At 40.2% G+C, this 66,232-nt stretch overlaps 4 protein-coding genes across 5 annotated transcripts in view; 3 read left to right on the plus strand and 1 right to left on the minus strand.

Annotated features, from left to right (window-relative positions):
* LOC141442818 (modular serine protease-like) overlaps nt 1-8,877 on the plus strand; it is a 12,437-nt gene extending 3,560 nt beyond the window's left edge. Inside the window, exons 4-9 of the mRNA XM_074107932.1 lie at nt 1,343-1,474; nt 1,980-2,167; nt 2,977-3,025; nt 5,210-5,317; nt 6,641-6,846; nt 8,636-8,877. Of these exons, the coding sequence (XP_073964033.1) occupies nt 1,343-1,474; nt 1,980-2,167; nt 2,977-3,025; nt 5,210-5,317; nt 6,641-6,846; nt 8,636-8,853 (901 nt within the window). The 3' untranslated portion in view covers nt 8,854-8,877. The remainder of the gene's footprint in view (nt 1-1,342; nt 1,475-1,979; nt 2,168-2,976; nt 3,026-5,209; nt 5,318-6,640; nt 6,847-8,635) is intronic.
* Nucleotides 8,878-11,937: 3,060 nt separating this feature from the next.
* On the plus strand, nt 11,938-14,892 carry LOC141443118 (modular serine protease-like). The gene is made up of 5 exons (XM_074108329.1): nt 11,938-11,947; nt 12,859-12,983; nt 13,674-13,847; nt 14,192-14,351; nt 14,696-14,892. The coding sequence occupies exons 1-5, from the start codon at nt 11,938-11,940 to the stop codon at nt 14,890-14,892; spliced, it is 666 nt and encodes a 221-aa protein (XP_073964430.1).
* Nucleotides 14,893-21,693: 6,801 nt separating this feature from the next.
* Nucleotides 21,694-41,387, plus strand: LOC141442816 (clotting factor C-like). The gene is made up of 12 exons (XM_074107931.1): nt 21,694-21,804; nt 21,976-22,015; nt 29,423-29,536; nt 30,771-30,917; nt 31,766-31,971; nt 32,165-32,368; nt 33,244-33,453; nt 34,744-34,905; nt 36,770-36,894; nt 37,357-37,533; nt 38,850-39,012; nt 40,024-41,387. The coding sequence occupies exons 1-12, from the start codon at nt 21,771-21,773 to the stop codon at nt 40,224-40,226; spliced, it is 1,785 nt and encodes a 594-aa protein (XP_073964032.1). The 5' UTR covers nt 21,694-21,770; the 3' UTR covers nt 40,227-41,387.
* A 1,989-nt stretch (nt 41,388-43,376) lies between these two features.
* LOC141442819 (transmembrane protease serine 12-like) lies at nt 43,377-58,650 on the minus strand. Of its 2 annotated transcripts, none has more exons than XM_074107933.1 (11): nt 58,543-58,650; nt 56,889-56,925; nt 54,742-54,941; nt 53,725-53,940; nt 51,788-51,949; nt 49,394-49,515; nt 47,476-47,652; nt 45,574-45,736; nt 45,000-45,182; nt 44,361-44,592; nt 43,377-43,588 (listed from the first exon to the last, which is right to left on the minus strand). In XM_074107933.1, the coding sequence occupies exons 1-11, from the start codon at nt 58,622-58,624 to the stop codon at nt 43,576-43,578; spliced, it is 1,587 nt and encodes a 528-aa protein (XP_073964034.1). In that variant the 5' UTR covers nt 58,625-58,650; the 3' UTR covers nt 43,377-43,575. The 2 variants fall into 2 exon arrangements, with proteins under 2 accessions (XP_073964034.1, XP_073964035.1); XM_074107934.1 differs by having other exon boundaries at nt 56,889-56,922; nt 58,543-58,639.
* Nucleotides 58,651-66,232: the final 7,582 nt, after the last annotated feature.

Raw genomic sequence — 66,232 nt, forward strand, 5'->3', positions numbered from 1 at the left:
AATTGGTCCATCCGTTCTCGAGTTATAAGTGTTCGAACAAAGCCGACTTTGTTTTATGAATAATAATAATAAAGTAATTAATCCGTATAACTGAAATATGCATAACACTATTAACTATAACTCTACACACACACACAAACGCACGCACGCACGCACGCACGCACGGTACAATAGTGACAGGCTGCTAGCCTGTCGCCTACGGTATATCCTTAACCTATATCCTCAGTCACCTCTTACGACATCCAAAATTTATTAATGCTCATCATTTATACAGTTTAATAAAAAAAACATTTGAAAAACAGGTTCCATATGTTGTTAGTGACAAAATTAGCTTACATAGGTATACCTAGTGCCATCCACGAAGACACGTGATTTTGACAAAATTAGACATTAACGACATTGTAATAAGAACCACGGCAGCGTCATCGTGAATGAATCTACCTATACTGTGTTAGTTCTTAGTTATAGTAGAAATTAATATAAAAAGTGTCGAACAACAAATAGGTACCTGACCACCTTACCGATCCCCACTCCTCACATGGAGATCCATGAAGCTTCCAAGGACCGCGGAGTCCAACCTATCCGCAATCATCTGCAGGATCCTATTGCCGCTGCCCCGCACACGCTGGATAATAGACGTAGACTTTTTGCGCTGTTAATACTTAGGTAAAGTAACGTTATGCTTAATAAATTTATGACCACCCTTCGTTAAGTATGTCAGTTTACATTTTGCGCATTAACATTATGGGTATTCAGTTGTGCGCATCAATGTTAGACGAATTAATAATTATGCGAAATGTGGTTATGCCAATTTGAATTAGAAATATTACTTTCGCATTATTATAGACTCCTATTAGACCTTATTCATACTAGCGTCTTTCCAGCATCCTTAGTGCATATGGCGACCCAACGTCACCGATGTCTGTTTTTATGTATAAGAAAGAAAAAAGAAAGAAAAGTTTATTTTGGCTCCAAAAGTACCACCTAAAACTAAGACTAGAACTAGCACTAAAACTATGTTACTAGGTGACACGGCAGGATACCAAAAAGGGTCTCCACTCAGCATGTGTTGCCGCACATTATGTGCAGTAACGCTGGTTCTCTGTGGAGCCCAAGAAAGAAAGGGCAAGTGAACACCCAGAACACGAGGGGTATCACAGGTGCGTGCCGGCCCTTTGAGAGACTGATCCGTTTTTTAAAGATCCCTAAGTTGTACCGCTCCGGGAATGCTGTCCAAGGAAGCTGGTTCCATATTTTTGTGTGAAAAAGTTTCACTTAAAGCGGACGGTGCTAGATTGCAACCATCAAGGAGGTGAGCATGAAATGTAGTTTATGGTTCCAGGCGGCCGCTGCTGGGGCTGCTGCTGCTGTGCCTGGAGCCCTGGGCGATGTTGCAAGCAGCGCTGTGCCCAGAGGCGTGTCGCAAATGGCCCGACTACTGCTACTACGCGCTCTCCGCCGAACATGGGGAAACGTGAGTCAACCATTAAATTGAAAGTCTCCCCGATGATTTCTTAAAAATATGATTTTATGGAGTACAAATCCACTAAAAGTTAGAAGTTGTGATAGTTTTAAGCCAATTCCTTCATGGCTCATCTCCTAAGCATGCTGTAGTAGTACACATTGCAAACATTTTTCTAAGCAAGTACTTAGGTATACTTTGATATCTTCTGAGTTATGGGACGAATAACTGATTTAAATTTTTTAAGAATAATTATAACTTGATACCTATCCTAAATTTCAAAGATATTTGTATTTAAAGTAACATATTTCTGTAACTTAACCATGACATTAATTAAATAAAAGTAATAATAAAAAAAAACACGGTAACAACGCAATATCCGCAACAGGCTTCGTCAACAAAACAAATTGTAGATCCGCAACATGCTTCGTCATTAGTCTAACCAAACTTTACCTAAACCCCTAAGCAATCCCCAGACCCAAACGTACCATAAATATTTGTATTTGTATTTTGTCAGTGGAACCTGCATCTTCCCCCCCTTTCCAAGTCTCGGAGACTACAGCATCACGGACATCGTACCTCGTGGCGTCGGTCCAGCCGACTTCTCCCTGGTCTACTCCTGTCCAGCGGGGTACAGGCTGTTGGGCAAAAACCCTCGCTGTATTGGAGGTGTCTGGTCTGGAAGATTTCCTAGCTGTATCCCAGGTAAATACTGGATGTTTAATGGGAAAATCCCCGCACGAAAGGACTTAATGTGTGAAAGCTGCTGCGGGAAATCTCGTATCAGACTGTGCCAGACAGTGCTAACAGGGGTATATGGCGGGAGATTGTGCGGAGCTGTGGCCGCCTCTACCACCGACGTAGATTGATTGGGTTTCGGCAGTGTACTCAGGGTCATGGGTGAAACCATTAGCTTTTAAATTAATTTGTTTTCATTTATTTCTCGTAACAGGCAACAACCCATAAGATATGCACCTACCTACAGTGATTTTCGCTAACTGTAATTTGAGACTCACTCTTTGTCGGTCTCCGATTAAATACATACATACATAAAATTACGCCTCTTTCCCAACGGGGTAGGCAGAGACTACATCCTTCCACTTGCTACGATTCTAGAATACAACTCTCGCTTCCTCTACATTCATCAATCTTTTCATGCATGCACGTCGGTTTAGAATACTCCTGACCCGACCTTTCTTCAGAACGTCCCCGACTTGATCGTGGTACGTTCGTCTAGGCCTTTCTCTCCCAACGTTCCCATTCACGCTCGTCTTATAGATCTGCTTAGTCAATCTGTTTTCATTCTTTCTCTCAACATGCCCAAACCATCCAAGCATCCCTTTCTCAACTCATTTACATAAAAATTGGTATAGATAAATTTATTAACAACTATACATCCAAATGTTTTTCGTTGATGTATACTGAGCGGCAAAAATGTATGCAGAATCGGTAATTTTGTATGAAGCGTGGGCCAAATTTTGTGCCGCTGAGTATATTATTTATTTTGATTACAGCATCGTATTCTGCAGTGTCATCGGATGGCGGCGGGAAACATAGTTGCAGGTGAGGCTTTTGACATAACGCTAGAAAACTAGAGAAAGACTTTTCTTACAATTACTACACTAGACGTTTTCATTTGTATAGCGTCAAGTTTTTTACGCATGCTATTAGCGTCCGGATATTACAATGTGTGTTACTTCCACACATTGAAACAAAAAAAGGGAAACAATAATGTACAACTCGAAATGTACGCGCAATAATGTACGACTTGATAATCCGAAGCATTATTGCTTCCGATTATCATGCCGTACATTATCATGGTCGCGCATTATCAGGGCGTACAAAATATTGCGCGCGCTGTAATGTACGTAGTGACAATGTACGACGTGATAATCTGAATCTAATTGATTTGAATGAATAAACATATAGTCGAAGCAGAACTGACCCGGCCGGGTTATGTTGAAGCAGGCCGGCCCAGCAGCCTCGCTCGCCGCTCTCGCCCTTCGTTAGGATTTTTTTTATTTCAATCACGGAAATCGTAAGGCATGATAATCGGAAGACATAATGCTTCGGATTATGACGTCGTACATTATCGCGCGTACATAATTGGAGTCGGTACGGGGTGATAATGCACGGCTTGATAATTCGTGCACATGAGCACGGATTATCAGGCCGTGCATTATTTAAGCGTGCATTAACAAGTCGTACATTAACAACACCCCAAAAAAATAAACCTGAAGACTATAAGTAGGTACTCCCGAAGAATTAGGTATTTTGGTAGTGGAGCTTTGCCGGCCACTATAATGATCGAACATTACGAGTACCTATATTGGTCAGAATGAAAAATAGGTTAGGTTAATGTATTTCATCTAGATAAAATTAGTAAAATGGTTGTTATGTCATTTGGTACATTCACTTGCGTTATTTATCATGATTAGATACTTATCTACTTATATGCATAATCCATAAATTTTATTAATCGACATTTTCAGTTTTGAGATTTTGAGATTTAGGTCATTTGAAAATAGTGATTTAATAAATAAATAAATAAATATCACGGGACAATTCACACCAATTGACCTAGTCCCAAAGCAACGGATAAATATAATTATATAGATAGATACATACTTAAATACATATTAAACACCCAAGACCCGATAACAAACATTCGTATTCTTCATACAAATATCTGCCCAGACACGGGAATCGAACCCCATCCCCATCCCCCATCTGGTCGTCAAAATCGTTCAAGCTTGGCTTTGTAATCCGTGACTGTTGGCCTCTTGGAGATGCTCAGAGTCTCGCAAATCGCAATGAGCTACTGAGAAAGCTATGCTCGGAGTCGCTTTGCGCCATTCCGGAATACAGATTTTTTTATTTTATTTTATACGTAATTCACTAGCGACTTTTTCCGCCAAGAATGCGTTTGTCGCGTTTGTCGCTAATAATCGTAAATCGAATGTTTTTAATGCAACGTCCATGAAAACAACGATGTTAATGTTTGGGAATTAACTACCATTTAAACTCAACTGCTGGATTTAATAATTTACGGGTGTGAATCCGAAAGTAAGGTCTAGTACTAGTATCCCATAATTGGGCAGGAAATCAATGACTGAGCCCAGCTGCACCAGCCTAAGCGCAGTTCTTCCGGACGTTCTATGCTTAAAGGCTTAAGCGTGCGGTGACTCCCCGCCGGCGGAATAGCGACTAGTGGAACCCAAATGCAGGCCTTATGGCATGCATAAAAGAAATCTTCCATATTCCGCATGCGGACCTTACCTACCAATGAAAATGGTTCTCCGAATGCGGGCCATATGGCATGCGTTATAGAACTCCCGTACCTCGCATGCGGACCTTATATCTATCAATGAAAGCGGTTCTCCGAATGCGGGCCATATGGCATTCATTATGGAAATCTCCCGTATCCCGCATGCGGGCTCTATCGACCAATGAAACTGAGATTGTTTTTTTGGAATCTTTTTGTATTTTTTATTTCAATTCCAAATTTTTTACTTTTACGGTTATCCGGTAAAACCTAAATTGAAAATACAAACTGAAATATAGATGCACAGAAAAACCAGAAAAATAAGACCAGCACTGGGAATCGAACCCAGGTCCTCGGAATTCCGTACTGGGTTCGATTCCCAGTGCTGGTCTTATTTTTCTGGTTTTTCTGTGCATCTATATTTCAGTTTGTATTTTCAATGAAACTGAGCCTTAGGTAACTTATTCACAACCTGTTTGCAGCGCGCTGCAGTTCCCGTGCGTGAACGGCGCATGCGTGAGGCGGGAGCAGCGCTGCGACGGCGCGATGGACTGCGCAGACGGCAGCGACGAGCTCAACTGCGACGAGCCGTGAGTCAACTCTCAGATATTTTATTTCTTTATTAGAACATCGACTTATTGTTAAAGCCTTCAACTTTGGGCTTCTAATAGACTCGCGTTCGTAATTCCTTATTTACCGGCCTTAAGACACTTACCATCCACCGTGACGGATAAAATGTGATGCCGTCTCTGTTTGTTTTGTTCGAATAGACGGAGACGGCATCACATTTATCCGTCAGATAAAATTAAAAAATAGATGGTGAAACAGGCCCTATAATTACAAAAATATCACAGTTTTCAACACGCTTATTTTATTGCTTCCCCGGCCCGGCCTTACTAGGGCAGGTAAATTTTTTAAAACAGGTCTTTAATCAAGTTCTTTTTTTGGCTCTGTGTTGCTATTCCTACTATATAACTATATTGTGTTTTTAGCTGTTGGTTCTCTTTAAATAAATAAATAAATAAATAATCAAAGGTATTTTTCTCAAAAATGTCCGTTAAAGTTGACATTATTCTTTACATATCAGAAGGTGAAGTGCATAGTTTATGGTCAGCGAAAAATTAAAAAGTTAAAAAGTTGCAGGCGCGCTAGCTCGACAATAATAAATTAGCGCGCCTGCAATCAGTTACATTTTTTTTTGTTTTAAGTTAAATAGGCCTTGGAAATGTTGGTACAAGTCGTATACAGCCAAGTCTAATGGCCAGTATCTGATATTTTGTGGGAACTCCGGACTTTTTCTATTGGGTCTGAAATAGCTTGTGGTGTTTTCGGTGGAAAAATACACCTGCAGTTTATTTTTAATGAAAAAAGGAGGGAAACCATAAGAAAAATATTGGAATAAAATTAAATTTTATAATATATTTTGAGAAAAAGTTTATTCTATTTCAGAATTATTAACCATTTTTGAGAAAAGCTTTATATTAGTCTCGGCTGGAATAGCAATTGCTGGCTTCGTATTAGTTAAACGGACTCGCAAGCTCGTCCGTTTAATACTCATACTCAGCCAGCAATTGCCTACTTCCAGGCCACGACAATATCTACTATTAAAATGTTCAGACCTATTTCCCATAAATAGCACCGGCGCGGACCGCGTCGCTAGTTTATCTATCATATCGTGAAAAGTTATGTACCTAATTGATGGTGAACACCTATATCTACGAGCATGTACCTACTCGTATGTAACGGAATCTTAAAGGTCATGTATGTACTTCTAATAGATAACCTAGAACCTGTAACAGAATTATCTACCATCTCAACAAAAATGTAATGTATTAAACACTAGAATAATGACCCTAAAAAGAAGAAAGACTACAATCGAAAAGCACTCCGTCCAGGTAACTGTACTTTTTCAGATCGTCTACGTATAAAATGTGTGTGCTGCCTGAGTATCCAGAACACGGCAGTTACTCCGTCACGAATTACCCGCTCGCTGCGCCTGGGCAAGTTTACGCCAGCGCGGCACTAGTCGTGTCCTGCAAATACGGCCACGAAGTGATGGGAAGCAATTCCGTCTTCTGCTCTCAAGGTTTATGGTCAGATAATATGCCACAATGCGGCCGTAAGTATTATACCCCTGTCCTATAAGCGATATACACTGCGTCAGTTTTATAACCCTGCCCTAAGCGCTATAAGCTGCATAAGTATTATAACCCTGCCCTATAAGCGCTATAAGCTGCGTAAGTTTTATAACCCAGCCCTGTAAGCGCTAGAAGCTGCGTAAGTATTATATTATAACCCTACCATATAAGCGCTATAAGCTGCGTAAGTATTATATAATAACCCTACCATATAAGTGCTATAAGCTGCGTAAGTTTTAAAGTTTTATAACCCTCCCTGCCCTGTAAGCGCTGTAAGCTGCGTAAGTATTATATTATAACCCTACCATAAAAGCGCTATAAGCTGCGTAAGTATTATATAATAACCCTACCATATAAGCTGCGTAAGTTTAAAAGTTTTATAACCCTGCCCTGTAAGCGCTATAAGCTGCGTAAGTATTATATTATAACCCTACCATATAAGCGCTATAAGCCCCGTAAGTATTATATAATAACCCTACCATATAAGCGCTATAAGCTGCGTAAGTTTTAAAGTTTTATAACCCTGCCCTGTAAGCGCTATAAGCTGCGTAAGTATTATATTATAACCCTACCATATAAGCGCTATAAGCTGCGTAAGTATTATATTATAACCCTACCATATAAGCGCTATAAGCTGCGTAAGTATTATATAATAACCCTACCATATAAGCGCTATAAGCTGTGTAAGTATTATATTATAACCTTACCATATATGCGCTATAAGCTGCGTAGCTCTAGCGGGAGAATGCATGCTCCACACCCGGCTTTCCAGCAAATAGCTGCAGCAAAACTCTGTATGTATTTAGATAAGAAACTCCACCAACTCTCTTCCCCCGTCGTGAGTTGTGAGTCCGGTGAGGTCTGGTACTTAATATCTGGGTCCTCCCTTCCTAGTTGTCAGTGGATTTTTCCCGACTCCCCCATCTCCTAAAAAACACCACATATAACATTTTAAAACTAAAAACAAGTAGGTACCTACCCTATGCAGGGTATTTGGCAGTCGGATGTAGGGGTTTTAAGGGATGATAGTTAAGGTCATTTTGAACATTTCGAACCACATTTATTTACTATAATGCTTAATATCTCCTTTTGCCAGTTTTGTTAATTTTTAGTGTTTTGCCTTTGCAATACCTTGGTTCTTCAAAATAAATTTAAATAATGGAATACACTGCTAGACTGATAAACAAAACCTCTTTAGACATGACGATTAAAAAATACTTAGATAATTTTGTAAATTTGCGTGGCTACAGAAAAAAGTGACAGTTATTAAGGCGTTCAAATTATAATTTACGGGCTTTCTAATCATGTGTCATTTAAAAATAAAACTAAAAAATGAAATAAGTAAAAAATTAGGGTATCTCATGGATATTTCCAAAAAAATAGAAGTCCTTATAAAGAAGCCTCGTTCCATATAGTGCAATTGTGTACGACTATAACGGTACTGGCTATACGACGAAAAAAAAAATTACTTTTCATAATAGTAAATGTGGTCAGTAATGTTCAGAATGACCCTACCTATCATCCCTTAAAACCCCTACACCCGACTGCCGAACACCCTGTATAAAAGCAAGAACCTTATATCTTTGGCCCCTAATCTTCGTATGAATTTTCCCGGATCAGTCCAAAATTTCAGGCTATCTTTTTGTATTTTTATTTTAATCGGCGTTATTAATATTATTTGAAACAAAGGAGGTTAGAACGCAGGTTTTTTATATTCTGCATACGAAAGGTTAAGACGAGTCAACTCGTAAAAAATTGCCCTCATTTCAGAATGCGGAACTGTTCTAACAACAGGAATGCAATTGAGGGAACTTAGTACGTATGACAATTACGCAAGACGTGGAGAGATACCCTGGCATGCGGGATTATACCAAAAGACCACCAGACCATACCAGCAGATCTGCGGTGGCTCGTTGGTCTCCACCTCAGTCGTTATATCTGGCAAGTATTCATTTCAAATATCGTACGGTAAACAGAGATTATTATAATTTTTTCATCACACCTGCTAGTATACAGTGTCGTGACATGCAGGCTACCTTGGTTGCAACCCCCCAAATAAAACCTTCGACCTTAGATGAATGATTAGTCTCGCGCGCTCGCTCGACTAGATACCGCGCTACCTAAAAACAAAAGGTTCGTGAATGCGGCAACTCAATATTGTAGTGTGCGTAAGAACGGTGTAAGACAATTTGCAAGGATGTTAGTGTGCGTGACGAATTGTGTTGCCAGCTGCTCCACTGTTACCCGAATTATTGGGAAAATAAATTATTCTGTGGTCTATTAAGTTACTGGTTACAAAATGTATCTTGGGAAGTACTTAGAAATTAAGAAGTCATTAAGAGTGAATGTATTAATATGTTTGTGTATAGGTAAGGCGTAGGTTTCTTCTTTAAAAAAATGGTAGGTATGATGTAGGTATATCAATGATCAGGCCTCACTTTTAATTAAAAAAATAGATTTTTAAGGACATTCAATATTTACAAATTATTACTAAAAATTCATGGACTGAGTCACCAACTAAGAAGTTTTGCGTAGTTAAGATAACACGTTGCACCTATAGTTAAACCTAATATAATGTACAGGTTAATTAAGACTAAAATAAAAAAAAATGTTTACAAAATATGCATACCTACATATATGCATACATACATACTTACATACATACGCTTGAAAAACACAACCCTCCTTCGGGCAGTCGAGTAAAAAGTTAACATTTCAGGGAAATGGGTAGAAATACGAAAAAAAAATTTTTTCCTTTCCCGTAATACCTAAGTGAATCAGCTGATTGGGCTTTTTGAATGGGAAAACGAAAAACATTTTTAATTTTAAGACACATTCACCCCTTAGTTAAATAGTGTCGGGTAACAATTTATACACCTTCAGTGTATATATCACAAAGATAAACATTAAATCAAAGTCAAAGTCAAAGTCAAAATATCTTTATTCAATTTAGGCTATACAAGCACTTATGAATGTCAAAAAAAATCTACCACCGGTTCGGAAAAACCTCTGCTGAGAAGAATCCGGCAAGAAACTCAACGCGGTATATATATATTTTTTAAAACAGATTTACAATATTATTAAATGATCACATGTATTTGACACAACTTTATTTTTAACACAGTAGGTTCGCTATTTGAAGGGATCGCTAATGCGGATCGGAATTATTTCCAAATATCCCTGTCCATGATATAATCATTAACTTTATAATACGCCTTTGATATTAATGTCTTCTTGACAATAGATCTGAATTTTGTATCCGTTTCATTTATAATATTTTTTGGAATTTTATTATAAAAACGTATGCAATTTCCCAGAAAAGACTTTTTGGTTTTAGCCAGTCTGTAAGATGGAACTTTAAGCTTCCCTGTGTTTCTAGTAGCCTTTGGCTTATCGACGTTAGTGGGAAAATCACATATGTTCTTCCTAACATACATGATTATTTCAAAAACATAAAGCGACGGCAGGGTTAGGATATCTGTTTCCTTAAAAAAAGATCTTAAAGATTCACGCGTCTTCAAATTATAAATTGCTCTTATTGCTCTCTTTTGTAAGATAAAAATTGACTCAATGTCTGCAGCAGATCCCCATAAAATAAGGCCGTACGAAATAATGCTATTAAAGTAAGCAAAATACACCAACCGTGGCGTCGCCACATCGGTTAGCTGCCGTATTTTCCAAACTGCAAAAGCAGCAGAGCTCAATCTACCCGCGATTGCTGTGACGTGAGGTCCCCACTGTAGTTTAGAATCGAGCGTTATTCCTAAAAATACTGTTGATTTTACAAATTCAATAGTTTGACCATTTAACTTTATATTAGAAACTGAATTCGAGCTAGATGAATTTATCAACGAGAATTTAATACATTTAGTTTTCTTAGGATTTAGTAACAAATTATTGGCAGCAAACCATGCGGATATCATGGACAGGGTTTCATTGGGCTCAATGAAGTCGGTATCTTTTCTACTAACCTTGAACAGTAAAGACGTGTCGTCAGCAAACATAACTATACCCGACTTTTGGCTTACCATATAAGTAAGGTCATTTACATAAATAAGATACAGGAATGGGGCAAGAATGGATCCTTGAGGCACTCCCATTTCGACCACAGATCCTTCCGATATCGTTCCGTTAATCGCTACCTTTTGCTTTCTTTGTGTGAGGTAAGATTTAATGAGTTCTAAAGCGAGGCCACGAATGCCAGAAAAATTTAACTTACAAATTAAAGTATCTAAAATAATATAGAACTAGGTTATGTATATATAATAATTACGTTAGATACTTAAATAAAATAAGTTATTAAAATGTATCATCATTTAATGATGATAACAGTAAAATTCAATTTATTTAAATCTCAACCACGGGGAATTTGATTCTTGTGTACGCGGCAACACAGAATGGCGTTTAGGGTTCATGTTATTTTATTTTGTAATTTCGAAATTATACGATATTTACTGATGGTATGTGATCCCAGTGTCCTTCCTATTTCTTGTAGTATTATTTTTACACAGTTTCACTGCGAAAACTGGCACTTTACTTCGGTTTATGACCAAAATTTAACAAAAAAATTCGGTACATGCACCTTACGCACAGTTTGCAACGCGACTGACTCGCCTCGGGCTCGGGTACGCCGAATTCGGCGTACTATTTGTTGCCGCATTTGACAAGTACGCCGGCGGTATCTAGTGGAGCGAGCGCGCGAGACCAATCATTAATCTAAGCCTTCGACCTTTTGTTCTTACCATAAAACCCAAGGTCGGTAAATGAGTTTTTGCGCGCACAAAATAAGTAATAGTACAACAGGGCTACTACGAAACTCGAAACTTGAAGTTCGTATCATACCGTCCCTCTCGCTCTCGTATTAAATAGTATAAGTGTCAGAGGGACCGCACGACACGAACTTCGAGTTTCGGAGTAGCCCAGCTGTTGCGCGCACTAATACGGCTGCGCGCGCTGCACGCCGCGCACAAGACTTGCTAGCGCTGCCCGAGAGCGCACCATAATAGAAGGTATCGCCAATTTTTGAAAAAAAAAATATTTATTCTTTCACAAATATACAATTTTACTCGCAAATGGTTAAAGGTTAAGTGGAAGAGATCCCTTTAAGGGATAAGTTCGCCTTTGTACATCTTATTTTCATTTGTTTTTATGTACAATAAAGAGTTTTACAATACAATACAAAACATGTTGGCGGTACTGGAATTACAAACAACGACTCATTAAAGCCCTCAGTCTTCGACTTCAAGCTTCTAATAGAATCTCGTTCGTAATTCCTCACTTACCGCCCTCAAGACACAATTGTACTATTAACGGGTAGGAATATTTTGTGTCTGAAATCGTAACTTCTAAACCGAGGGACCGATTTGGATGTAAGGTAAACGTCCGAGTGCTTGGCACGCCAATGCCCAATAGACGACACCCTGCTGTCATCTCTATTGCTAATGAAATGACATAAGATTAAAGGTGCTCACTATTGGGACAGTGACGAGCACTCGTGCGTTTACCTTATGTTATTTTTAATTGAAAGCTGAGATAATTGTTGGTTCTTACTCAAGGCGTGTTAGTGTTCGATCCCACCTATTCGAAAACCGACCATTGGTTTGCCAATAAGTGCGAGCAAACTAGATCTTTTCTGCAAGAGATTTTCACGCATGGCAGATGACGTCGGACTTGATTCGGAACAGGAATAAATAAATATTACAGGACAATCGGCTTTAACATAATAAGTACATAAATTATTACCAGCTAAATCACGGAAAAATTATCATAGAGTAGAGTAAATAATATAGAGTAGCAAGATAATTTTTTCTCGAGTGTCATACTATGAACCGCTGCACTCAGAATTCTACTCTAAAATCGCTTGCTCCGCTATGGATTCAAGATAGTGCCTTCGTCGTAAAATTATTGTTTTGTTCCCTATTATCAAATAACCTTAGTGACGAGCTGACGGCATTCAAACTCTGCTCATATTTTGACACGAAATCCTTCTACAGCGGCCCATTGCCTTTGGAATGATGAGACAAACTCACCATATGCACCCAAAAAATTCGCTGTGGCCCTTGGCAAGATCTACAGAGCCTGGGACGACGTTGGCGACCCTGGTGCGCACAAGTCTGACGTGAGTTGCAGCTAAATACTCCAGTACCTTTCAATAACCTGACTACTTGTATAATAATGATCTAAAACAATTACTTTGCTCACCCTCGACCTTATGCAAGAAATGTGCATTCAGTTCTTCCACCTCCACATTGTAAGAACACACACACAGCACACAAAACCAACTATCACCACCACCACCAGATTTGTGTTTTTTGTGGGTTACCTCAAGGGCCAAAGATTTTTTTTGTAAGTATAATTTGAATTTTACAGCGCATTGGTTTTACAGTAATGCTGTAATTTTTTATTGGCAAATAAATAAATAATAAATAAATAAATATGAGGTGCTTTATAGAAGATGGCGGCGAGCAGTCGGAAAAAGTCCATTGTGGACGACTGAGAAGGGAGGTCCAGACAGTGCCGGACTCTTACCGGCTAGAAAACCTGGCTGTACATCCCCAACTGCCTGAACCTTACAACGGGGAGGAGAGGAATAGAGGAGTGTCTTATCTACCCACAGTTTACTTCAGCCATTTGCTGAAAAGTCGGGAGAGGAGCATGCATTCCCATTAGGCTCTGTGGGTGCTTGGGTCAGTCTTGTTGGTTGATTGCCATTGGTTTCTTCTTTGACCGACTTAAGCCCTGTTTATTACCAGATTCTTGTTTAAAAGCCTCCTGTTATACCAGTTACATGACTGCTGATGTATTTTAGGTTAAAAGCATTGCCGTCCCGGCCCGCTTCAGGGGTGGAAAAACCAATTACCAAGAGGACATCTCGCTGGTCATTCTGTCAACACCAGTGAAGTACAGCCCATTCATCCAGCCTGTTTGCATTGACTTCAGCCGTGAGCTTGAAAGTGTTCAACTTGATACCAGTTTGGGAAAGGTGAGATGGGATTAGGTTTAGTTCAAGAGCATACGATCGTAAATATAGCAATTGAGCAAATGGATATTTTCTTTCCAATTTGCTTTAAATATTACTTTTAGCGATAGAGCGACTTGAACTGTTTTTCTTTAATTTGCTCTACTATTTTTAACGATAAAGCGAATTGGAGTAAAAACGGTCAATTTGCCCTACAAGTTGGAAAAAAAGGTGTAGGTTTGTTTATAACATTTCTGAACAATACATGGATTCAGAGAAGAAAAGAGTCATGACAAACAATAGTACCTACACACTATGCCAAACATTACATTATGGACTTACGGAGCTATTATTTGTATTGATTGCAGGTTGCTGGATGGGGATTGACGTCGGAGGATGGTCCCCCTTCCCAAGTGTTGAAGACCAAGGAGCTGCTGCATGTAGACTTGCGAAGGTGCATGCAGGACCTGCCTGCTAACTTCATAAGCATGGTCACGGGCGATAAAATTTGTGCCGATGCTATAAAAGGCAAGAACCTTTGATTTGCGGTTACTCCAGAAAATACGGGCAAATACGAGTCAGAATCACTCACTGTGATACATATAAAAGCTAGACTGTAAAGTTGATCCGGGAGCGACAGCTATGACCGCATATTTGGCAAATAAGTTCAGTCTTGCTCAGCTACGTAGGAGGGAGAGCAGCGCGCTGATGTATCAGAACACGCTTTACAGTCAGGTGGTCGAACCACGCGTTGTCACGTGCAGCCACAAGTAGCTTGGGTTAAACATGATCAAAATTGGTGTGATATAATACATATGCCCCCTTACCAGAGAGTGGGTGTCCGGTTATACTTAGTCGTTGTTGTCTTACAGGCACAACGATATGCCGCGGTGACAGTGGCGGCGGCGTCGCGTTCCCAACATTGGACGGTCGGGGCATTCAGCGCTACTACCTTCGCGGCGTGGTCTCCACAGCGCCCGCCAGCGAACATCTATGCAACGTCAAAAGTCACATCCTCTTGACACGCGTCTCGGACCACGAAATATTTATTACTCAAAAATATCCGTAAAAGTTGACATTCTTTGCATATCAGAAGGTGAAGTGCATAGTTTATGGTCAGCGAAAAATAGCAAAAAACCTGCTTTCAAATAAAAAAAAACCGCATTAAAATCGGTCCACCCGTTTAAGAGCTACGGTGCCACAGACAGACACATAGCGGTCAATAACTTATAACCCCTCTTTTTGCGTCGGGGGTTACAAATAGTATACACTAGCGTTGCCCGCGACTTCGTCCGCGTAGAATTCGTTAATCCCCGTGACTCAAACTATACTACACCGAATTTCATCTAAATCGGTTCAGCGGTTTAGGCGTGAAAATGTAACAAACAAACAGACACAACTTTTGCTTTTATAATATTAGTAGGATGGATAAAAAAAACGCCCGCAAAAATAAAAAAACGCCCGAAACATAAACTTAGGCTAATTTTGCGGGAAATCAGCATAGTCCCCGCGGGATAGGGATAAACGAATTCTTCGCAGATGAAGTCGCGGGCAACAGCTAGGTAGTGCATAATTATTTTTTACTTTTTAGTTGTCTTTTTTGGCGGCGTTTTTTGTCGGCGTTTTTTTTTCAGGCGTTTTTTATAGAGTGTTCTAGTGTGCTGGATATCCTGGCTGAAGCATCAGCTCATCCTGTTGCCACCTTTGCATTGTATGTAGAATCAAATACTGATCGAAGCTAATCCAAACACGATGTATCTGCAAGGTTTTTTTATCAAGAGTGTACCTACTAGCGTTCTGGATATCCTGGCTGCAGCATCAGGCCGACACTATCTACAACTCAAACTGCAGATTTTGTAAGTAAACATTTTTTTGTAATTGAAAATGCAAAATTCCTACGCAGTTCAAATAAAATAGTGATTTAAATTTCGGGGCAGATTTTCAAAAGTCTTTCAATAATAAAGCTAACAATAATAAAGAAAGCCACAATGTGTCTCTCATGGACAATTAAGAATATTAAAATAGATTATAACGTAATTCATGTCCCGCGGGAACTTTACAATTTCTCGTGATATAATCCTATACACAGTTTAATACATCAGAGCCTATAAATCGTGCATGAAGTCGCGAGCAAAAGAAACGAGTACTTTAACGTTTTCTAAAATTCCACCCTCAGTCAGCGAATTGGGTTTCAAAGTTGGTACGAATTATGATTAATTATAAATACGTATGTAGGTTGATTTTTGAATTCCAAAATTTGCAACGTCTGCCTAAAACAACGTCTGTCTGTATTTCCTTCCAAGTAATCCTTCGAAAAATCAATCAAATCACGGAAAAAGGATTGCAGAAAGTAAATGTATGTTACCCCAAATTTAACGCGAGCGAAGCCGCGGGCAAAAACTAGTATACGAATAGTTTCGAACTCAACCAGAAATCATTCACAGAGCAACCAACAGAATTAGAAGACCGTTCACCATGCTACCTGATGTTAGACATTTTATAAAAATACTATCTTTTGCCCGCGGCATCGCTCGCGCAAAATTGGTAAGTATATAGCTTAAACCTTTCTTGATCCCACAGGAACCATACAATATTTCGGGATAAAAAGTAGCCTATATGTTAATCCAGGGTATACATATATTACCTATATGCTAAATTTCATTCAAATCTGTTCATTGTTTTTTGCGTGTAAGAGTAACAAACATTCTCTAAGACGTCCACTGCTAAACAAAGGAGGCCCCTTCTTCTTCTCTTTTAAGATATGGCTTTTCTGTCCTAATTAATAGGATTTTGCCAGCGTCAAGGTAAACTCTCTTTGAGAAGGACATTGTACGGTGATTGTAGTTTTTGCAACTTGATAGTAAAATTCCAGAAACCACGTGGAGACAACTTGCGCATTAAAAAATGCCAGACACGAGAGAAACTGTAACTGAGACGCCACTGGCCATGTCTTACCTGTTCTGGGCGGCGCCTGCAGCCAACCCGTAAACTGGAAAAGATAAACACAGTGCTTTTTCACTAAGTAAGGGACTCCATCCATACATGCTCGTTATTCTATATCCCTTAACTACCTACGACCTGTTTCAGAAACACAACCACCCATGTGCAGCCTAGGAGACCACTAGTTTAAAAAAAGTAATAACTACAATTTAAACAGTCTGGTCACTTCTATTTATTAGTAATAACTATTAGAAAATAAATCAATAGATTTTTTTATAAATTTAACACATTTTAGTACTGGAAGGAGATCCCTTTAAGGGATAAGTTCGCCTTTGTACATCTTATTATCCTGTGTTATGTTATTTTCATGTGTTTTTATGTACAATAAAGAGTTTTACAATACAATACAATACAATACTTCTCCTATTCTTGCTATAAAATTACTTACCCTGAGGGGATATGAGATCTCAAAATATAGGAACATAACGTAAAAATGATTACTAAAGTTTCATCAAATTGAATGATCAACGAAGTTATTTAACTAATTTAATTTTATAGAAACATTTTATTTTTATAAAATTGAAATCCTCAAAACAGCCATTTTTTGTCAGCTGTCGATGTATAATACATTCGAACATTGGAGACAAATTGGTCTCTTGCATTCAATGCGACACTTCTTGTAACCACCTTTTGTGACTGTGCGTTAGGAAGCATGTTTAATTAAAAAATAAACATAAATCTTTTTGAATTATAATGAAAATAAATACAAAAAATGTTAACAAATATAACACACACAACCTACGTTCGGTCTGGGAGACCACACGTAAGAATATTTCGCAGCCACCTACCTAAGGTCTTGGAGACCGTTTTCACTAGTATTATGTATTATGCTCACTAAAATAAAAATAAATACACATCTAAACCAGTCCTACCAGTTTTAACCTACGGAGCCGAAACGTGGACCTTGACTGCGGGACTAATCCACAAATTCAAGGTCGCTCAGCGGGCTATGGAAAGAGCAATGCTAGGGGTTTCTTTGAAGGATAAAATCGGAAATCACATTAATCGACAAAGAACGAAAGTCACTGACATTGTTCAGAGAATTAGTTCGTTGCAGTGGCGTTGGGCTGGCCACGTCTGTCGCAGGACCGATGAACGGTGGAGCAGACGAGTCCTCGAATGGGGACTACGGACGGGAAAACGTAGTGTAGGGCGTCCTGAGGCACGGTGGACGGATGACCTTAAGAGGATCGCTGGCGGCGGATGGATGCGAGGGGCTGAAGACAGAGTGTTGTGGCGCCATGGAAGAGGCCTATGTCCAGCAGTGGACTGCTGTAGGCTGATGATGATGATGATGACACATCCAAACGTGTCGACCACATGGCGGCCATTGATTGGCCCCCAGGAAAAGGTACAAGTCATTAGAAGTTTGTTCGCCGCGATTGCATCGAATTATTATCATTTTTAAATCTGCTAAGGTCTGAGAAACGGAAAACGGCTGAACCGATTTTGATGAAACATGTCTAAAAACTATCTCTAGAAAACCTGATTTTAAATAAAAAAAAAACCGAATTCAAATCGGTCCACCCGTTTAAGAGCTACGATGTCACAGACAGACACACAGACATACAGACACAGCGGTCAAACTTATAACACCCCTGTTTAAGCGTCAGGGGTTAAATAAAAAGGACGCTACGCTAACTAAAATTGATAAGTCTATAAAAATGAAATTGGAGCAATAGTTTCCTTTGGAGTATGTTTCTCTAAACTTTCACGAGGTACTAGTATTTTTTACACTCACCAATGAGCAAATATAAGCAGTACATTTTGCACATAATCACGAAATACGTCCGGTCGTTATGATGTCTTTAGGCTATAGATACTTTTATCTCTCTTTATAAACACCATTTTAGAGATAGCCTTAGCCAGTCTGTCATAATCTGACATTGAGTTTAAATTAAATTTCCAGGAATGTAGGTACTAAATTAACGAATGTATGATAACCACGTCGAGCACCGAAAGCTGAATTATAATTATCCTACTAAAATTGTCAGAGCGAGCGTGAACAGTTAGGAAGCATTTCCACCAGAGATGTACGAGTGAGCTGAGCGGTGCAAGGATGTGTAGCGAGAGCGTGTAGTGGGCTCTTTCCAAAACAGCGAGCGGGGTGCGTGAGGCCGACTGAGTACTTGGCAAGACATCACTCGCAACACAGTCCCCGCACACAACCATCCCTTGTTTTGTATATATGTCGGCGGCCGATCGTAAAATCCGCCAGATCACGAAATTCCTTCTTGTTGGCCAGGCATACCACGATGTGCCTGAGAAACAATACGGCAGATCAATTAGAGCAACGCATTTATCGATATTCGTAGCTCTATACCGGCCACATCGTGATTAGCCGAAAAAATTAAAAATTAGGTACGACGAGCGATGCGAATAGTATGAATTGTGACCACAAAGCACGAGCCGAGCGAGCGAAGCAAGGGTGCCGCGGCAGCGGCCGGCGAAGTGCCAGAACCGATGTGGCGGAGTTTCATGATATATATTATTATGCCTATACTTCATTTAATTTAGAATTGGAGGCCACAGCAACATTGTATTGCGGCTCGTGAACTGTAATCTCTTTTCAATTTGTACTAGAATAACAATTGACGACACGCAAATAAAGTGGCATTAAAACAATTATATATATAGATATCCAGCACACTAGAACACTATAAAAAATAATAGCACATATGTCGTTTTTGGATTCGTTTTGATCAGTAATTGATTCTACATACAATGCAGTGGTGGCCTTACGACGAGCTGATGCTACAGCCAGAATATCCAGTACACCAGTATAGTTTTGAAAAAATAATAGCAGATATGTTGTGTTTGATTCCTTTTGATCAGTATTTCATTCTACCTACATACAATGCAATGGTGGCAACAAGATGAGCTGATGCTGCAGCCAGGATATCCAACACACTAGTACACTTTTAAAAAAATAATAAGTATATCAGTTTAAAAAACATGACATAAAAAAAAACTTTTAAATTTAAAATTTAAAAACCCCCCCGACTTAAAAAAACGCCAGCAAAAATAAAAATAAAAACGCCCGAAAAAAAACGCCGCTAAAAAAGACAACTAAAAAGTAAAAAATAATTATACACTACCTAGCTGTTGCCCGCGACTTCATCTGCGAAGAATTCGTTTATCCCTATCCCGCGGGGACTATGCTGATTTCCCGCAAAATTAGCCTAAGCTAATTTAGTATAAGTATCTAGTAATATTTTTTTATCTAAGCGTCGTCGGTGTGGGGGGACCGCTAAGGTTAATACTTTAAAAAATACAACATATTACTTTACATAGTACATACATACATACATAGTACTTTAGTTTCCTGTTAATTTTTTGAACTGTTTTTCACCAATTTGCTCTAGGTACTACTCTTAATCATAGATCGAATTGAGTAAAACATCCAATTTGCCCTGCAAGTTGGAAAGCTTTACAAATTTGCACATTTTTGGGCACCATGCTACGGGGGCCTTGTGTAGTTGTAGATTTAATTTAGTAGGTAGTAGGGTTTTCAATTTTTTTGCTAGAGATTTAATTTATTTATATCTAAGTTTTATTGGTTATTTTTTCCGTAGTATGTATATTCTTGGATTCGATTAATAAGAAAAATCTAAAATAAACTTAGAGATTAGTTATTATACGAATTCAATGGAATCAAGCAATCTGGTAAACAAATGTGGCGACTGACATTGACACTTGACTGACGACTGGCTGACTGACTGACTGACGTTGGCTCTAGTGATGTGAATGCTCTTTAAGATACTTCAATCAGCAGTAAATAATTATTTTGAATTTATTCATATTTTATTATTTAATGTTTTCCCTAAGTGTTACAATCCAAACTTAAAACATTCCGTTTCTCTTTTACGAATTTCCACCAACCTTATAGCCCCCTTTGGGCTGAAATTTTTAAAAATGGCGAATCACGTATTCTCTTAGTTCTGTTCAATTCAAGAGTCATTCAGAATGTTTCCATGTCCCTTTTAATTTTAAATGTTTAATAACATTTTTACGGAGTTTTAGAATTATATGTTCAAATATACCTAACGTTTTTTCCATACAAACTTTCACTCCTCTTTATACCCCTTTAAGGGTAGAATTTTTAAAAATGGTGTAACATGTATCCACTTATGTTACTTAGTTTATGATGATGGAGTATTCTAATAATTCTTCCCCAATTTGCAGAGCCGCCACAATTATCGGTAGGTAAGGTTGGTTCAATCAAATAATTAATTTTGTATGTACAGCACTAAATTTCCAGAGGCTAGACAGACTTCGGTGAGGAAAAAATTATCATGTCAATTTGACAAATATAACGAATATTCGTCTTCTAATTAATTCTATAAAATAAACATATTTACACAATTATTTAATGATACAATGATTGTTAAAAACAGTGTTGGGTTAATTGAGATGTGAATATGATCGCGATTGGCGTTCAAATGTAAGTAACTACGGAGTAATCGTGAAAAATTTCTTTGTTTACACGATTTTCAATAATTTATTGAATCAGGTGTTACTTTGCGGAGGTCCATATCAATGAACTAAAAGAATTTAAATTTTAATTGTGTTACTCTGAAGATGAGCTCTGGTTGAGTTCGAACGCGTCAGTGTGGTGTAGTGATGGTAATAGATGGGTTTGTGTGATTTGTGTGTGTTCTTACAGTGTGGAGGTGGAGGTGTACTGCAAGAACACTCATATTTTGCATAAGCTTAGCTATCGTAAGGTCGCGGGTGAGTAAGGATATTCTTTTAGTTCATTTACACAATTGTTTAATTCCATAGAATTCTATTTTATCTATTTAACTGATAGCTTGTTTTTAATTGCGTTATCAATATAGTCACGTTCTTATCTCGGCAACTTTCCTGTCTCAAATAATAATTTACAAAAGCTAGTGGATCTCAGTCCGCTGAAGGCTGGTCGTCTGAACGGCCCTACTTGTGATAATGGAACCATCTTACTTCTTGTTTCTTTTTTCTGGTAAGTAAATTACTGATTTTTTCGCGATTAGTTTTATTTAAGTATTGCTTTTTTTTATGGAACCCTTCTGTGCGCGAATCCGTATCGCAAATAGCATGGTTCCCGCGGAACGAGTTGTTCGCAGACGCAGTCGCGGGCAACAGCTAGGTTATCTTTGTTTTTGTTTTGCAGCAGCTTGTGGCCTTGCCGTGGTGAACGCCGCGGGATGTGGGTAAGTGTCACTCATAAATATACCATATAAGGGTGTTTTCAAAAAACCTATGTGTACCTTTTCCTTCAAAATGTATTTTATTTTGTCATACACAATTTATGAGTCAGTTTTGTGACGCCCATACAGAGTGTATGAACAAAACGTCACAAAACTGAAATTTTGCTTTGGTACTTTTTTTTAAACCGTTGGAATCGATTGTGCTCTTGATTCTGTGTAGGAAAAACTACTTTTTTTTGCCAAAATTGAAAACCGACCAAGAGTGTCTCGAACACTTTATAGGGTTCCGTAGCCATTACGAAAAAATCAAGTAATATTTTTCTAAGGATTTCGTATTGTGTACGGATAATCTTCCAAGTTTAGGTATATTTTATACCTTAGGCTGCTATTTACTCTTAAACTACAAATAATTCTGGATCAGTCATAGCCGCCATAATTTTCCTTGTAAATTTGATATAACTACCATCCTAAATTTTATCAAATTTTTCCACAGAACAGTTTAGATTTTAGAGGGGGGGGGGACGCTAGATTTTAATGAAAATTTGGTTGAATATTTCGCAAACAGATCACTAAAACGAAAAATCGTCCTGGCAACCCCTTAATGGTCTTAAGGGTTCAAAGGGTTCAAGACCTATCCAACGATACCTCACACAATAGGGTTAGTAGAGAAAAAAAATCACCCCACTTTACGTCTAGGGGGAGGAATCTTCAAAAAAACTTTTTTTTGTTATTTTTATTTAAGGTACTAATTTGTCGGCTAACTGATATGTATATTCATGCCAAATTACAGCTTTCTCTAGATACTAACGGTCTCTGAGCTTAGCCGCGGTCGGACAGATACATAGACTGTTTTGTGTAAATGCCCATAAGTACAGTCACCTGCGTCAATATTCTGCCACAGCGAAGGGTGCAAATGGAAATGCTACCCGACATTTCGCGTTCACGCCAATACAAACTGGTGTCAAACTGACAAAAGTTTCTATGGGCGTGTACACGAAATATCAGGTCGGTATTTCCATGTCGGTATTGTACAGCCGGTAAATAGTGTCACCCAAATATCTGACTGAAATAGAGTCGTATCAAATTTTCATGCATATGATATTGGTACTATACACGAATATATAATTACGAGTATTTAATTGATTGAATCAGGCGTTACTTAGCGGAGGCAAAAAGGAGGAGGTCCATATCAAAGAACTAGGTACTTATAGAGGTACACAATTACTTTCTCTAGCTCTACGTCTATGCAACTTATGTGTTCAAGCAGCTCCTCCGTCCCCACAATGTCATAAAAACCCAACTATCACCACCCCCACACCACACTGACGCGTTTCGAACTCAAGCAGAGTTCATCATCAGAGCAACACGTCTGGTAGCATGGTGAACCGCACGGTACTACGATATATGTATACCGCAGTGGGGTTACGTTTCTCTACAGCTGACTGTACATACTATAGGCTATAAGTGCCATCCACGAAGACGCGTGATTTTGTCAAAATTAGACACTAATGACATTGTAATAAGAACCACGGCACGCGTCATCGTGAATGACTCTACCTATACTCGCATAACTGAGCTAGGTACAGTCACCAGCACCAATATCTGACACAACAAGCGTGCATAAATATCTGATACGACTCTATTTCTAGGGCAAGAAGGACGTGTCAGATATTTTTACACGCTCCGCTGCGGCAGATATTAATGCTGATGACTGTACTTTTATTTTGCAACTTTTTAAGAACATGACCAGTATTCATTCATTTTTTTCATACAGATTAAAAGTAATTTTCAAAAAAAACGCCGTGGTGGCCTAGGGCAGGTTTGACATATGGCCTCTCAAGCAGAGGGTCGTGGGTTCAATCAAACCCCGGCTCGCACCTCTGAGTTTTTGGAAATTCATGTGCGAAATTACATTTGAAATTTACCACGACCTTTGAGGTGAAATAAAACATCGTGAGGAAACCTGCTCAAACCTGCGAAACAATTCAATGGTGCGTGTGACGTTCCCAATCCGCACTAGGCCCGCGTGGGAACTATGACCCAAGCCCTCTTGTTCTGAGAGGAGGCCTGTGCCCAGCAGTGGGACGTACATATATAGGCTGGGATGGATAAATGTAATTTACAATAGTAGGTATTTAGTAGGTACAATGCTGAATTGACAGCACATTGATAAATGTTTATCTTAGAGATGTCAAAAGTCAAATTATTAAAAACCCCCCGTATCAAGGAAAATACCGTACTGAGAAACGATATCATCACATTGTTCGATACGGAGGACGATTTAACAATTAAACTTGGTGGATCAATAAATATCTATTTAGTTTAAAAAAATATATAGCTCTGTGCATCGGAGGGCAATTTTGCCAGTGTTTTTTTTGCATTAGAAAAAGGGTAAACAATCTTGACGAGTCTTGTTTATTGAAAAACGTTTTTAAGAAAACAGTAACTACCTATTACTACGATACCGAAAGCATGTAAATAATCCTATGTCCTTGCTAATTGTTACATATTTGCTGTGACTTATTTTTGAAGTGTTTTTCAATAAAAAGACACATCAAGATCGCTTACCTTCTTTCTAATGCTAAAAAAACGATGTATACTACGAGTGTCAAACTGAAAGTTCTTAGAAAATCAAAAACTGAGCAAACTAGCAAGTTATTAGTTTTATTATATCTTTTCAAAATAGTGTCCATTCACATCAATACACCGCTGCATCCGATGGAACCACTGAGAAAAGCACTTAGCCCACTCGTCCTTAGGGGTCTCTTCGACGGCCTTTTGAAACGCACCCACTGCTTCCTCGGTGTTCATAAAAAGTTTTCCTCGAAGTTTTTCTTTTATTTTCGTGAATAAATAAAAATCGCAAGGTTCGAGGTCGGGGCTATAAGCGGGTGACCCAGTAATTCCACGTCTGACGTCTCTAAATAGTCGATCGTTCGCCTGGCGGTGTGCGACGAGGCGTTGTCGTGGTGAAGAAGGATCCTACTTCGAGGTCGTTTCTCCCGAACTTTTTCCAATACAAGTGGCAAACAATTGTTAGTGTACCACTCTGCAGTAACTGTTTTTTGATCCTCTAAAACAATTGTCGCATAGTGACCTGTCCTTCCGAAGAACGAGGCCACCATCTTTTTTCCCAAGCTTCGATCTCTCTTCACTTTAGTTGGCAACTCCTCGAAAGGAAACACCCATTGAGCAGATTGTCTCTTGGTTTCTGGATCATAACAGTAAACCCAGCTTTCGTCACCCGTAAGTATGTCGAAAACAGCATTTGAGTCACCTCCGTTAAATCTTTGAATCATTTCACGGCACCAATCAACCCGATGGAGTTTTTGGGCCTCGGTCAAATTATGAGGTATCCACCTGGCACAAAGCTTCCTGATCGCTAAATGTTCATGGAGGATTTTATGCACTTGACTCATACCGATGCCTAAGCTTGTCCAAATCTGTTGATACGTCACTATTTTATCAGTCTCTATCATACGCCGCACAACACTGATTTTATTTTCAGTCGTCGCCGTAGAAGGCCGTCCCTCACGCAGATCATCGGTGAGATTAGTGCGACCACGTTTAAACTCATTAAACCAGTTGTAAATGGTCGCACAAGGTGGGGCTTCATCATGAAAGGCCAATCGAAGTCTATCATAGCTTTCTTGTTGACTTAAATGACATCGAAAGTCATAAAAAACATTGCACGAAAATCTTCTCGCGTTAAATTCATGTTGACGTGACACAGACAATTTTCAATTTGCCGCCAAATCGTAAAACAAATGACAAATGAATAAAATACATACTCAAAAATATTGGCAAAAGTTCCATTTTCAAAATTTAAACTATCTTTTTTATTATATTGTTTACAAGTGGCCAGTTCTAAAAACTTTCAGTGTCGCCTTTATGCTACTAAACATAAGGTCGATGTATACATATTTTGACTCTATGGCTGTATATATATTATATATATTTTTGCATTCGACTGTACAAAGGCGGATTATGTGTACATATAATAATATAGCAATGGGCTACTTAGTGCTGAGCCTTGGAGGCCCATGTCCAGCAGTGGACGTCTTTCGGCTGACATGATGATGATGATGATGCTTGTTACAATAAAAAATACCTACACAATTATGTTTTTGGCTGACGCCTTTTTGAAATATAATATAGTCTATGTCACTTCGACACTTTAAGAAAATGTAATGGTACCTCATGTTGAAAACTGTCCAGTTGTTTAGGCTACAGCGAGGACCAAAACAAATAGACATGTAATACATTGGGGTAGTCTGGAAGAAAGGCAATGAACTAAGACAAACCTCCTTATGGCACTTTTGAAAAGTAGTAGGTAGGTATACCTGCAAAGGAATTTGCAAATCATTAGGTATAAAAAAATACATTGCCACATTAAAAAAATACAATGAACATAACAGAAACACAACAAATAAAACGTAAATTTAGAACTACACAATACCCCACGTATACCCCACGTAGGACAAATAAAGTTTAAAGAACATCTGCGACCTACACTAGTTATTTATGCAACTGTATCATTATAAGGGCCATTGAGACACGAGTGCGAGTTTATGACATGAGGCAAAGCCGAATGTCATATACATGTAGACACGCATGAGTGTCTCAATGGCTGATTATGAATATTTGCATACATTATTTTTTCTACGAGCTCAAACATAAACAAATGATAAATAATGAATACTTACATAACGGACAATAAATGAATTTTTCAATTTGAAAGGTAGCAAATTACTGCTCGCTTCCATTGCCGGCTGTTTTATTTCTGGCGGCGTCATCATTTCTGCATCCCTTAATTTACCAAAGTCACACATTCTCACATATAAAAAGTCGTTTAAATAGTGATTAACTCTTTTATTTCTTTTAATTTTCAAGAACTTCGTGCAAAAGCAAAACAAATCCCGCTATTTTGAAACTTTTTTTTTCACTAATTACAACCTTAGAATGGACCCGGGAACTTTTTCGACTACAGCCAATTTTTTATGTAAACAGATTTCAATTAATCTTTAAAGTCGATTTAACAATAATTAAGTAAATAAAATGGAATGGTCGAAGTTTTTTTTTTGTTTTAAATCCCGCCATTTGCAGTGCGGAAATGAACATTGTGAAACGTTTCACAATGAAATGTCAAAGTTGCGATCACACCATGCACCTCATTGGATTACCGATAGCGATATCGTTAGAAGCACATTGTAGTACGCGAGTAGAAAATAGTTATTTATGCAACTGTATCGCAATAGGGGTCCTTAAAACACGAGTGTGGTTTTATGAGTCGGATTGTCCAAAGCTTGTTGGTAGAGTCGTGAGATTGTTCGTGCCAGAAGTTCGACGAATAGGTCTGCGGCCGCGGAGATTTTGTGAGATAATGGATGATAGGCAATCTAGTGTTTTTTCTTAAGTTAATTCTTTCTATTTCTGTTTTTTATTTGTTTTATTTTGTGTATATTTTTTTAATTTCTCGGCGTATTGGTAAATTACTGTGACGCTGTGTAATGTTATTGGAATAAATAAATAAATAAATGAAACATAATAGGGTCACATGAGTGTTTTAAGGCCTAATTACGTACAGTTGCATACAATATTTTATCTACATCCATATTAAATCCTCCATCATGCGTTCAAGAACAATTGAGCTGCATTGACGAGAACTAGGTACTCGTACATGGCTGCGCCACGAGCTGCGCCGGCTGCGCGCCCCACCCCACGACCTGCGCGACGTGAACGCCACCCTACTGCACCGGTACTGTAATGATGTATGAAATCTCATTACGATACAGATATCTGCTGTGTTCATTATAGAATACAATGTCGTAATGCTGGTCATTATCTCTGGTTTTTGAACCTATAATGGAGGATTTACTATATGGGTGTATGTAGATAAATTATTTTATTATTTTGCTTGGTTCCGTGTACAGTAAAAATATTTTTTTGTATATTTGGCGCAAACTTAAATATTGTAAAAACCTACCCTAAAACTTAGAAAAATACACATAACAAAAAAATTAGTATGATTTACTACAAAAAAACAGAATTATGGACACAAGCTAGATATGAAATTAATAATGGCCATAAAGTATGGACTTATAACTAACTCACAAACTTTCGCATTTATTGTATTAGTAGGAAGTAGGATAAACTTATCATTACATACAACATTGAAACGGACTACACCTATATCCAATTTTACGGTACCCTAAATTTCAATTTGGTTGGCAATACCACTGGGTATTACATTACCTAAATAATTCTGAAATACAATAAACTTTTTCTCAAAATATATTATAACATTTAATTTTATTCCAATATTTTTCTTGTGCCTTCCCGCCTTTTTGTCATTAAAAATAAACTGTAGGTGTATTTTTCCACCGAAAACACCACAAGCTGTTTCAGACCCAATAAAAAAAAGTCCGGAGTTACAACAAAATATCTGATACCGGCCCTTAGACTTGGCCGTATACGACTTGTGCCAACATTTCCATGGCCTTTTTAACTTTTTAAGAAATTTGTGACTGATTGCAGGCGCGCTAATTTTTATTTTTTTTTATTCTTGAAAAATATGGCTCTGTCCATTGGAGGACAATTTTGCCAGTGTCTAGTAGGTTTTGCCGTTATTTCCAGTTTCCACTCCCTAATTTATTATTGTCGAGCAAAGATTTGTCGAGCTATGCGCCTGCAATCTTTTTAACTTTTTAATTTTTTGCTGACCATATACTATGCACTTCACCTTCTGATATGTAAAGAATAATGTCAACTATTACGGTAATTTTTGAGAAAAAGGTAATTAAAGTGTAAAGATATTATCCTCGACCTTGACGCGGTAAGTACGCGTCTAACTCATGACTATATCTTGAAAAAAAAATTTCGATAACCTTTAACAAGTTCATTGTCTATCAGAATGAGAATATTATTTGTAATAAGAATTTTTTTCGACGACTGAAAAGTATAGCATACTCGTATATATATATACTCGAATTTATTATACAGTGTCTCTAAACAACTTTAATAGTACGATACAACTCTGCTCAAAAGCTGAGCTACTTTTGTTTCGTACCACTTTCAAATAACTTGAACTTAGATAATTTAAATTAAAAGTTCACTCGGTGATATAGTCGATAATACATTTTATAGTCAAAGTCGAAGATACTTTTACACTTTAGCACCTTTTGTCACTGTATGCCTTCTGTCAATTTCGTACTAAAGTTTAAACACGAGGTGACACCGACCAAAATTCAAACATATCTTTGACTTTGACCGTACGTATTTTTCCATCGATTGATTGATGTAGTAGAAACTGTCGATATCGACGTCGACCAATCCATTCAACCATAGATCGATGGCATCGATTGACGATCGATCGATTAGTGTGGTAACCTTTTGGCTGTAATGCTTCAGGGACCAGTTCCAGTGCCGCGACGGGAGCTGCGTGGATCAACGGAAGCAATGCAATGGACAAGCCGACTGCGTCGACTGGAGTGACGAGACGATGACAAGCTGCCGCGGCGTATAGTAAGTCGCTGCCATATTTGCTACAGGACATTGTATGTATGTATGTAATAGTATTTTATGCAACTGTATCGTAATAGGGGTCCTTAAAACACGAGTGTGGGTTTATGAAACGAGGCGTAGCCGAGTTTCATAATAGGGTCACATGAGTGTTTTAAGGCCTAATTACGTACAGTTGCATACAATATTTTATCTATATCCATATATCAAATCCTCTATCATGTGATCAAGAACCATTGAGAATGACCTGCATTAACGAGAACTAGTGCTGCTGCACGTGGTCGCGGCGCCCCCCCCCCCCGTGCTGTAATGATGTATGAAATCTCATTACGATACAGCCATGTTCATAAAATATAATCCAATGTCGTAATGCTGGTCATTACCTACATTCAATGGTAGCCCTATGTCCAACAGTGGATGTATTAAGGCTGATACGATATTATTATGATGATAATTTTTTTTTCTAAGCTCACTAGTTAACACAGGGTCGGAGCTTGAACCTAGTCGTTGTAGCCTAGTTTGATGGGCTCTCAAGCCAAGGTTCGTGGGTTCGAACCCGAGCTCGCACCTCTGAATTTTTTGGAATTTATGTGCAAAATGACATTTGAAAATCATGAACTTTATGGTGAAGGAAAATACCGAGAGGAAACCTACACTTGCGAAGAAACCGCACTGGACCCGCGTGGGAGCCACGGTCTAAACTAGAGGAAGCTTATGCGCTGCTCTGGTCAGCATCAAAAGTAGCTGGTTACTTTTTTACTCTGTCACATTAACACATTTGTCAATCTTGTATGCCGCTAAGTACGTGGCTGTAAAACGACAAAGTACAAAAGTAACCAGCTACTTTTGATGCTGACTGGACGTCTACAGACTGAGATATGATGTGATATGAATCAGGGATTACGAACAAGGTCTTAAGCAGCAGGAGGCTGGAGGATGCTTTCTGGAATTTTCTCAGGACTCAGGGTATATAGGCTTATAGTTGGTATTAATGCTCTAGGTGTTCAATGGGTGCTCGGATTAAGCTGCATCTCAAAAAGCTTTGTTTCAAATTTGCAAAGCTGGTTGGAATCAAAACCATTATTTCCAGTTGTCCTAGAACCTAGAAACGTATGAATGTAGCTCTTATTAGAGGCATCTATGTTTTTGTAGGCATCGCTCGCTACGCACACCATTTGTTCTTACAATAACCCGTTAATTACTATGTGACCTTTAATCCTGAACATTTCTCCAACAGCAGGCCGTTCTGGAACCTTGTCTTAATTTGCGGTAACGCTCAAGTCCGCAGTACGTTGGACGACGTATGCCCGGTTAGTTGTGCCAGCAACCCCATCGACTGTGGACTCCATCTAGCGGCGCTTACGGTGCAAACGCCTGTCGTCAAGTAAGGTTTTATAGTTTTAGCAGCGCCCACCAGAGACGTATGAGGAAGTGGTGTGCGAGGAAAATCTCATCATTATTATCATCATCACTAGCTGGAAGACGTACACTGCTGACAAAGGCCTCCCCTTTTGCACTGGTTACCCTTAATTTTATGTCTACAAGTATAGGTATTCAATTTTGTACTGATTGGTGGAGTGCAATAATAGTAGATTATTATCGTGACCGGAAGTAGGCAATTGCTGGCTGAGTATGAGAATTAAACGGACGAGCCTGCGTGTCTGTTTAACTAATACGAAGCCAGTAATTGCTATTCCAGCCGAGACTAATATAAAGCTTTTCTCAAAAATGGTGAAGGAAAAAAACTAAATTAGAATAAACCTTTTCTCAATACAATATATTGTGTCATTTAATTTTATTCCAATAAATTTTTTCATGCTTTCCGCCCAACCGAAAACACCACAAGTTGCTCCAGATCCAATAAAAAAGTCTGGAGATCCAGCAAAAAACTGATAGCAGCCATTTGAGTTGGCTGTATTGTGTACGACTTGTGCCAACATTTCCATGGCCGTTTTCACTTTTCAATAATTAAATTATTGTCGAGCTAGCGCGCCTGCAATCTTTTTAACTTTTTAATTTCTCGCTGACCATAAACTATGCACTTAGTAAAGAATAATGTAGACTTTTACGGACATTTTTGAGAAAAGAATATTTGTGTTTGAGTGGCTCACTAATCCCGGCTTGCGATAATACATTTTGCTTAGGAGCAGGATTCTGCTAACACTGAATTTCCATAGATATCTATCTACAAAGTATGAAACTCTTGGTGCATGAGACTGTTTTATTTTCTAGGCCACCCCTAGCAGCTTCTTGTGCCTACCCGCGAGTCATCGCCCACGGACGCATATCCGTCAATGGCGAGATCGACGTCGTAAACAACACAGCTTCACACGGCTCCGACCTTCGCTTTTCGTGCGACGAATGGTACGATCTCATCGGAAAGTCGAAGGTTTACTGCCAGTTCGGCACGTGGTCCGAGGAGTTCCCGACCTGTGTTCGTAAGTAGTTAGCTGTTAACAACTGGAAATATGTCTGTTTAGATTCGATTTATAGTAAACTAATTGTTTTTATCAATGTGGCATCGAAGCACCAAATTCAAGAAAGACTGAGCGCAACATGTCTACAGAATGCATCTGAATCTCCGAGCAAAAGTCGCCACTGATTGGGTAACATGAGGCTTTTTTTTTTCAGGATCATCAAGAGACCGTTGCATCCTGCCCCAATATCCAGATCATGGCCGGTACACAGTTCCCACAAACAATAACTCCCGCCCTGGTGACCACTTTGAGACGGTGTCTTTGAGCTACGAGTGCGATGCGGGATACGAACTACTTGGTCACAACATTGTCACGTGCCACCGCGGTTCCTGGGCCCCTAATTTCCCGACGTGCACAAGTAAATGTCTTCCTTTTTACTGACGTACAAAAATGACAGGTCAGTCATATGCTGAGTCAGCGGCCGTTTCACTTTTGCGAGGACACACAAAATCATATATTTTAATTTTTGTATTTCTTTTTTTTTTGTTTTATTTGTGTTTGCTGTTGTTGTTTTTTAGTTTGGTTGTATTTGTGTGTCTTTATGAATGTGAATAAATGTCTTCTATTCTATTCTATTCTATATGAAAATGACCAATTATTTTTGCAAATTTTCCTCCTTGTAAATATCTACGAGGCATTATGGTGTGCTTAAAGTTACCAATTCAGATTGGGCTACACGTTACCACACGGCGGCCACGACGTACAAAATACGCGTTCTTGAATCTACATAAAGCACGACGACGTCTGTACACGCGTCAATGTGTGCGTAAGATACACAGGGCTGACTATCGAAAAACCCTAGGAACTATAAGTACTACCAATGACATTTAAAGGTACTTATATATGGCTTAGATATACATGTGCAAATAAATGTTATTTATTTTAAACCTACTTAAAATGTGTCTGTCTGTATATTTAAGCATTATTATTTTCAATTACAATAGATGTACTACAAATTAAACGAATTATTCGGTAGGTAGTTATTTCATGTATTAATCGCGATAATTTCAGAAATCATTATTTATTTATTAAAGGAAGTAGTTAGGGTATCGTTACCATTTCGCAAAATAATTGCATTGTAGGAGGAGGAACAGATCGCCCACCTATTTTTCCAAGATAGTTGTAATGAAAGTTCACCACTGATCTGATCTTCAAACAGAACCACAACCAATATCAAGAGTGTAGCGACAGAAGTTTTCAAATTGATTTTCAGACCATTTATGTATGTTTCAGAATTGTGCAGGCTGAATCCTCATCCAAGTATAAGCCATAAATGCTACATGCCAGGCGAGTACAGCGGGCTCCGTCCGTGCAACTTGTACGAGCGCCACGGCACGATAGTGACCCCAGAGTGCAACAGCCCTAACTACTACCACGCCGGCGTTTTAAAGATAATGACATGCCTAAACGGGGACTGGGACCACGTACCAATATGTGAGCCAGGTGAGCTAGTATAGCTGAAGACTGAAGCACTGAAGGCTTTATGGTCTAACGTGCTCGGGTTCACAAATGTTTTGCCACTTCTTTCTGTCACACGGTATAAGACGAGCGTAGAAAGAGATGGCGAATGCGATCGTGAACGCTTGCTTAGACCTTGGTCATTCTGACCCGCCGCCCGCGGCGTGTAGCGGCTGGCGGTAGACGCTGGACGCCGCAGACAACGGGTGTTTGGTCGTTCTAGAACGTAACCGCGGCGGCAGTTTCCGAGTTGTATGAAGAGACGTGTGTACGCGAAATGGAAAACACTAGCATATTTACTGCTTTAGTAGGAAGAGGATGAGGATTTATTAATAATGTTAAAGCTAAAACAAAAAAAAGAAGAACAATGTGTTTAAAGTTGGAAAAAAAGGAGTGCCTACAATACTTTGGTGGCTAAGCATTTAAAAGATAATGTAATAAATCACAAATTAATTTTGTATTTTAATTTTATTCAACTTGTGATTTAATGCAATAATTTTTTATTTGCAACTTAAATACATATAAGTATGAAACATCCAAGACCCGATAAATTAATTGTAATTAATAATAAATTATTATATCATAAAATCGTTCGTCTTTCTCTATGGTAAATTTTTCCATATTGAACGCTAGAGTCCACCCGCCGCAATGCTGCAAAATAACTAAAGACGCCGGGTGCAGGGGGCGGAAGTCGCGGGCGGCGGGGGGGCGTCGCGCTTGGCGGGCGAGTAACGACCGCTCCCGATCATTGACGAACACAACATATACTTAGACGCGGCGGGCGACCGCTGCCCGCCGCTGGTGGCGGGTCAGAACTACCAAGGCCTTGGCGGTTTCAGAGATGCAGCCTGGTGACAGACAGACAGACAGACGGACAGACGGACGGACAGAGGGGTCTTAGTAATAGGGTCCCGTCATTACCCTTTGAATACAGAACACTAAAAACGACCGTATACGCGCAGAAAAAACGCTAGTCTGGAAACGCCCTTGGACAATATGGTCGCAGATTTTGTGCCGCTCAGTATAATTCGTGATTCCTCGTGCCTACATCTTTCCTTTGGGAAGGACATAAGAAATAATTACAATTGGACACTAATGGCCTTTGTATACACATACTTTGTATGTACATAGTGAAAAACTAGTAGGAAAAGCCGGAGATTTTTTCCTCTATTTTTCCTGAACATCTTGATCTCTAAGCAGAAAGTTGCAAAAAATGATTCCAAAAATATACATTTGGTAAGCGGGAGGTTAACATTATTCGTCCGTGTTGAACAGAATGTGGGCGCGTGACGCCGAACGGCGTCCCGATGCAGGTCGGGGGCAAGTCGGCTAAGCACGGCGAGCTGCCGTGGCACGCAGGCATCTACGATAAGAGGAGTAGCCCGTACATGCAGATCTGCGGAGGTTCCCTCGTCAGCACCACCATGGTTATATCTGGTAAATAATTTGTTTCAAACATGCAATAAAAAGTTTATGTTGTGTTCCTTAAAATAGGCTTCAAAGTATAACGTTGTAGGCCTTAAAACAGGCTTCAAAATATACCGTTGCAGGCCTATTTATAGGCCGAAGTCCACATACTTGGTGAGTTTGACTTGACATAGAAAGATTATATAATATAATAATATTTATTTCAGTGCATGTTTGAGAAAAACACTATACAAGTCTCGGCGTGAAAGAACTTGCCAGCCTCGTATACCAATCCGTCTATCTATACAGACTCAGCCTTCCCGGCGGCCTCTGCAGTAATGTACAGTTATCTATTGCTACTATGTCTATTATCTCTTTTACTGACACAGTATCTATATATCTATTGTTCGTTTTTTGAGCGAGTAAATTTTGCAGGTGATAGGACCTTGTGCAAGGTCCGCCCGGATTGCTACCACCATCTTGCTCGCTAATCCTGCCGTGAAGCAGCAGTATTGTATTGTATTGTAAAACTCTTTATTGTACATAAAAACACATGAAAATAACATAACACAGGATAATAGCATAGGAGCAGTGCTTGCACTGTTGTGTTTCGGCGTGGAGAGTAAGACAGCCGGTGAAATTACTGGCACTTGAGGTATCCTATCTTAGGCCTCTACGTTGGCAACGCATCTGCAATACCCTTGCTGTTGCAGATGTTTATGCGGCGGTATCTCCTACCATCAGAAGACCCACTTGCTCGTTTGCCATCCAGTCGAATAAAAAAAAGAGTAATTAGTCAAGTAAACACGCTACCAAACAGCTACCAGCATCCAGCAACAGAGATTAATAATTTTTTCGCTTCTCATGCTCTTGAAATGTTACTTACCTACTTTTAAATGTTACTGCATATCGGGGCTAAAGCTCCTTATTAATCTTTAGGGATTAAAGTTTTTTTTTTTAATTTACTCTGGAAACCCATAAACAGCCAATCAGGGTGTTTGCGAATAGAGGGTTATCGCCATTTTTATTGATTTTGTACTACGAACAAATAATATCAGGAAGCGTAACTCAGAACAAATTCCACACAAAAAGTGGCCATACTTAAAACCAAAACGACTTATGATTCAAATACGAATCAATTTCGAGGTTGCAAATAGACGTGCTTGTTGATTGGTTACAATTCAGAAAGAATGCAGGCATTGGTTGGCTCGCGTGATGCAATGTCAGATGACAACCTGTGCCCTTAGTGTAAGTTTTCGGTTACAAAATACGTCTCGATCGCGTTCGCGTTCAAATCCCAATTTGTATGCAAACACGAACAGCGCCTCTAGCGGAACGGAAAACTTACACTAAGGGCACTGACGTTCAAACACTTCACATCTAACGTTTCAATGACGTGTCATATATTGATAGACAGCTTGCTTTTTAAGCGATTTAAAGGAAAAGGAGGTTATGAATTCGGTTGTGTTTTTTTGGTTGTTACCTCAGAACTCCGTCACTAACTTATGAATCGATTTGAAAAAAAAAATCGTTTGTATAGGAATACTCCAATTAGTTCCCATATAGGCATGAAATCAGGATCGGATGATTGGATCCTTTATTGGATCCTAAGAAAGTCGAGGGAACTTCAAATATTGTAGGGACACCTATGGTATTTTCGATATATTTAGTAGTAACTCGTGCAATTGCTGTTGAACATCATCATCAGTCATTTATTCGCACATATATCATGTTAGTCCAAATAAATGACTGATTACAGATTACCTACTGCTCTGATTTGAATAAATTAATAACATACACAAAACACGACAGTATTGTTCTAACTGATACTTGTTCTGACTTGCATGTTCATGTTTTATGGTTTGGTTCAATTTCTGTGATGTTCCATATGCAGCTGCACATTGCTTCTGGAATAAAGAGAACAATAGCTTGGCCTCGGCCACAAACTACGCGGTCGGCCTCGGCAAGATCTATCGCCCCTGGCCCAACACCCATGACGAAAACCGCCAAACCTTCGACGTAAGTAAAACTAAACCCTCAACCTTTTCGTCATCACGGTACTTGAGCTTTTCAACGGTTTAGTATGACAATGAGAAAAACCACTTTTGAAAAAGACCACTTCTTATTATTACCACTTATTGAAACGACCGCTTCTTGAAATGACCATTAATAAAATAGAATAATTGGCTTTTTCTGGTACATTTAGACTCCCTGACTTTTTAAGGACCATAATATGCAGTGATCCGTGAATTTACGTTTCAGAATTAGGTATGACGACGAGTGACCAGTAAAACGCCAGGCAGAGATTAAGTTATTTTACATTATTATTCGATTAAATATAGATATTTAAAGAAGTGGACATTCAAAAAAATTGGCATTTTGGAAAATGGTCATTGTGGAAAATTGCATATTTCCCGCGAAAAACTAATTCTTCGCAGACAAACTGGCGGGCCCTTATCTGTGTTTCTCGTATCCACCCAGGTCAGTGATGTGAAGGTGCCTACGCGTTTCCGCGATATCGAGACGCTGTACCAGAGCGACATAGCGCTGGTGTTCCTGGACAGGCCAGCGGTGTACCATCACCACGTGCGACCGGTCTGCATCGACTTCGACGTCAACTTTGACAGGCGACAGCTTGAAGATGGCAAGAAGGGAAAGGTGAGGCCTTAGACTAAAGATTAAAATATACAAATGATTAAAGAACATCAGAGTGTATTAGTTGCGATTCACGTTTTTGAGCATATTTAGATTACGTGAGAAAGCGCAGCAGCATTTCAGTCACCGACAGCCAAAGATAAAAATTAAAAAAAAAACAATGTTCGCCATCCGAAATACTTGCACAATGTCTCTAGACGGGATTCCTTTGTTTCCCATACATTTTTTGTTCCGAATTTCGATGGTCAGAAATTGATATCCATATAATTTATAAACATAAACATCACTAGTCATAATTTTTATTCAGTATAATGCTTATTAGCTCTAATATTAATGGCATATAATATGAAATTATATAATCACAAAAGTCATACATTTTTAACTATAACGTTCAAAGATCTAACGATAATTATTCAGAAATAGTTTAAGCCATATATTTCACCGTACTAATGGTTGTTACTCATATCGTTTTAATGCCTAAAGTGTCTAGGTCTAAGAAACCAAATCCATAATATTGATAGGCATATAGAAAATTACTCAGAAACATTTCCAGGCATACATTTGAAAGTGTTAATGCATTTAACTACGACTTTAGATAATATTACTAATAGAAATTATGTTGAAAACAATTTGATTTGTGCGAGCGAGCGAAGCGAGCGAGCAAGACGGTTCGGAGCAGAAGCGACTCGGATAGGTTAGGTTTAGAAGGCTAAGGCGGGAGCGAAGCGGAGCGTAGCTCCCGCCTTAGCCTTCGATGTTAGTTTTTTTTTATAACAGCCCGGATAATATTGCTTCACAAATGATTTTTGATCCTCGATGTTCCTATAAAAATTGTTTATTATGAACTTTGATTGTTATGCATACAACTACAGTTAGGTAAACATTCGGTAGTTAAAATATTATGTATTTCATTTTTCTGATAATTAATTGAATTAATTTTTATAATTATTATGAGTGTTTTTATTGAATGTAACATTATGACGTTAAATGTTATGACTAACTTATCAGGTGGCTATCAATCAATATGACCTGAGAAAAAAGACTTTACAACAATTATTATGAACTAGTTTATTGCCTTTAATATTATGGAATGGTATACTATATGGACATCGAATGTTTAAGCTAACCAATTTTATGACTTACAATAATTTTGACCTGCGAAAATCGGAACTTCACTTTATACTGTTTAATATAACTTAATAACGTTATGGATTGTTAAAATCGGAGTTTAAATTTTATGGGAAACAATAGAGACCCCTCTAGACAGTTAGGTGCCTATGTTAGTGATTGGCTCACAGGGATTGATTTTGTTATTGCAGATAGCAGGCTGGGGGAATACGAAAGAGAACGAATTAGCTCCGGCGCAGGTGTTGCAAGTACTGGAGCTGCCGGTCGTTTCACTCAGCGAATGCATCACGCGTGTGACCAGCGAGTTCCGGCAGTTCATCACCAACGACAAGTTCTGTGCTGGCTATTGGAATGGTAACTTTTTGCTCATCTCCTTTACTGACGCAATATGACCGAAAATATGGCGAGCGCACAGAAATAGGTTTCTCTATAGTACATTATGCATGCTGTTCCCTTCACAAGTACGAGTAGCCACAGCCCAGCTCACCAATACAGTGCCTAGATTGGTGAGCTCGGCTGCGCAGTGGACAGATCGCAAAGTGGTAGCGGGGACGAAAGGAAGTAGGTATATTGTAGAAAGTGTAAATTAATTTACTTAATTGTCTTTAATTTCTAGCTCTACTCTCGAAATTAGTCCTTGTCAATTACCGTTGCGCCGTTTTTAAAAGAAAATCAAAACTAACATAAAAAATCCATTGGCGTATTTTGCATTTTGATTTCACTGGGCACAGTAAAAAAGGGATTTCAAGAAAACACTACTTGCTTGAAAGTATCCATTCTCAATTTTGGAGAAACTAGGTACCTTTAGGTTTTCAGTAATTTAACTACCTAACATCTTGTTTTCATCTTGTTAACGAAACGGCTCCACTCATGGTTGTTTTTAAGTCGATAAGTTCTTTTCATTATTTCTACAGATATTTGGGGTAAAATACCGTCTTTACCATAAGGGCACAAGGAGCCCGTGCCCGATGCCTCTTTATCTCAGGGGCCCCGAATGGCCGATATCACTTTTTTTCTATTTTAATCCGACAAAAAGTTATAATAACTAGGAGATTTTGCTCAAAAGAAATCCCATAAGCCGGTATCTTAATCATATATTATTTATATTTGATTTTGTGTGTAACTGTGTACCACATTCACAGCAGAAAAAATGTATCATTCATTTTCTTTAACTCCCAAAAAGGCTCCAAGTTCTTGTGTGCCCCAGGCCTCCCCGAGGCCTAATAAAACGGCCCTGTTGGGATATTTCACTGAATCTGCCTTCCTTCCTTCCCGGGGGATAGCGATGAGCGGACACTTCACAAAGTCGCAGGTATCCTAATTTGGTAATACTATAGTTATAGTTAAAATGCTTGTCATTTTTAGAGGGCAAGGCCCTGTGCCGCGGAGACAGCGGCGGCGGGCTGGCGTTCGCAGAGTCCGAGCGCTCCATGGAGCGCTACTACCTGCGCGGCGTGGCCTCCACCGTCGCTAGAAACAATACGGCGTTTTGCAACACGGAGTCCGTTACCACTTTCTCCATGATATCCAGACATGAGCAGTTCATCAAGGAGTATCTGCGAATTTAGATATGAAGCCTGGATGACAGATCTCAAGGGACCGTCAAGTTTGTAGGGCCTACGCTAGTTGGACAGGTGCTCGGAGCGGGCACAGCAGGGCTACTGCGAAACCCGAAACTTGAAGTTCGTGTCGTGCGGTCCTTCTGACACTTATACTATTTGATACGAGAGCGAGAGGGACGGTACGATACGAACTTCGAGTTTCGAGTTTCGTAGTAGCCATGCAGGCCTGCGGACGCGGATGTAGGTGTCATCCGTCGCACGCGCCGCACGCAGTTAGCGCTGCTCCAACTATTTTTCAAAAGGCGTCCACCCGCTCTGTGCAAACCGCGTCAGCTAGCATAAGCCCTTACATAGTCTGGCTAATGAAAGATCAACCTATAAAAACGTGGCAAATTAAAAAAAATGCAGACGGTATCACCGCAGAATAAGTAATGGAACGGGTACAGAAGCTTCTCTGCCGTACAAAAATGACGTTTAGGCATAAGAATCGTGCTTATTTTATGCTTCTCTGTCTATCGCATGCCTATTGGAAAACAAGTGATTATTTAAAACGATATGTTGAACATAAAATATAACATAACACACATATTCATACAACATAACATACATTAAACAGATAATTGGTCATATATTATTTATTGCTTACTTTTCTATCCATTCCATTGTAAAGGTTGCCAGGAAGAGATCGCTCTGAAGCGATAAGGCCGCCTATTGCTTACCTCAGAAAATCTCTGTATATATGCCTGTTTTCTGTACTGCTTGCTATGTGATGGTGTGCAATAAAGAGTTATTGTATTGTATTGTATAAAAAGGTTAATACGAATATTTTTGAGAAATCTGAATTTTATGAACCACAAATGTATTGACCAGTTCTGAAAGTGATTAGTACCAAAATATTTTTTTTTGTTTAAACCAGGCTTCCCTCTCTGCTTGTTTTTGTTTGAATTTGGTTATCATGGTAAAAATAATCTGTCGCACACCACTTTTGTTTTTCCCATGTTCCAGCAGTAAATTTCCAAAAAACTCTATTTTTACACACGAAGGTACTAAACTCAACAAGTCACAGAATAGATAACCATAACAGCACACATTACATCAACATTTGTTACATTTGTGACATTTTTGTATTTCCTTTTGGTACAATAAAGAGTATAGACAAACAAACAAGCTCAAGTGTCTGTTTTCTTATACTCATTGGTCTGTTTTCCCATGACATATGAATAATGTTGCCACTCAAATAATAGCTGGGTTTAGAGGCCGTATTGCCTAACGCTTACCACGTTCGCGATCGCAATCCAATGACAGATTTCGCATACAAAAACTGACATTTGATTGCGATCGCGACCGTCAGAAACGTTAAGCAAATACGGCCCACTTTTCATTAGCCAAACTCTAGACATCAGTCACACGCTCATTCTGGCGTTAGTTAAGTCCATTATTCTGATTTTCTGTTATTCCAAATGGATTGGCGAATATTAGTGACTACATTCAATTTCCACCAGTCCGGACCATCAATCCGTCAGTCCGTGGAGGTTACGCGATTATTTGCTCGTCATTATTACCAGAATGATGGAATGAGATGACGCCAGAATTACTTTGTAAACGGTGTCTTAGAAAGGTATGCGACAGTGTCTCAGATATCCAGTTATAAGCAATTAAGCGATTATTGCTCGTCAGCTACCAGAAGATGGAATGAGATGACGCCAGAATTACTTTGTAAACGGTGTTTTAAAAATTACCGTGCGAATCCCCTAAAATTAAATCGTGGTTTTCATTGACATTACATTAAAAACAATCATGTCAAATTTCATGACTCTAAACCCAGCGGTTGTTCTTTCGAGATTTTATCCCTATTCCGTGGGAATATCGGGATAAAAAGTAGCCTATGTGTTATTCCAGATGTACCTACATGCCAAATTTCATGACTAAGCCCAGCGATTGTTATTTAGAGATTTTATCCCTATCCCGTGGGAATATCGAGATAAAAAAGTATCCTATGTTTTAATCAGGTTATGAACTAACTTTTTGCCAAATTTCATCCAAATCCGTCCAGCCGTTTGAGCGTGAAGAAGTAACAAACATACTCGCTCACTCGCTCACAAACTTTAACATTTATAATATTACTTAGTAGGAAGTAGGATTACCGACTGATGATCAAGATTATGAAAACAAGGGTTGAAATCCATACTTTTATATTAATATTATAAATGATAAAGTAACTGTCTGTCTGTCTCTCTGTTACGCTTTCACGCCTAAACCGCTGAACCGATTTTGATGAAATTTGGTACAGAGATAGAATAGACCTTGGGAAAGAACATAGGCTATATCTTTTATCGCGATAAAGAGGCTTTCAGGGGTTGAAATAGCGGATGAAAGTTTATATGGTGGAAGTTCGTCGCTGTCGAAGATAAAACCATGAAACTTGGCAATTAGGCACTCAATCAGAAACAAGTCGATATTTGCTTGAGCTTTTTTGAAAATTCGACCTGTGAGGTGATGAAAGATTATATGGAAGGTCGTGATTATCGAAGATAAATCGATGAATCTTTATTAAACTTGCCATTTCGTCACGTGATAAGAGATAAATAGATATTTGTTCGCGCGTTTTCAAAAATTCTTCCTGTGAGGGGGTGAAATAGGGGATGAAAGTTTATATGGAAGATCGTCATTGTCCAAGATAAATCTATGGTTCTTTATGAAACTTGGTATTTGGGCACGTGATAAGAGATAAATAGATATTTGTTAGCGCGTTTTTTTAAATTCTTCCTGTGAGGGGGTGAAATAGGGATGAAAATTTATATGGAAGATCATCATTGTCGAAGATAAATCGATGGTTCTTTATGAAAGTTGGCATTTGGGCACTTATTAACTAATAAATAGATATTTGTTCAAGCGTTTTTGAAAACCGGAACTGGGTCTTGGATGTTTAATATGTATTTAAGTTAGTATGTTCATCCGTTGCCTAGTATCTATAGTACAAGCTTTGCTTAGTTCAGGACTAGGTCAATTGGTGTCAAGTGTCCCATGATATTTATTTATTTATTTATTTATTTAATACCTCACTTGCCGCCCTTAAGACACAATATACTATTAGTTCATTGACGTGTCCAATATTTGTTGATAATCTAAGGGATCCGACAAAAAAAAAACTTTCTTTCCCTGGAAACTATCCAATTTAATAAAACCTATAATAACACCCAAACGCGGGTATAGCAAAAATTGAAAAGTTATAATTCACAATATAATCAAGCCTTTAGTTTCTGCCTTTAGCCGTGCACTGCTGTCGTAGTTAAAGCGTAGACGACCCCCCTCCACTCCGCTGGTCTCCGCTGTCAGTATAGCACCAGTATTACCGCTACCCTCCCCTCCTGGAACCAAAAATAGTTCTGGCTTATCCATACTAATTATTAGGTATAAATTGTAAAGTGTGTGTTTGTATGTTTGTCCGTCTTTTACGTCGAAACGGAGCGACGGCTCAACGTGATTTTTGGAATAGACATAGTTTATGGGCCAGAGAATGACATGGGCTACTTTGTACTCGGAAAAATGCAGTTCCCGAGGGAACAGCGTGCGATAATCGAATTCCACGCGGGCGAAGCCGCGGGCAAAAGCTAGTTTCGTATAAGATGCCAGAGCTAGCCATGCTCGCATGACGTCCCGTGAGGCAGGACTCTAGTAAGAGGGTTACTTTTGTCACCCTACGGGTACATTACCCTGAGGAGCAAATACTTATTCATCGTCCCAACCTATATACGTCCCACTGCTGAGCGCAGGCCTCCTCTCAGAACGAGAGGGCTTGGGCCGTAGTTCCCACGCGGCCCCAATGCGGATTGGGATCTTCACACACACCATTGAATTGCTTCGCAGGTTTGTGCAGGTTTCCTCACGATGTTTCCTTCGAATTTGGAAAAACTCATAGGAACAGCGTACTCCTACCTAAAACACCGGCAACGCACTTGTGACTCTTCTAGTGTTGCAGGTGTCCATGGGCGCCGGTAATCGCTTTCCATCAGGCGATCCGTTTGCTCGATTGCCCCCTATTCCATAAATAAGGTGCGATCTGGGGATTGAACCCACGATCCTCTGCCTGAGAGGCGATAGGTCAAACCACTAGGCCACCACGGCTTCATAAGTACTTACATTTTTCCTAATATTAACTTTATTTTGTCTCGCAACATTGACATCGGTTTTTCGTCGTGGTTTGAAGGGGGATCGCTCCTCGGGTCGGCGTCTAATGGTCGGGATACAACCGGTCCACCCCGCCCACTCTCCCTCGGCCGCTCAGTTGTGGTCGACACGCAGTGGGCCGCTTCAGGGTTGATGTCGCAGGAGACCGGGGACGACTGACGTCCATCAGGCCCCAAACCATTTTCTGGAACAGTAACATGACTCTTAAAGATTGACGACTGACTACGAAGCTCTGACTACTGAAGACTCTGTGGGTATATGAGAAACTCCTCCAACCCTCTCTTCACCGCAGTAAACTCCAGGGAGTTGAAGACGTGCAGCCGGGTTTTTGAACGGATGAGAATCCCTGGGTCCTCCTTTCCCAGTTATCCATAATGGATTTTTCCCGACTGCACTATGAAGCACCTCATATAAAATTAAAAAACTAAAATCAAGTAAACAAAAGCTAGGACCTAGTGTCTTTGGCCCTTAAGGCGACTCAACCGAAAATGGAGTCATTGCAAGGCAATCTAACATGTGGAGCATTCCTGAAAAACCAGTTAGACGGTTCAGTTCGCATAGACATCTTTCTTTCACCTGCAGCGAACCGACCTTTTATAAACGAAGCATGCTTCAAGACGTGCGTGAAGCTGGTGTATGTGTAAATGTTGCAGCGGTGGCCGTTGGTGGGCGCCGTGGACACCACCCCTCGCAGGTAGTAGCGTTGGATGCCTAGATCCGTGTCCGGGAACACCAGGCCGCCGCCGCTGTCACCCTTGCATAAGTTTACGTGACCTGTGAACAATGACGTTAGGGGGTTATATATAAATTACGTCACATATTTAGGGGGGAGGGATCATGCGGTTTGATTTAGGAACAAAATACAATTCGTTTAAAAAGGAGGGGGTAGGGGGGGCTATAAATGGTTGAAATTGGTGTGACTTTTTCAAAACGTTTCGACGTTTGATTCGCGAGCTGAATAAAAGTATTTTTTTAATGTATGAATGTAATCTTTCTTGTAACTAAAATCGATGACATGGTTCCTAAAAACAGATCTTCGTATGTCTTATTATAGTTTCAGACAGTGTTTCAGACTTTCCTATACTGACCGATGAATGTTACATCCTGTATACAACGCATTGAAGTCTTCTCCTGTTGGAGTCAGCACAAAATAAATAATACTTACTGTTCAGGTAGCCAGCGCAAATTTTGTCACTGGTTATATGAGACCTGAAGCTGATGGGCAGGTCCGAGATGCACTTCTGAATGTCTACATATGGTATCTCCGCTGTTTTCAGCACAGGAGAACCGGAGAGGCCGTCCTCTTCAGTCAACCCCCATCCCACCACCTGAAATTTATTCAAACAGGAGGTGGTACATAGGTCTTCGAAAGCGTATCCAGCAACGACCTAGTTTTCTGTCCCGAAATAAAGTAAAATTAAGACCCCCATACAAACGTAGTTTCGTTCTACTTTACAAGCAGCACAACAGATAAAAACCGGCCAAGAGCGTGTCGGACACGCCCAAAATAGGGTTCCGTAGCCATTACGAAAAAATTAAGTAAAATTTTTCTAAGGATTTCGTATTTTATATACGGAATCTTCCAAGTTTATAGGTATATTTTATACCTTAGGCTGGTATTTACTCTTAAACTACTAATAATTCTTAAACAAATATAGTTAAAGTTTTCCTTGAAACTTTGATATACTTACTACCATACTGAATTTTTTTAAGTTTAGATTTTAGAGGGGGGGGGGGGGAACGCTCGATTTTCATGAAAATTTGCACTTTAAAGTTGAATATTTCGCAAACAAATCACTGAATCGAAAAATCGTCTTAGCAAACCCCTAAGGTTTTAAAAGACCTATAAAACGATACCCCACACTACAGGGTTGGATGAGAAAAAAAAATCAACCCTGCTTTACGTCTATGGGGTACCCTAAAAAAATTATTGTACCATTTTGTCGGCATAGTTATATTATATATCCGTGCAAAATTACAGCTTACTAGCATTGGTAGTCCTTGAGCAAAGCCGCGGACGGACGGACAGACAGACAGACATGGCGAAACTATAAGCGTTCCGTTTTTGCCATTTTGGCAACTTTACTACAATGGGAGCAGCCATTATAATTAAGTTTGGTTAAAATAAAATGTAACGGAAAAGAACAATAACGAATTTCCATTTCTCATACTAAACTTAAAATTAGTGTGATTTTATTTTGTTACATTGAATTATGAACGAAAACTAATTATAAGCATCAAAATAGCTGCTCCCATTATAGTCGCAAAGTTTTATTTTGTTTCAGTGTGTTGTTTGTAAATTAGAACGAAACTACTTTTGTATTAAAATGCGGCGAGCGTACCTACTGGCGACTCTTAAGGTTACATTGCACGCCAGCTACGATTAAAATATATGGGCAGCCAGCAGTTGCAGCAACGTTGCAATTAGAATGCAGTCCGTCATACTGGCCCTTATACTCGTACCCATACATCACTATTAACAGGAGGAGTAGAAATGCCATGCGAGCTTAAGCTTTTGCTTAGGGCTCTGCTAATATTTATGATACGGCCGTTTAAAGCGTATATTTTCACACACGTAAAATTTTGTACTGTAAGAAATCAACCCCCTGACCTCACCCTCCCCCCTGACCGCCCTGACAGTCTCCTGTCCGCAGCGCCATGTAAGAAATCAAACACGGGATCCGCCATAATGCTTTATTGTTAATCTCATCCGTCTCTTTCCTACACACTACGTTACTCCTATAACAGACTAATCTTTCCATTCATTCATCGCTCAAGCTCACTGTGCATACCTCTCTGTTTTACATCAATTAAACTCACGCATTCTGTCTCTTTCGCACCCATACGTTCCTATTAATTGCACCTTACAGTACGGACCCTCGGTGCGCGATTCCGACTCGCACTTGGCCATTTTTTATTAATATCTATTAAAAATCGATGTTCTTATGCCTGGTGAATGATCACAGAATCTGGCAAAACTTACCCAAATCAAATTTAGGTCCTATATGCTGCCACTGCTAATTTAGCTTCGGACCTCGGAAATTAAATTTAAAATTATATATCTCACCTTTCCCATATTTGAACTTATTAGCTGTCTGTTGTCAAAGTCTACGTCAAAGTTGATACAGACGGGCCGTATGTAAGTGACGTAGACGACCGGTGTTGACATGATGACCAACGCGATGTCATCCTGGAAGTTTGTTTGCTCCCCCATGAAACGAACTGGGATTCTAATGTCACTGACCTGATAAACAAGATTAATTTAAAATTATGTCCATGCACACAGACAGAGCGCAAAAGCTTAATTGTATAGTTTTTTTATTTATTTAAATAAATATCAAATATCATGGGACACTTGACACCAATTGACCTAGTCCCAAACTAAGCAAAGCTTGTACTATGGATACTAGGCAACGGATAAACATACTTATATAGATAAATACATACTTAAATACATATTAAACATCCAAGACCCGAGAACAAACATTCGTATTATTCATACAAATATCTGCCCCGGCCGGGATTCGAACCCGGCACCTTAAGCTTCGTAGTCAGGTTCTCTAACCACTCAGCCATCCGGTCATCAAACCGTATTTATTACTAGCCCGTCCGCGCAGAATTCAGTTTTCACTATCCTGCTGGAACTATTAAATTTTCCGGGATAAAACTATCCTATGTCCTTTCCCGGGACTCAAACTATCTGAATACCGCATTTCATCTAAATCGGTTCAGCGGCTTAGACGTGATGAAGTAACAAACAAACAAACAGACTTACAAACTTTCGCATTTATTATATTAGCGGGATGGAACGCGTGTGAGCTAACTTTGGGGGCGGCAGACGTGAACTTGCCTTCGAAATCCAAAAGCTTAATGTTTACTTGACCTGAAATGTATATTTCAGAACTAAATTATTGTTATTATTATTTTAAAATTTATGACGGTGGAAGCATTCTACACTTCCACTGAACGTACATAGATATAGTTTAGATATAGTTAGTGTTTAGTATTGTAACTAAGGGACCCCATACATCCCTGTATTTCTTTTATTATTATTTTTTGTATTTTTTTTTTCTTTAATTGTATAATATAGTTTTTAAGTATTTTATTTGTAATTATATTTTTATGAAAAAATGACTTTCTGCCAAGTTTCTTGCGGCGCATTCTTCTTGGCAATGATGGTCTTTCCGAAAGCGCTGGTAGTTTAAAAAAATGACGTGTAAAAGTGCCCATTGCGGCCTATTTACTGAATAAATCATTTGAATTTGCCAGTTCAAATATTCAATAGATTTTTTATAATTTTCATAAATTATATTTTTGAAAATTTTTTTTGTAACCCATATGGGTTTTCTTCAGAAACATATTTTATTCTTATCCCGTTAACAAATCGGTGAAGGTCGATCTTACTTCGGATCATCTACAACAAATACTCTTTGCTCTACACTATATTTTGCTATTCTGAGTGCGTTTTTAACCGACTTCAAAAAAGGAGGAGGTTATCAATTCGGTTGTATTTTTTTTATGTTTGTTACTTCAGAAATCCGTCATTTATGAACCGATTTCAAAATATACCCATATTTTTGCTTTCGTCTAGGAATGTCTTCAATTAGGTCCCATAAGCACCAAATTAGGATCTGACGATTGGATCTTAAGGAAATCGAGGGAACTCTTCAAATGTTGTAGGGACACCTATAGTAAATTGAATATATTTAGTAGTAACTAAAATGGCAATACGTTTCCAAACAAGTACTGACTAAGCTTCTGAATTTGTTCTAAAGTTTCTGTATAGGTATCATTTTATTGTAACAAATGATTCAGTATTTCTAAATTTTCCATTTCCATTGCATTTCTTTTTGCGTTTAATATCCAATTATAGATAAAAAGATCATAGGACAATATTATTAAATGTCAGAGCATGTCCATGCTAAGCAAACTCTCAAAACAGCTCCCCCTTTCCGAGCTCTTATCAATGTTTTGCAGAAACTCACGTCAGACTTGTGCACACCACGATCACTGGGGTCGCTCCAGGGTCTGTAGAGCTTGCCCAGAGCCACAGCGTAGTTTTGGACCGACTGGAGACCCGACCCGTCAACCCAGAAGCAATGTGCCGCTGCAAAGAGATGTCATCAGAGGGTTAAACAGATCTAGCGAAAAATTGTTTTTTAATCGTATTTAAATCGTAGGTACTAGCGGACCCGGTAGACGTTGTCCTGCCCGAAAAAACACTACATTAAAATTATGATAACATACCAAACAACTGCGCCATCTAGCGGGTCCAATTTATTTGAATACGTTCTTTAATTTGAGGGTAGAGTTTACTCAGTTTACCGTATCGACGGGATAACCATTAAATGTTTGACAGTACGAAACCCATGAACATTTTGTATGGGAAAATGTTTTTTCTTTTATTTTTTCGTGAATTTTCCAATGTTTTTAATATTTATTATCCTATTCCTGATAAAGGTAATCCAAAAACACAAAAATCATAAAAATTGGTCCAGCTGTTCTTGAGTTATCATAGTTGAGTTGAGTTCGGTCTGGTAGTCGCAATTGAAATTTTCGGGATTTTACAAAATTCCCATGGAAATTTTAAAAATGTATATTGTGGTCTTCATTGAGGTTGTGTTGTGAACAACTACAAAATTCAAGACTAAACCCAGTGCTGAAATTTCAAGTTTTTTTCCTATCCCGTGGGAATATCGGGATAAAAAGTATCCTTTTATTTATTTAGGAGTTATCCAGACGTCCAGCTACCTACATACTAAATTTCATAACTCTATGCGGTTATTATTTCGAGATTTTATCTAAATTGTACCTTTTTTTTTTTGTAAAATTTTAAACCTAAAATTGCTAAAAGTGGCTCCGAAGCGGTAAAATTTTGTGTGCTCTGCCTACCCATTTGGGAATATAGGCGTGATGTTTGTGTGTGTATATCCCTATCCCGTGGGAATATTGGGATAAAAAGTAGCCTATATGTTATTCCAGAGTTCCAACTAGCTACATACCAAATTTCATGGCTCTAAGCCCAGCTATTGTTATTTCGAGATTTAATCCCTAAGTATCCCGTGGGTATATCGGGTCTAAAATTCACCTATAAGTTATTTCAGACGTCCAGCTACCTACATACCAAATTTCATGACTCTAAGCCTAGCGGTTATTATTTCAAAATTTTATCCCTATCCCGTGGGAATATCAGAATAAATAAAAAGTAGCCTATGTGTTATTCCAGTGGTCCATCTACCTACTTACAAACCAAATTTCATGGCTCTAAGCCCAGCGGTTGTTATTTCGAGATTTTATCTCTAGGTAAGTATCCCGTGGGAATATCGGGTCAAAAAGTCGCCTATGTGTTATTCCAGACGTCCAGCTACCTACATACTAAATTTCATGACTCTAAGCCCGGTGCTTATTATTTCAAGATTTTTATCCCTATCCCGTGAGAATATCGAGATAAAAAGTAACCTATGTGTTATTCCAGAGGTCCAGCTACCCACAAACCAAATTTCGTGGCTCAAAGTCCAGCGGTTGTTATTTTGAGATTTTATCCCTATCCCGTGGGAATATCGGGATAAAAAATAGCCTATGTCCGTCTCCTGGTTCTAAGCTACCTCCCGTTCAATTTTCAGAGGCGGAAAATTCTGATTATCGAGTATTTTCAATATAAACTTGAATAAATTACTAAGTATATATAAGTGCGTTGCGAAGTAAACATGTCAAAGTCATCCCATCAAAGTGGCGTTAGTGTCACGTCATCACGTGCTACAGGTGTCACAGGTTTGCATTTCGTTCTCCATTGTGACCTCTTAAGGGCCCCACACACGGTACGATTCATCGATTTTCATCAGATCGATCGTACAGACGAATCGTACCGTAAGTATATGGGGCCCTTTAGATCTAATTTCTTTGATTATGAGACAGAGACATCATAGTTATTTGGGCAAATAAGATTTAGGAGAAATATCTACTAGAGATACCGATACGTAGAATAGCTGTGAAAGTACGTTTGTGATAATATTAAGCATGGGAATATACGTCAGATTTTTTGATAAAGTACGACAGTCTTTTTCATCTAGTATATATATAATATAGGTTTTGTCGGATAAGTTCGTATTTATCATGCTGTCTCAATTAACTTCAGTAAGCTAGTTGAGAAAGCAAGATAAATACGTTTTTTTTCGACAAAATACGACGGAAAAACATTCACTATTGGTTGTTGACTATATTTATTGTTAGGTATGTGACGCATTATAATATCATAATTATAATTATTGAAATTATTGATGAAAGGTTGAATTGTTCGAAAATTGTTAATTTATGTTCTGTGAGATGAAGAGATATGATGAGTATATAGAAATAAACGTTTAAGGTAAAACGATCCTTGCCAGTTATGACGACCGTCGTGGAGACCAGAGAACCGCCGCAGATCTGCATGTACGGAGTGAAGGCCTTGAGGTAGATGCCGGCGTGCCAGGGCAGCTCGCCCCGCTTGGCGCTGACGCCGTTGATGATCAGCTGCTCGCCTTTGGGTGTCGGTGTACCGCATTCTAAATTTAACAGTTGTAATTAGTCTTGAAAGACTCGAGAACACGGTGCTGAGTTCTACAACACGCATTGTCGATGTAGGTGTAAATTTATACTGCCAAGTTGAAGTTGGATTGGACCGGCTGCGTCAGCCGAATGCGTCCACTGCGGACTTACTGCAGAGGGCTAAAAACGCTACAGAGTGGGTACCACAGGACGGATGGCGACGGCGGGGTAGGGCCTGACGGAAATAATAATGACGGGACGACCTGGATTTATTTATCGATGATTGGCTTCAGACTGCTTTGGATCAGGAGGAATATATTTGTCCAGCAGTCTACTCTTTCCGACTTTTAAATTCACTTTTCTTTGATCCCTAAATAAATGCTCCTCTCATTCATTCAAAGGTTGACTGGTCCTAAAGGGATAAGTTGGCCTTTGTATATTAACTCAACATTTGAAGTAAATAATGTTTGCTTCTTTATACTTGTATGTACATTAAAAAGTTTACCTACAACCTACAAATACAAAACTACTGTGACTGACTGCCAATGTACATAGGGCCCTGTAATAGAAGCAAAAAATTAAGCCACAGCTTCCACTCTTTACCTTGAGCTAATTTAGTTCTACAACTTTTGAAAACAACTTGTATTATGATTTTTATTATAGTTTAAAGTTTAATTGGACAAGCAATGTAGGTATTCCAAAATCCGGCATTTTACGTGACAGGCGATGTCATTTAGGCTTTTGGATGCCGTACATTGAAAATACCATTTAATTTGTTTGGAATAAAAATAATGATAAAATTACCTAATTTTTGAAAGTTGCAGAACTAAAGTAGTTACATTTGAGTAGCAGAACCTGTTTTAATTTTTTGCTCCTGTTACAGGGCCCACCCGGTATAACACAAACCAAAGCCAAACTAGTGCATTTAGAAGGGATTTTTTATATCGAAAATACAAACTGAAATATAGATGCATAGAAAAACCAGAAAAATAAGACCAGTGCTGGGAATCGAACCCAGGTCCTCGGCATTCCGTGCCACGTGCTATACCACTACACCACCACTGGACAGTGATACAGATACGAATTTCTCCTATGCACCACATATCTCAGCTTGTTTGTTTTCTTATTTAGTCACTTAAGCAGCGACACTAGCGACATCTATGCTGTAGTCCTCATCGAGAAACTTACAGCACCCCATTGGAACTAACCGCTCACCCAGATAAGAGATGTCGTTATTAAGCAATCAAATTAAGATTAGTTTTTTTGTATTTTTTATTTCAATTCCAAATTTATTGTTACTTTCAACAAAAAAAAAACAAAAAAACAACGTAAAAGTAACAAAAACTTTGGAATTGAAATAAACATTACAAAAAGATTCCAAAAAAAACAATCTTAATGGGATTTTTTATGTTTACAAAGGATAGTGATTTTTTGTTATCATGCCACATGGGTGAAGCAAAACCCCCGGGCAAAAGCTAGTGAAAATATTTACAAATAAAAACTTTAGAGCAAGATCACCTGAGTAGAAATTTGGAATGGTTAATTATAATTAACAAAATTTCGCAATTCGCAAGAAATTGCTTAATTTATTTTTTTGTTTTGTCATAACTTGTAATTGTGTACTATATAACTGTTTTTGCCAATAGCAAATAAATTATTCTTATTCTTATTCAATTCTACTGCCATCTAGCGTTTTGTTATAACATTATTTGCCCCCCCTTTCTTGAATTTACAATTCCTCTGACCTCCATCTTGAATGACCAATTTAACCGTTCGACACTTCTAATGGTACCTGGCTGACATACGGCGATGTGGTCCCAAGAGCCATCGACGCAGCGCATGTTCAGAAGAACGCCGCTGTAGTAGTAGATGGGACGTTTGCATTCCGGCACCACGACTGTGCCGGAAGGTTCATACTCGTTGCACAACCGACGGCCGCTTAGCTGATGATCACCAGTTACTTTACAGTAATAAGTGACGCTTGTGTGTGGTGTCAGCTTGCAGAATTCTAGAAATAAGTAAAGCATAAGTAAGCCAAAAGCACTACAATAATACGTAACTACAAAGGTAAGGTGCCCCTGACTTTTTTCAGGACAAATGATGAAACTTGGCTAAAAATAATCGCATTTTAATCGGTAGTTATTTATCGTCTATGTTGGAGCTGGTTGAGCTAGCACGTGATGATGGCAAGAGGCCGACGGCATGACGCTTGTTTGTTGGCAAATGGAACAACCGCTTATTTGGAATGCTACAGAACATACTAGTAAACTAGTGTTTTCCTGCGGCTTCGTACGCGTAAATCATTAGATACAGCAGTTGAATTGAAATTCTGGGATTTTACAAACGTTGCATTATAAACAACAGGGCTAAATTTCGTTACTCCTACATCCCGCCCGTGGGAATATCGAGATAAAAAGTAGTGTATGTATTTTATTCCAGATGTAGCTATCGACATTCCCAAATTCCCGTGAGAACTCCCAAAAATTTACATCGTAGTTTTCATTGACGTTGCATATATACAAAATTTGACGACTCTAACTAAGCCCAACGGTTGTTATTTCGAGATTTTATCCCTATCCTGTGGGAATGTTGGGATAAAAAGCAGCCTACGTGTTATTACAGAAGTCCAGCTACCTACATACCAAATTTCATGACTCTTAGCCCAGCAGTTATTTTTCCAGTCCGTCCAGCTGGTTTAGCGTGAAAAAGTAACAAACATACACACACACATACAAACTTTTGCATTTATAATATTAAGTAGGATGATAATCCGAGAGCGCATCATATACTCGGTCCAGTCTTAACTTACGGGTGCACTGCGGCAGGGGTTGCGACCACGTGTTGTTGGAACATGCCGTGATCGTCGTTCCCAGCACCCTGTACCCGGGGTTGCAGGTTAGACTCAAGACCACCGTGTCGTAGGACTGCCCCGGGGTGGCGTCAGGCTTGTTGAAGACCGTGTAGATGCCATTCTTGGGGTACTCGGGCAACACGCAGCCTAATGCTGGCCTGAGGATGACATATAACTTTACTATCCAGATCATCATCATGAGTCTATTACAGAATGTACAAGCAGTGTCATGGTATAATGCAAGCTTTCGTGGCTATGTAATACGGCACAAAATGTTTGTCTGCAGGGTAGCTAATAACTGAGATGTCTGTTGTGTTTTATTATTTTTATTTACTGATTTGTACAATATACTAACTTATATAGGTAAGTTATTTATTGAATCAGGCGTTACTTTGCGGAGGTCCATATCAATGAACTAAAATAATTTCCTTGCTCACCCGCGACCTTACGATAGCTAAGCTTATGCAAAATATGCAAATAATTAATAATTATTTATTTAATTATTTTTTTAATAATTAATAATTATTATTATTATTATTTTTTATTATTAATTATTATTAATGAGCAGGTAAATTTAGTTTCATCTCCCTTGCTACGGCTTGGATCTAATTTCAGCAATGGTAGTTAATAAAACATGCCTTGACAGTAAATAAATAAAATCAAGGTAGTTTTGAAGGACGGTTTCAAAAAATTATTAATAATTTGTGGTAGTTTTTGTTTTGTTTCATAAAACGTATGTGGGTACTTGGGGAGTTACAGTGACAAGTTAAAACGGTGGTTTGGATCGTTAGTCTAACAACTGGTAGCATGGTGTACGGTTGTGTCACTCTGAAGATGAGCTCTGGTTGAGTTTGAAACGCGTCAGTGTAGTGTGGTGGTGGTGATAGATGGGTTTGTGTGATTTGTGTGTGTTCTTACAGTGTGGAGGTGGAGGAACTGCATGAACACGCATATTTTGCATAAGCTTAGCTATCGTAAGGTCGCGGGTGAGCAAGGAAATTATTTTAGTTCATAGGTAAGTTATTGTTGCTAACCGAAGTTGGATCTTTTCTTGTGAACAAGTAAGTCGTAAATGTCTTTAACACGTCTTCCTTTAAAGTAAAGAAGTATTAAGTATTAATAATAGGGGAAACTGTTATACCGCAGACGTTATTACAAGCTTTTATTTAGTTTCACCTGTCCCGTTGTCTGTCTGTCTGTAATCAAATCTTGCAAGTTAAATTTGACCAGCTTCCAGTAGTCAGATTGACTTGAAATTTGGAATACTTATCTATGTAAATCGCGTGACAATACAATAATCTGGTAGTAACATCCTGGTAGTCCAGCCAGGGTCGTCTCCGCAGGACGGCACTCTTCGACGGTCAAATAGCATCGACTTGGTACGCAAATGTAGTTTGGGTGACAATGCACGTACAGTCAACAAAAGGTACAGTCAGCAAAAAAAGCTTGTATTAAAAATATTTTTTTTATGGTTAGGTCATTTTAACTCAAAGAGTCCTGAATATTTAAATACTCCCGCATTCTTTCATATTGTCCTAATGCGTTGAAGCGTTTTAAAGAAATATCTTAAAGTTTAGGACCAAAGAGCTAGCAGCTTCCTAGAACAAAGAATTAGCTTGGCTATTCAAAGACGGACCACTGCCAGCATCTCAGCGTCATTGACTAAGGGGCTACTTTAAATAATTAGTTTTTCATTTTTATTTTATGTAGGAATTTTATGTTTAGGATATTTTTATGTAAATAGTTTTGATTTCATTGTTGTTTATATACTTGTATTTGTAGGTTGTATCTAGGTACTTTTATCAATGACAAATAAGATGCACATTTTTGTTGTTTTAAATGCATATATTATTAACTGAGCTTGGCTGATCTTTGACCATCGTCAAGGTTGATTTAAATAACACAATGTCATTTGTGAAACCGGTCTTTATTCAATTAAGGTTCACAAGAGAAATTGTACCATTACTGACGCTATGGCCGGCTCTAAAATAACATCGGTTGAGAATAGTAATAACTGTAATAAAAATATACCGAACGAGATAAATATAATCAGGGGTCACGACATGACATGTTGTGTCTTAGCAACGTGGCATATAGGTACTTACCCGTCTTGCGCTGAAACTGCACTTAGTCCGTAAGCTACTGGAAAGATAAGAAATGTTTATCAAATTAATATATTTAGGTAATAAAAATCACGAGACACTTCATAACAATTGATTTACTCCCAGAGCAAGCAAAGCTTGTGTTATGGGTACCTACTAGTCAACGGATAAACATACTTAAATAGAAAAAAACATACTTAAATACTTACATAAACATCCAAGACTCGAGAAACAAAGTTACGTTTGTAATTTTTTTTGCATGCAAATGTCTGCCCCGACCGGGGATCGAACCCGGGAACTCGAGCTTCGTAGTCAAGTTCTCTAACTTACTAGGCTATCTGATCGTCAAAAAATTACCTATACTATAATTACCTACACTTTTATAAAAACCTGCCAAGTGTGTGTCGGACAACGTCAGTGCAGCGTTCCGTATTATTCATATGCGATAAATATTAAATTTAGATCGACTAATAAAAATGAAAAAGTTCATTCAACACATGAGCGTTTTCAAAAAAAAGTGTATTTACCCTTTCTTTTTTTTGTTTTTTTTTTATGTAAATATGGTTTTTCCTACACAGAATCAAGAGCGCCATCGATTCCTATAGTTTAATAAAATATACCCAAAAAAATGTCAGGGTACACTTTTATTTTAAAAACGTCCACGTGTACACGTGATATACAAAATTATATAAAATACTATATAATATAAAATTTTACTTAAGATTACTTTTTGGAGTCTTTTTGTATTTTTTATTTCAACTCCAAATTTTTGTTACTTTTACGGTCATCCCATGAAATCTATATATTTCACACGAAAACATAAGCTGAAACATGGATGCACAGAACCAAATAAAATAGACCAGCGCTGGGAATCGAACCCAGGTCCTCAGCAATCCGTGCTGCGTGCTATTCCCTACACCACCACTGGACAGGGATCTAGACACGAATTTCTCCTATGCAAAAACGAAAACTCTCTTGCTTGCTTGCTTAAAAAAGCAAGTTGAAATGTTGGTGCATAGGAGAAATTCATGTCTAGACCCCTGTCCAGTGGTGGTGTAGGGGAATAGCATGCAGCACGGAGCAAAGCCACGGACGGACAGACATACAGACAGATAGACCGACATGGCGAAACTATAAGGGTTCCGTTTTTGCCATTTTCTAATAATTTGCAAATGGGTCCTAAAATTGGTTTTCGGAACTTATCTAACTGAGGATGAACACCGCATTTAATCCCGTCGTTTAGTTTAAAAGACCTATGCGTATAGTCGGCGTGAAATTACTTAATTCTAGATGACATAGTATGTAAAGATAAAACAGGTTAAACATTCTCCTGATTACATTGAAGGTTAAAAACAACACAAATAATTAACATGCTCGTGTAGGTGTAAAGTATCCTTCTCTTAAAGATGCTATTTTTTCAGGCAATTTTATTTGGCGTAAAGCTCAAAACATTATGATAGAACTCACACTAAAGATTAACACAGTAAGTAGGATTACACTTGTAACTTTTACATAATAATTCTTACTGCAACACCAATTTCATTGCATTTCAATGCAAAACAAAGATATTTGTATTTGTGCTTAATAAAATATAAAATAATGACTACCTATCCGCATAATTACCATGACTAATCTTAAAATTCCAATCACAACTTACCAGCGAGGAAAAATAAACAATAAATATGGTTCATAATCACAAGACACGTTCGGCCGGTGCCGCTCGCGTCGGAGTTGTTCATTCAACTAAAATGGTCATTCGTTTGATGTCAAAGACTACAGTATATATATATATATATATATTTGATGTGGTTTGATTAACAAATTTATTAATAGCGACGAATGAGGGCTATCGTTTTTTGTCTCACTAGATGGCGCACTGTTGCGTGAGGTTTTTAAGTCTGGCTTTCAAAGTCTGTTACTACGGGCGTGAAAACAATGTATAGATTAAACTCATATTTAATACATCTTAAAACCGTAGGTACCGTAAAAATATCGAGCATGCCACAGTGTTGCATAGTCCCCGTTTTGTTCGGAAAAAAGGGAGGACAAAGGTTTCCGAAAGACAAAACTGACTCAAAACACAGACATTCATTGCTCCGGAACGCCTATTTGCTATAATTCATTTCAGGTATTGCAAAATATCCACACAATTATTCTAATTATAAATAAACCCGCATAGCTCACCCAAAAACTATGAGATTTGACATTTCGGAGACCTCACGCTACACTGGCGCCCCTAGCGGCGAATTCATACGCGATAGCCCTCATTGAATGCGCTATTAAAATAATACTTAATATACGACTTGATATATGTATAAATTAAGTTATAAGAGAAGTCATTGGGCAAAAAGTAGTGGTAGTTGTTAAGATGCCAACTTTAGCAAGTCTATCCCAATAAAAGGTTAAATATTTTAATAATTTTACATGTAACGTTGGGGATTAGTAACTTACAGTGTGATGCGTGTTGGTGCTACCATCGAGCATAGTCGGATAGGGTGAAGTCACGTCTATCAGCATCGAATCACATTTTGTAATACAAAAACAATATTGTATGTAGATGCGTACGCATCAATTCACCCTTCCGCATCGAAAGTTTAACCTCTTCACCGCCAGTACATCAAGTCGTGACAGCCAATGGAATGCCTCACACGCCTCGGTCATCTATGTTGGCGACCGATCGTTAAATCCATCAGATCACGAAATTCCTAGGCATATCGTGAAATGGCGCCATTTCATGATTTGCTAAGGGACATTCGCCATATTGTTCAAAACTCACCGTTTAAAGATTTGCCTAGTGACGTTTAGGCAGATCATAAAATTCCTAGGCATATCATGAAACGCCGCTAATTCCTGATGTGGCCAGTGTAGGGAGATCACGAAGGCATAACATGAAATGGCGCCATTTCACGATATGCCTAGGAATTTCGTGATCTGGTGGATTTTACGATCGGCCAATTAAAAGTCAAGTTGATTTGTCGCTGGTTTTTCTGTGGCGTACAGAGCGCGTCATTTTGTTTAATTATCAATGTTTCGTTTGTTTTGTGGCGACGAAGAGGTTAAATGAGTGACATTTTAATATTCGTTATGATATAATGATTATGTGAAACTTTATCATTTAATGCTAAATGTCAAAACATCTGCACGAGGGGTGCTGATGCTGAGAGAGCACGATTAATACTAAGTTATCCAGATGAATACTAAGATGGAAAACCATTAAGTACCTATGCTACATCTGTAAAATAATTTAGTCATTATCTATCTTTATATATATAAAAGAAGAAACTGACTGACTGACTGACTGACTGGGCCTAGAAACTTGAAATTTGGTACAGGGGTCTTAGAAATTCATACCCTAAGGGGGTGAAATAGGAGGGTGAAGTTTATATGGAATTTTCTCATTTCTGGACTTTAGAGAAGTATGAAAATAGGTGTATACCTAGGTTCTCGATTACAATTAAAAATTATCTATCTAGGTGAATCTAAATAGGTTGTTATTATTATTGTATTATTTTTAATTTTAGAACTCTGACATCCTATTTTTTTTATTGTTTTGATAAAATGTAATTCAATCGTAATTAATTAAACTACTAACATTATCATTATAATACTGTTACTAACATGAAGTATATGGGACTAGAGCCTGAAATAAACGTTAAAACAAGAAAAAAATAAAAAAATAAGAAATGAATAAAATTCCCCCCTAAAGGGGTGAAATGGGGGGTAAAGTTTGTATGGAATTTTTCTCATTTCTGGACTAAGAAGTATGAAAATAGGTGCATAAGTTCTCGATTACAATTTAAAATGGGGGGTAAAGTTTGTGTGGAATTTTTTTTGGACTTAAAAGTATGAAAATAGCTGTATAAGTTCTCGATAACAATTAAAAATTATCTGTTTAAGTGAAATGGATAAAATTCCCCCCTAAAGGGGTAAGTAAAATGAGGGAATAAACGACGAAGAAGAAGCTTTGAGGTAATGTTTTTTTCGAACTGATCTGATGCTGAATCCCGAAGGATAGTAGGCACCAGAACTCTGTATTAAACAATGTAACCATGCCGTGTTTGGGCTTAATGGAATCGTTGTGGATGCACTTTGGCTACAAATTACTAAAAAAATATGAATAATGTAATAATTGATAATTGAATAATTAGTTAAGGCGGATGCGAAGCAGCAGTTCACTCCCTTCGTTCTTTTATATTACAACAACCAGGCGAAGTTGTGCTTAAGGTAGATGTTAAGAACGCATTCAATTCTGTCAACAGAGATATACTTTTGAAAGAAGTTCAAAAGCACGCTCCGCTTATTTACAACTTTGTTTGGCAATGTTACAGTTCTCCATCCAAACTTCTTTACAAAAACCACACAATTTCTTCTGCTGTTGGTTGCCAACAGGGTGATCCTCTCGGGCCAGCTCTCTTTAGCCTTGCCATCCATCCTATCATTCAAAGCTTAAATTCCAAATTCAATGTTTGGTATTTAGATGATGGTACCTTAGGTGGTAATGTAAGCGAAGTCCTTGATGACCTGCAGGTTTTAACCGAAAAATTTCGAGACATCGGCTTAGATCTAAATTCCTCAAAATGCGAAATATTTTTTTGTGATTCTTATCAACAAAAAGACACAGCTATTTCCCTATTTCAGGCTATTGCCCCTAATATCAAGATTGTTAATAAACGTTCGCTAAACCTCCTTGGATCTCCAATTCTTGACGAGTCTTTCCCTGAATTCATTGATGATAAAATACCAAAATTTAATTCACAGTCTGATCGTCTATTTAAAATTAACCTTCACGTAGCTTACACAATCATCCGCTATTGCCTTTTTGTACCGAAATTCACTTACGTCCTCCGCTGCAGCCATCTTTGGAAATATCCACATCTTTTAGAAAATCTAGATTCCATCATTAAAAATACTTTCATATTGTAGCCGACAGCCGACGTTATGGATTGACGCTGATTAGAGAAACAATAATCGTTCTGAAAAGAACGATATTGCGAGATCGACGTCAGTTTACAGAGACAGTGATTCAGGGCGTGCGCTCGCGTCGGAGGCTAGTGACGACTGAGGTGCGCGCAGATTTTTCTCGTAGTTTGTTCCGCACGCTACGATGGACTACGAGAAATAAGGAAACTTTGGCGCGTCCTGTTTATATATGCGAGCGAGAGGAGGACACGCCCAATCAACCAACTCGCGGATACACTCGCTAGTTCTAAGTTTATTTTTGTATATAATATCTTTTGTAAATAAACTCTCTTCTGACAGTTCATCGTGTGCTCCGTGGTAGTGCGTAATCGCGAGATTCCCGCTACCACGCCCCGCTCGGACCATCTTCGTTGCATCCGCCGCGTCGCCTTAGCCTGCGGACTCTGTCCAAACCCGGCTTCCCACCAGCGGGTCTCACCGGGGGAGGGCGGAGAACGTGGAGGAGGCGGGCGCGCGCTAAATGGTCGCGCGCCACGACGCCCAGCTGACGCCGTCGCTGCGCTAGCAGCGCATTGACGCCCCGCCCCCCGCCTTTGCTTTCTTAAAGCGAAGGTGGTGGGTAGATTGTAAACAGCCCTTCTCAGGGCTCCCCGCCGCGCCACCATGGCGCCACCAGATCCGTCCGTCGACGTCGCGGATCACGCCGTTCGCCGAGCCACCAGACGAGTGGCCACGCCGCGACGGGTGCCCCGCAGCTACGTCGACGTACGGGACGAGACATCGCAGCCGTTCGGCGGGCCTTCGGCATGCTACGCGCAGCGCGAGGGCTCGCCGATGCGTCTGCACCACCGCCGCCGCCCCTTCAGGCCGCAGCGGCACAATGGACGACCCCGTTCTTCCCGCCATACCGGGCGGACTGACGTTGGCGCTCTGCAACCCGGCCCATCGGAGGCACAAGATCACCGTCACCGCCAGTCACCGGCCGCCTCCGCGACCCCGCGGAAGCCGGCCAACCAGGAGGGACCGCCCGCAACTCGCGACACCACGCCGCGCACGCTCGCCACGCCGAACACCGGCGCACCCGCGAAGCAAGCGCTGGCCGCGCGCAAGCCGCCTGTGCCTGCGCCCGCTGTGCCGCGCTCTGCCCGCGCTCGCCACCGCCGACACGATCGACAGCCACGCCGGCCCGGCGTCCTCGCCGCGCCGCAAGAAAACCGACGCGACACCCGCGCCCCGCGACCCGCGCGTTGACGCGCGCCGCCCGCGCCGCGCACCCCGGGTGCGCCCCGCGCCCGCGCGCTGACCGCGCGCCGCCCGCGCGCGCACCTCGGATGCGCCCCGCGACCCGCGCGCGACCAAGGCGCGACCCGCGCCCACCGCGCCTGCCGCGCCGCCAAGACTCACCAGCCGCCGCCGGGCCGTAGCGCGCCACCGTCAGGCCCGCGCTCGCCGCCGCCCAGACCTGGTGCGCCGCCTCCGCCGCACAGGACACCGCCCGCCCGCGCGACGCTCGCACTTAGTGCAGCGACCGCGCCCGCGACGCCCGCGACATCTCTATACCGGCACAAGCGCCGACGCAGCCGACGATGCAGACCATCCGCATCCCGTCGCCGTCGCGCTTTCCGCCGCCTGCAAACCTGCCGCCGCCATTCGTCGCGACGAACAAGCGGCGACTATCAGCGTCGCCTCAGTCGTGTCCGCGCCCGACCATCCCGCGCCTGACCTGTCCCCGATGGACGCAGCACCACACATCGTCACATGTGAGGACATCGGGGCAGACGAGGAGGAGGACGGAGGCCCACAGCCGCCGTCGCCATCGCCGCCGCCAGCACAGCTGCCGCCACCACCGCCACCGTCACCGGCCCCCCCCGCCGCCGCGAGGGGGAAGAGGTGCCGCCCCTTAGTTGTGAAGTTTTTACCGGAGTGGCCCAAGCATTTTCGCCAGCTGGAGGAGAGGCTTGGCCACCCGGTGAATGCGAAGCCGCTGAGGGAAGGCATCCTCTTCACGCCGCGGTCTGATACGGAGTCCCGCACCGTTGAAGACCACCTCAGACTTGTTCCAGGAATTTCTTGGAACAAGTGGACGCAGCAAGAGGACCTGCCGCTCAAAGTGGCCATCAGAGGACTGCCGGCGAACACCGCACCGGAGTTCATCACGGAGGACCTGCGGGAGAAGGGGTTCCTCCCCATACTCGTAAAGGAGGTGCGGCCTCGTGCGGGACGCCCCGCCCCCCTTTACCACGCCCAACTACACCGGACCGCCGAGACCATCCCCGCCATCTACCACGTGACCGCGCTACTGGGCATGCGCGGTGTCACCGTGGAAGCATGGCGCGGACGACCCGGACCAGCCCAGTGTCACCGATGCCAGGCCTTTAGGCATAGCTCGGTGAACTGTCACCACCCGCAGCGCTGCGTCCGCTGCGCAGGAAGCCACGCCGCGCGCGATTGCCCGCGACCACGTGCAGACCCGCCGACTTGCGCGAATTGCGGAGGACCCCACACCGCAAATAGCGTCACGTGCCCGGAGTACCAGAGGGAGGCGAGGCACAGGACGGCGGGAGTCGCGCCAAGAACGCGCGCGCGCACGGACAACCACCACGGCACGACACCCATTGGCGCTACCCAAAGCGCCGTAGAAACGGGCAACGCCCCCAACTCCCTCATGGCGGCGGCCAATGACGGGAGAGCCCCGCCCACAAAGAGGCGTAGAAAACGCGGCAGGAGGAGGAAGACAGCCTCCGCCCCAGAGCTGCGTAAGAAGGAGCCGATCTCAACGGCACAACCCCGCGCCGCGCCGACAATCGGCCCGCAACCGGAGGTAGCCGCCCCTGCAAAGGGGAGGGTGAAACCGGCAGCGGAAGTCGACGACGGCGGAGCGCGGGTCATCAAGGAGCTGACCCAGGTCCTCCAGGAGCTGCTCCAGGCCTACCAGGAGGGACAGGACCCCGTCCCGATTATCCTGAGACGGCTGGCCGTTCTGTATGAACAGAGCGACCAGCCCGCTGAGGATAATCCCCCTGGGAGGCCACACACACCGGAAGTGACGTCACAGTGAGGCCGCAAGGCCTACACACCCCAGCGACCCGGCCATATTTGTGGCCGGCGTACGAAGCCGCTGAAAGGGGCAACAACCCCGATACAGCATCCCCGCCCCCCTGCTGCGCAGGGGGCCGAGATGACACCGCGATTTGATTTGAAACTCTCTTCTGCTATACCATCTAGTGCGCACAACATCTTTTATTAGGAGTTATCCTCATAACCTCGTATCTCCTAAAATATCCATTTTCAATATTAACATTTTAGATAAATCATGGTCTCAGTCATCATTGCCCATTCGTCACGGAGGCTTAGGCATCCGTCAAATTTCTCACGTTGCCCTCCCTGCCTTTCTATCCTCGGTCCACTATACTCAAGATCTTGTCGCTAAGATACTCAAAACTCCTCTAGACAACCTAGATGTGCCTCACTTGAACGAAGCTAAAACAGCATGGAAGTCAGCTTGCCCGTCTGCTGATTTACCTATTTTTCCCAGTTCGCAGCGGCAATGGGATGAGCCTCTCTGTAGAATGGTGCGGGATAACCTTTACCATACGTCTACCAACCCTACAGAGCGCGCCCGCCTCCTTGCCGTTGCGAAATGGGAATCTGGTGCTTGGCTTCACGCCTTACCATCCACAAATACAGGCACTTTTCTTGACGACACCACATTCCGACTCGCTGTGTGTCTCCGTTTGGGAGTGGCTTGTGTTGCCCCACATCGCTGCCATTGCGGTATGCAGGTCGACTGCCTCGGCCACCATGGACTCTCCTGCCGCAGCAGTACTGGACGCATCCCGCGGCATGCAGCCCTTAACGACGTCATCCGCCGGGCCTTGGTCAGTGCCGGAGCACCAGCCGTTTTGGAACCTTCGGGCTTGGTCCGCGACGACGGCAAGAGGCCCGACGGCATGACGCTCATGCCATGGAAAATGGGACGGCCGTTGGTTTGGGACGCCACTTGCGTCGACACACTCGCGCCGTCCCACCTTCCATCTACAGCCAACAGGGCCGGTGCCGCTGCAGACTCTGCGGAATGCCTCAAACGGCGCAAATATGTAGGCATCAGTAGTGCCTACATTTTTGAGCCGTTTGGGGTAGAAACCATGGGTCCTTGGGGTTTGAGTGCTGTTAATATTTTCAAATCATTGTCGTCCAAATTGATTACGGCTTCGGGTGACCAGAGGGCTGGCTTTTTCTTAGCACAAAGATTAAGCATTGCCATACAGCGTGGTAATGCTGCCAGCCTTCTGGGCACCTTACCACCTGGCAGTGATTTTGGGCAACTTTTTTATTTATAATTTTAGTTTGTATGTAGTTTTAGTTACCTTTATTTTGTTTTATATTATATGTATAACAGTTTTAATAATTGTCAATTCAATAATAAT

This window comes from Choristoneura fumiferana, chromosome 26 (assembly GCF_025370935.1).
Source record: "Choristoneura fumiferana chromosome 26, NRCan_CFum_1, whole genome shotgun sequence".
Classification (NCBI taxonomy): Eukaryota; Metazoa; Arthropoda; class Insecta; order Lepidoptera; family Tortricidae; genus Choristoneura; species Choristoneura fumiferana.

Bases quoted from the DNA above. Each gene is read 5' to 3' on its own strand.
- LOC141442819 (XM_074107933.1), bottom strand. From the start codon at position 58,624: ATGAACAACTCCGACGCGAGCGGCACCGGCCGAACGTGTCTTGTGATT. The intron at 54,942-56,888 runs GTAAGTACCTAT...TGTCATCCTCAG, and splicing joins GCAGTTTCAGCGCAAGACGG to GCCAGCATTAGGCTGCGTGT. The intron at 51,950-53,724 runs GTACCATTAGAA...TGTTAAATTTAG, and splicing joins CATCGCCGTATGTCAGCCAG to AATGCGGTACACCGACACCC.
- LOC141442816 (XM_074107931.1), top strand. From the start codon at position 21,771: ATGGAACCATCTTACTTCTTGTTTCTTTTTTCTG. The intron at 31,972-32,164 runs GTAAGTAGTTAG...TTTTTTTTTCAG, and splicing joins GGAGTTCCCGACCTGTGTTC to GATCATCAAGAGACCGTTGC. The intron at 39,013-40,023 runs GTAACTTTTTGC...TGTCATTTTTAG, and splicing joins CTGTGCTGGCTATTGGAATG to AGGGCAAGGCCCTGTGCCGC.
- LOC141443118 (XM_074108329.1), top strand. The intron at 12,984-13,673 runs GTGAGTTGCAGC...GATGTATTTTAG, and splicing joins CTGGTGCGCACAAGTCTGAC to GTTAAAAGCATTGCCGTCCC. The intron at 13,848-14,191 runs GTGAGATGGGAT...TATTGATTGCAG, and splicing joins TTGATACCAGTTTGGGAAAG to GTTGCTGGATGGGGATTGAC.